The sequence below is a fragment of the Prinia subflava genome, chromosome 8, assembly GCF_021018805.1.
Source record: "Prinia subflava isolate CZ2003 ecotype Zambia chromosome 8, Cam_Psub_1.2, whole genome shotgun sequence".
Lineage (NCBI taxonomy): Eukaryota > Metazoa > Chordata > Aves > Passeriformes > Cisticolidae > Prinia > Prinia subflava.
In genome coordinates, this window is record NC_086254.1 from 36,987,328 (window position 1) to 37,058,874 (window position 71,547).

The window sequence follows — 71,547 nt, forward strand, 5'->3', positions numbered from 1 at the left end:
GATTGATTACAATGACCTAAGACCTTCAGAACATTAAATTAGTGGAAATATGTCCAGTTAAAAGAAACCTAGATTCCCCTTGGCTACAGTTAATTGCCTAAGTCTCATGTTACCAAGATAAGAGGTGGACCAGTCAACACAAATGGACAGCATATGTGCAAGCATGGACATTCAAGAAGAGGACATGATGAGGAGGACACTGGGATCATATAAAACACCCTAACACCTCAAAACCAAGGGGATGCAGTTCTGAGTAACAGGACAGTAGATGACAATCTTGTTCCACAAAAATACAAAGGACCAAAAATCCAAGAAATTTTAAATTATCTCCCTATTACATACCAAGTGGGACAGATTTTGGGCATGGTTTGGGAATTTCTTTTAATATTACAATGTATATAAACCTGAGGGAACAGTGGTTTAGCAAGCATACTTATGAAAGGGACACCTCCAGCACATTCCCAGTATGGAATAAAGGAATGTTTTCTTAACAGTTTGTACTGTTACAGATTTCCTTTTCATTTAAAATATCCAGCTGTTTTGTAACTGTTTTGGCAACAGTTACTGTTTCCAAATGGAAATTGTTGTTCTGCATCAAATATCAGAAGCCCTTGTTCTAGGGAAGTGCATAGTCGTTGAACAGAGCCCACAGGTCAGGATGGTGGCTCCCTTCTGTGCTGGTGCGACCCCACAAGACATGCAGGTTCTTCATCAGGTGTCTTCTAAGGAATACTTCCTTTGATGGATCAAAGGTGTTTTGAATGATCTCCTTAGAATAAATGCAGGGAAGTCTGATTAGAATAAATGCAGGAAGGTTGATCATGTTGCACATGTACTTTGGAAGGTGATTTGTTATGTTGATCTGTGAGTCTTCTGGAAGTGACTGTAGGCTGCTGTTTTTATTGTGGCTGCAATATCAATAGAGCTGATGCTTGGGTAGGAGTGGCCCAGAGATGGATGCAGAAATAATAAGTGTGTTTCACAGCACAATACATTGTTTAATATTATCACTTCACTGACTGAAAAAGACAGATTTGGTTGTTGTGTGTGAGGGACCTGTGGTGAAGGATGTTTTGTGTGAGGTGGCAGATACATTTGGGCTGGAAATCTGAATGTCAGCTTGCTTCTGAGAGGTCCTTAAGGCAGGTTGAGATGCCAGCTACCTGTGGAGTATAGGCAGGCAGGCCTGTAGCAATGGGGCTGTTAGTAGGGTCATGTGGAAATGAGAGCAATTCATGGATCAAGCCTAGTGGCATTTGGAGGAAATGGGTTCTTGAACTATGAGGTTTAAAAGTCTATCAGATAATTGGCTTTTGGGATTGATTTGGCTGAAGGAGAAGAAGAGACTCAGCTCAAGACGATGGGAAGATCCTTTTTAGTCATGGTGAGCAAAAGGCTCATTATCGCCGTGCAGGCCTATCCAGAAAACAGACTGGGGACACAGATCTGGGTGCAACAGAGCAGCAGGCAGAAGACTGCCCCTTAGTTTATTTTGCCAATATATACCTGTGGCAAGGTGACCATGGATTGGAGAATGGTATTCCCACCTCTCCTACCACATTGGTCAAGGAGGCTGTCATTCAACCTCCCCTTCTCTTGGAGAAGGAATTCATAACATTGCCAATATTTACAAAACATGGTCCTGTGTTTACAATTCACGAGCATGAGAAACTGCACATTTCTCCTTTAATATGAACGCTCAGCAAACCAGGAAAATTCGTGCGCAACAGCTCATCACTCCCAAGATCCCCTAAATTGCTACTAGAAAGTTCTCAGTTCTCTCTGTTACTATTGGTTACTTTTTGCTGCAAGAATTGTAATATTTCTAACTGATCCTTCCCATTGGATTCTTCCCCAGACCCTGCCTTTAACCCTCCTTGTACCTAAAGGGTATAAATAACCCTGCTCTGCTCTGGACCCTGCTTTTTTCTGGTTCATTCCCAGTACTCTGTGAGCCATCCTGTTTGTTATTTTTGCCTTATTAAAGTTCTGTTTCCAAAATACTGGATCAGAGTCGTCTCCCAAAAAGTTGCCAAAAACCTCTTCCTGAGGAAGGCACCAGTCAGACTATCCGGGGAAGCACTTGGCAGCTTTGATTGGCCATTCTTCAGTGAAGTTATCATGAATGCTGCATCCAGCATAAGTAAAGCCCACCAAAGGTTCATGCCACCCCCATGGCTCCAGCACTCTATTGGTCAGATTAAAGCACTGGACCTTGCTTACCACTCCCTCTCAGCTCATAAAAACCACGTAAGCTGGCTCCCATTAGGGTATGAGTTGCTAGGATGGCAACATGTACTGGGAGATGAGTCATCAGAAAGTCCTCTCTATAACCATAGATTTCCAATCCCTGTGTCTTTTTCCCATTCAATATCTAATCAAAGTGAACGAGATCAAAACCAAGGAAAGGATTGGCCTGCTGCAAAACCACATCAAACACTACAGCTCACAGTTCAGCTAAGAGCAACAGGTGATCTGCCTGTACCTTCTTCTCTACAGAAGTGGGAACCTGAGGTGACTTCACTCGCAGTACCTGGACACCTGCTGTTCGCTTTGGCTTGTCCTGTAGCTCGCTGAAACGTCCATGAAGGTAATGGAGAAAGGGGCCTCAGAGGAGTGTGCTTCCTCACTTTAGTCTGACATTTTATAAATCTATGTAAAGCAAAAATCTGGGATGCAAAGGAGACAGAGTGCTGAGGACTGTCCTTGACTTTAACTGCCTCCAAATCTTTCTAAAATATTTTTAAAACTAAAGGATGAAACACCTCTTCTGTGGGTTGTTCAAGCCTGGAGAAGAGAGAAAGTTACAGGGAGACTTTAGAGCCTAAAGGGGCTCCAAAAGAGCTGGAGAGGACTTGGACAAGGAGGTGGAGTGATAGCAGAAGGCAATGGCTTCAAACTCACAGAGGGAAGGGTTAGATTGGATATTAGTAAGAAATTCTCCCCTTGTGAGGGTGTGTGGGGCCCTGTCAGGGGTCTCTCAGAAAAGCTATGGCTGCCCCATCCCTGGAAATGTTCAAGGCCAGGTGTCGAATACTGAATATTAGAATTTATAGCTTAAACATCGTCATGAAGGACTTCGCTTATTATGGCAAAACTGTATAAAATCTGCAGAGGGAGACCATCAAAACCCTGATTCTTTCTTTCTTATTCCTTTCTTTCTTTCTTTCTTTCTTTCTTTCTTTCTTTCTTTTCTTTCTTTCTTTCTTTCTTTCTTTCTTTCTTTCTTTCTTTCTTTCTTTCTTTCTTTCTTTCTTTCTTTCTTTCTTTCTTTCTTTCTTTCTTTCTTTCTTTTCTTTCTTTCTTCTTTCTTTCTTTCTTTCCTTTCTTTCTTTCTTTTCTTTCTTTCTTTCTTTCTTTTCTTCTTTCTTTCTTTCTTCTTTCTTTCTTTCTTTCTTTCTTTCTTTTCTTTCTTTCTTTCTTTTTCTTTCTTTCTTTCTTTCTTCTTTCTTTCTCTTTCTCTCTCTCTTTCTCTCTTTCTCTCTCTCTTCTCTCTCTTCTCTCTCTCTCTTCTCTCACTCTTTCTTCTTCTCTCTTTCTCTCCTCTCTTTTCTCTCTCTCATCTCTCTCTCTCTCTCTCTCTCTCTTCTCTCTTTCTTCTTTCTCTCTCTCTTCTCTCTCTCTCTTTCTCTCTCTCTCTTTCTCTCCTCTTCTCTCTTTTCTCTCTTCTCTCTTTCTTCTTTCTCTCTCTTCTCTCTTTCTCTCTCTCTTTCTCTCTCTCTTCTCTCTTCTCTTCTCTTCTCTCTGTCTCTGTCTCTCTGTCTCTCTTGTCTCTTTCTCTTTCTCTCTCTCTATCTCTTCCTTCCTTCCTTCCTTCCTTCCTTCCTTCCTTCCTTCCTTCCTTCCTTCCTTCCTTCCTTCCTTCCTTCCTTCCTTCCTTCCTTCCTTCCTTCCTTCTTCCTTTCCTTCCTTCCTTCCTTCCTTCCTTCCTTCCTTCCTTCCTTCCTTCCTTCCTTCCTTCCTTCCTTCCTTCCTTCCTTCCTTCCTTCCTATCCTTCCTTCCTTCCTTCCTTCCTTCCTTCCTCCTTCCTCTCTTCCTTCCTTCCTCTCCTTCCTTCCTTCCTTCCTTCCTTCCTTCCTTCCTCCTTCCTTCCTTCCTTCCTTCCTTCCTCTTCCTTCCTTCCTTCCTTCCTTCCTTCCTTCCTTCCTTCCTTCCTTCCTTCCTTCCTTCCTTCCTTCCTTCCTCTCCTCCCTCCCTTCCTTCCTTCTTCCTCCCTCCCTTCCTCCCTCCCTCCTCTCCACCTTCCCACCTTTTCTTCCTTTTTACTATTAAATAAAATATATCAAGTTTTTTGGCACCAACATCTAACCTCATTCAGTTTTAATGACATTTTTTGGTATATTTCAAACCTCTCTGGATGCAATCCATTTTATTCACAGAGTCTTAGTTTCCTTTGGTCTTCTCTGTTAAACTGGTTTGTAACACCATGTCAAACAGGGCTTAGGAGCAACCTGGTGTTTAAGGTCATGGTCCAATCAAAACAAGTCTGGAATTCTATGATAAGGAAGATTTTCTTCAGCTGTGAAGCAAAAACACTGCCTGCAGAAACCACATGGGGGATGCCCATGAAACTCAAATTTCAATGGTTAATATGTACATGTGTTTAAATGGTGTCTTGGTTTGGAAAGACAGGTATCTGTCAGGGAAAGTTGGAGCTAGCCTTGGAATGGAGAATGTAAACCCTCCTCCCTCCAAATTATTATAATTTTGAAATTAGGGGGCTTTCAGGCTAAAATATGGGAATATGAATAACAGTTCTTTACTAGGAATATTAAAAAATACAAATGCAGTAGTACAAAAAACAAACAAGCAAACAAACAAAAATCTCTAGAAAACCCTGACAGAGTCAGAGATACAACTTGACACCCTGTTGTCAGGGTATTGGAAGCAGTCCAAATAAATCCTCCTGGAGTAACAGATGTTGTTCTGTGGAGTAGAGATGATCCTGTAGAAAAAAAGTCCAGTGATGGCGAGATGGGTCCAGTCTTCCTCCGGGAATCCAGTGGAAAACAGGCTGTTTGTGTTCCTATGTCTCAGTTTTTATCTTGTGGAAACGGTTGGCTCCTCTCCCACTTGGTGGAGCATCTCACATTGGGATGATGTAATGTGTCATGTCATTGGTGAGCCTTAATGGCCCAATAACAGAAGATTACCCCCTCCCCACTTGGAGAGTGGACAGTAGTGAAAGAGTTAAGAAACACTGCCCACCTGATTTTAACAGCTGGCCTATTATCAGAAGGCATCCACATCCATATCCCCTAGAGTTACAAGAGATAAAGAAAAACATCTCCCTAACTGCTTTTAAGAGATGAAATAGAATACAAATTTTTTTCATTACATAACCCAAGACACATGGGAAGACCCAGGTACTTCCCCTGCAAGGGATTTTTTCATGTCTGTTGCGACACTGTGGATCATGCCTGTGGATCATGGTGGAAGGCCCTAGAAATAAGTCTAGAGGCACATCAGGGGTCTTGGATGTTTTAGGATCCCTTTTAAGACGTGACAGCTGCCTCTCACATCAGCATAGTTGAACCAGATACGCCCCATGAGAAGGAATGAAAACCTTCATGTCTATATGGAATGTCCCAGTATCTCCCCCAGCAGGAGTGGGAGTGGGGACTTTTACAACTGAGCCAGTTATGTAAGGGATGACATTGGCATGATACCAAGCACTATCCTATCTCTGCAGAATCTGCTTCTTATCAGCATCTTCCCTTATCTGGCTCAAAACGAGCTTCTTGATAAACTAATGTTGATTTGCCTTGGTCAACCTCTGGCATTCATGTAGCCCCTGCCCCTGGGCTATGCCCTTGCACTTTGGCAGCAAAGCACCCTCTGCTTTTGCAGAAGTCCAATTGTTTAAGCCATCAACTATTAGCATTTCAGTCTCACACTAAGGTCTGTAGTATTCGGAGACACTACTAAGAGTAGGATTTCAGGACATGCGCCCATCTTAGCCTCTGTTCTCTGTTGTTACGATTTTTGGATAGCAGGAAATAACAACATGACTCTCTATACGATGGTAAAATTAGAGCCAGCTTTATTCTTCTAAATTCTACTCTTATAGAGTAGTTCGGTACAAAGAACATGATTGCTTATTCAGAGTCTACACCCTTTGTCAACAACCTTGCCAGTAAACACATTGGAAAAACACCACCTGCGGATGGTTTCTCACTTCCCAAGGTTTGTTTAGATTCCTCCTTAAGATTTTCCTAGGCTAGAATGAGAAAGTTGCTCGACTGCCTTTCACACAGACACTGGCAGAGCCTGAAGCCTAAATTCAGACCAATTGTCTGCACCCATAGTTCTCAGTTTTCCCCAGGAATTTTTAAACACTAGAGCAAAACATAAGAAGATTACAGAGAAGCCTGTCCCAGAGTAGGGACTTCCATCTGAAGTTGGGTGCAGTGAGCAGGAGCAGGCTGAAGAGGAGGCTGAAGAGCAGGGATATGTTCCTTGGGGCTTCCTCTTGTTCTACAGAAGTAGATCTGAGAACTTTTGCAGCTCTTCACATCTATTAAATTACTGAATCCTGATGTGCAGTAGCCTACAGAATAAGAAAATGCAGCCATCACTGGGAGTGAAAAAAATTACAGGGCTACACCTCTGGACACAGAGTAGAAGGATTTGCAATGATGTGTAGGAGGCAGGGAAGTGACATACACACAAGATCATGCAGCAACAGTTCACTTTATTGAGACCTCTTTTCCTTATATAGCTAAGAAGGCATGTGCAGTCAATCCTCATTGGCTGAGTCAGTTGCCACCTGCCCAACGCGAGCCAATAGTAGCCTGATCCCCCAACAGCTTGGGCCTGCTCTCCAACGGGCCTTACTGGTCAAGCTACATAATTAAAGTAATTATATAATCAATCACATTTCAGTTATAAAGTTGGAATTATTTGTAACTGTGAGGCCTACAGGCCAGCCAATAGGCCACCACAGAAAGAATAAGCATTTTCATGGGTACCAAGGAGACACAAGCCTATTTCTCTGCCAGATCCCCAGCTGCTCTGCAGATGTTATGATTTTTCATTTTTGCCCTTAGATTTCCATGCCAGCTGCTGCCAGCTGAAACTCTTAATGCATTTCCTTGGGGGGCTTGTTCAGCCATAGAGACAGTTCCTATAAGCCTTGTGACCTTCAGCATTTGACTTTGTGTTCTGTCAATCATAAGTGGCCTGGAGATAGAAAGGCATTTTTCTATGTGGCAAGGCTTTCAGAAACAGTCTGTGCACTCATGTCCCAGGGTCTAGATGTCCTCCAAGTACAGCAGAGGGTACTTGTGTTGTTTCCAGACCTTCCTTCCAGTTTTCTTGTTTTTTTTTATCCTTCTCCAGACTTGAGATTTCCAAAGGCTGGAGATATTGTGTATACACCCAGATAATGTGTCAATATCACTTGTATTCATTTCTTCTGGTACTGTAGTGCAGGTCCCTTTGGTATCTGCTGCTCTGTTTGAATTAGTCTACTATAAGGGTGTTGCCCTGCTGTTTCTGTAATTTGTCAAATTACACATTAAAAGCCACTATGTAAATAACAAAAAGAGAGGAGGCATCACCCCAGAACAAGGTAAACTGAGTGCAGCAAGCAGCATCTTAGAGACCTACCATGCAGACAAACCCCCAGGCTCTGTTTCAGGTTCATATTCCAATGCCAAGGTCTAACAGCTTTTAATGACTTGTAGACCTTTTAATTAATTTCAGTTCCTGACACTACCAAGGTAGAAAAGAAGAAAATGTAACAGCCAATACAGTGTGACCTTTAGGCTGTTAGTTGCTTTATAACTGCAGAGAGCTGCAAACGAGCTGTCTCCACAGAAAAATGCAGACTTCTCTCCTGTGGTCTTGCATGGCTGGGTGCCATGACATGGCAGCTCCCTCCTCATCCTCAAGGTTTCCATTGAAATGCACCTTGCCCTTAGCACCTACCATGGCACTGCAGGGGATTAGCAGAACTCCCACAGCAGGAATGGGGCTCACTGCATCCTACAGATGAGGAGAGGCAGTGAGGGCAGAGGGTGGAGTTTGGGGTATGTCTAACACCTGGGAGGAGGAGTGGAATGCAGCAGCTGAGGCAGTAGCATCCTGCTACCATGTACACGTGGCTCACCATGCTCTGAAGTCTTTCAGATAAAGATCAAGAAGGATGAGGAAAAACGGCAGTTCTGCTCCCTCAGGATCAACTGAAGATAGCATTTCAGCTAGAGTAGAAAAGAGGTAAGGTCTCATCCTTCATGGCACGACTGCTTATGTAGTAAATGCCTGCAATACCAAAAGCTGAAGAGTTTCTCTTGAGCTCTCAGGAAAGTGTGGGATCCTTGGCAGTCCCATGAGGCTACACACTTGGTTGTCAGTGGTACTGTTGGGGTAAGGCCTTGCTGCTGTTTCTCTCCTTCTGCCAGGGTTGTGAGAAAATGTAGGCCTGCTGCAAGGGAACAAGCAGTATGTCACAGAGAGGTCAGGGTCTCTGTTCAAAAAAGGCAGTGACTAAGTTGGGAATCCAGTATTACCCTTTTAATTGTACTGTGGTGGCCTGGGGCCAGATAACGGCCACTAAAAACCAATGCTTTCTGTGTGGCATTGATAAATAACAGAGAGAATAGAAGTTTTCAGTTCCCTTGAAGTTGCTGAGTAGAGCTTAGAGACTAACAGGAAAAAAGATAAAAGATATAAAAGGTATTCACACAGGATGATAAGCATGACTGGAATCAGTGAATAAAACAGATAAAAAAGGACTACAGTGGGGTTTTTTGTTTTTGGCAAGTTATATAACAAAGAAGCAACAGTACATGCCCAAAGAAAAATGTTCAAGGAAAGGTTACCTTTAATATTGATGCATTCAGGGAATACAACACCAGACACCCCCTTTAGATGACTCTCCAGGACCATTAAAAGACTTCCAGTAGGAGGTGGATGCATGCAAATGAGTTCTAGGAAAGTCACGTTTACGTATTAGCTAGAAACCACACTGTAATTAATATGTATGATTATGATAGATAAATACCTTGTTGTAAAATCTCACCTCACACATAGATCAGGGAGATATCCTCTGTGTGTCCTGCACAGATGAAGAATGCCTGATTTCTAATGCTTCAAATTGTGTTAGAAAGTTTTTATTTTTCTGGTTGATATTGGTATCAGCATGGCCACAAGGCAAAGGAGCAGGAAAAGAACACATTAAGGTGTGCTTGTCACTGTCCCAACAGCTTCAACAGCTATCAACACAAAGCTCCAAGCATCTTTTGCCTCTAAGGGCATTCCTCTCCTGTGAAGCTGACCGAAGTCTTCTCAAGGCAGACCCCTGCACATATTATAAGAAACCAGAACCAGCCTCTTGTCTTCCCCTACAGCAGCAATACTACTGCCTTCATCCAACATCCAGTGGAACCACCCTGATCCCTTCAGGAGCCAGATCTGTGTTCTGGCCATGCTTAGGATGTATCAGCCCTACTTCCTTGGAGTGGTTTGGTAGGTGACAAGAGGCCAGGATCAACTCAGCTCCCACATCTGCCAGTATTTACCCCCTTTGGTTTTGACCTGAGTTGGTGTTGGCCCTTGCAGTTTCTCTTCTCAGCAGTGCTCTGATTCCTTGGGATTGACATCTCCCTGCTAAGTGATGGGAATGCTATCCCAGCACTGCTCATGATTTCAGGTTTTTGGTGGGTCACAAAGTGAAATTTTGGACACGGAGAAGAGTGCAGTGTCTACATTGGCCCTGATTCTCTGGGCTGCAGGAGATACCTTTCTACTGAGGATACTGCAAAGGCAGAGCCCTTTCCTTAGGGGCACCTTGCTTGGGTTGCTTGGTGTTGAGATCATGGTGAGCAGCATTGCTTGCTCCCTGCACAGACTTGCCCTGGGAAACTGGGACCCCATACAGTGCACCTGCACATGCCTGGGGCCTCATGCAAAGAATGAGCTGCCTCTGTAAAGATGTTCCAGCAGAAGGAGGCATCTTCTGGATGCCTCTCCCAAACTCCCAGGATATGACCTGCTACCTTTGCACTTCTTCTGCACACGAAATCTCCCAGTCTCTCATTCGTGTTCTTCACACTGTTGTCAGGGGCTTTGGGATCAGGACAATGGAACTAGTTTTGGTTTGTGTCTGATGAAGCTGTTCTCTCCTTCCTGCAGAATCAACTGCTATTCTGCAGAGTTCACAATCATTATGACTGTGGTGAGGATTGAGCACATTGGAGCTTCGGAAAGCAAACAAGTGGAGCCAACACCACAGAGCCTATGTTGTCCCTAATTCCTCCCACCCATGTTTCATTCTCTATGTGACCCAGAAAATGTGCTTCACGACAGCTCAGGGCACAGCCTCTGCCTGGCTCCCCAGTAATGGTGCAGAGGCCCTTTGAGTCTGTCACCAGTAAATATAGATTCTTTGCATTTTCCAGTGCTGTTCTAGTTTGGGTTTCTAGATGCTTGTTCTTTGATCCAAACTTCCTTGCAAAGCAAAGTGTTGACCTGCCCTCAGATGAAATTACTCACACTTCAGCTTGCACTGCTTTTTCACTGGCTATGCTTTTCTAATTGCTGAGCACATTTCACAGTCCTTTGTCCTCTCTGAGCCAAAATTACATCCAGGTGTGCAAGAGTTCTGGTGAGGTGCTGAATGTATGAGGCTGTTGAGAGCTCTTCATTGCTGGTGTCAGTGACCCATCCCAGCTGTCTGGGACATGTTCTGGGAGTCAGATCTGAGTGCAGCAGGTCAGACACCATTGTGAGCAGGGATGTCCACTGGAGCATATTTCTCTGGGAGCTGTAGAAAATGGTTTCTATGGAGAAATGGAACTAGTGCTGACACATAGCAACTGAGGGAGGCACAGGGTACTACTGTGGGATTTTCTAGTACAGAGGGAACACCTCCACAAACCAGCTGTGTTCTCTTCTGATCCTGGGATGAAGGCTGCCCATGAAGCTCTGTTCTTCATTTTTGCCTTGGCCCACAGAAGCCAAGTCCTAAGTCACTGAGCACTGCGCGAATTCCCTGAGGAGTAGAAAAACTTTTTCCCTCTGACCTTAGGTCACCTGAGAACTTTTTGGCAGAGAACAGAAATGTTCTTCCTGGCAATGATTTAGTGTCCTTGAAGCTGCAGAACCCCAGGACTGCTACAGTGGGAGCTGCATGGTGCCTGCATCGGCTCAGCCAGGGCAGAGAGGCTGTGGAGCTCCACTGCCCCAGGTTCTTTTCATGCATGGGGAGGAGGGCTCACTGATAGCATTGTGCACTTGATAGGCGCACCACTCTAGATGGGGAAGCTGGTGTTTGACTCACGGCCAGGGTGATGATGCTTTGCTCCTTTTTCACAGGTCAGTTTGCAGATCCCAGAAGTGCTGCAGGCAGAGAGCAGTTTCTTGTACAGCACATGCTGCCAGCCAGCCCTGTCTGGCCTGAAGTAACTGGTGGCAGTGGCAACAGCAGAACACAGCAATAATGTCATTGAACAATTAGAAAAGGAAATTAATATTGGGCTATTTCAGTTCCCTCAGGGTAGGTAAGCATCCAAGGGGTGTCCTGGGAGGCTGGGCAGAGGGTGGGTGAGAAGACATTTTGTGGTGTCCGCTGCCACTGGTCTTTGTGACATATCATTGCAGACTGTACATGGGATGCTGTTCCAGAGGTACACAAAGGTAGTGCTGGCCCTGTGCCTGCTGCTGATCCTGTCGCAATGTTTCTGAGCCTTCACAGATGGCATTGGTCCTGTCCCTTGGGTTCCCTCCCTCCTCCACACTCCTGCTGTACTGTCCCTACCCACAGCTCTGCATGGTTCAGTGCCCACTACAACGCAGCCATAGGGCCTCTGCTGACAGGTGCAGACCACGAGCTCTCTTTGGATATGGTTCAGTGGTGGCTGGTAAGTGAAGAAATGGGCAGGAGCTTGTGGTCTTCCCAGGCTCCCTGAAACTGCAGTGGGGCAGGGCCAAGAACAGATATGGTGGGGATAAAGGGACACAGAGATCCCAGCTCAGCCCTTCCTCCACATCATACCCTGCCCCTTAGGCTGTTTTGCACCCTTTTCCTAATATCCCATCTGTTTTTTCTGTCCTTTCCCAGGTCTCTGCTAGGAGAAATGGGGCTCTGTATCCCTTTGGGTTACTGGTGAAGGTGCTAATGATGCATGTTACTGTGCTTGCTCTTCTAGACCCTGCAGGGTCTCCCAAGTGGTGTCCAGCTCCAGGCCAGAATTCAGCAGCTCTTCAATGTCCTCGGGGCCCCGACAGCTGATGTGTGGGACCCATCTTGCTGCAGGACTTGTGCAGTAGTGGGGAACTCGGGGCATCTGAAAGGGTCCTGCCACTGGCTGCTAATTGATGCTCATGACGGGGTGCTGAGGTGTGTGACCTAAAGGGACTTGGTCTCTTCTTGTCTTCCCAGAACCCTGGCATGCCCCAGTTCCTGGCCATGCTGTTGAAATCTGCCAACACAAACCCTGTGATGGATGTGGCTGTCTGATCCTGCTCTCAGGATCCCTCCATCCTGAGACACATAAGCCTTGTGTCACCAATGTCCACTCTTTGCTGCTGGCTAGGGAGACTTGCTGTCCCTGCCTGCTGGGATAAAGAGCCTGCGACCAGCAGGCCATGCACCTTTGTTTTAGGACATACCAAAAGGACATCCTGCTATCCTTTAGGATGAAAAGAGCAAAGATCACTGTCTTTGAGCTGGATCTTGGCATGAGAACAACCCATCACTTCATGTACCTAGAGAGCACAGTGAACCTTAGGCCCTTGCCCACCTTGTCCCTTTCAAACCTCTGAACCTGCAGTGGGTTACCCATGCCTTCTCCACTGGAGAACTCACAACAGTGTGTCAGCTTTGGGAGATGGTGTCTCTTGTGCTGAAAACCCTGCAAATGGCTGTCATGATCCGATGGACGGTTGTGATGGTTCGTTTTGATTTCAAAGTGCAAAAAGAGGCAATGAGAACTTAGTTCAAGTAAAATCAATGTATCTTTATTGATACACACAATGTGCGACAGAGGAGAAGGGAAAGAAAGAGAGAGAGAGAGAAAAGAGGGAAGGGGGGGTTATAGCTACCGACAGCAGACGCGAGTCCTTGTGGAGCCAATAGACCACCTTCGCAGTCCTCGTGGTGCACCAATAGATCCATCTTCTCCTTTGGGGAGGCCTCAGAGGCTCTCTTTTCATGGTGCTTATTATAGTGCTTTTCGAGGCGAGAGGCAACTGGCCAGACAGGGGGGAAGATCTTGTGAATGTTGCAGAATGAAGGAGCAGGGCAGGCTGGACTTGGTCAGCACAGTCAGTTCTGAGCAAACACAGCCTCCGCAAACATGGCCCAGATACAGTGACAGTCCCCCATTGTTTCTGCACAGGTCTCTGAGGGGGGCATCTTGGTCCAGTGAGTGCACCTGCAGGGAGAAACCTGGATCCCACCTCAGTCAGGCCAGAATTCCTGTGTTGTGGTTTAGGGTTCTTGCACTCTCATCCTCTGACAATTGTGAGACAGATGAGGGATCTTCAGACCGACTCTTACAATGGCGCAGTGTGGTCTGGTGGTTCTGCTGCCTCACTGGAGACCTGGCACTAGTCCTGATGGTACAAAGGGTACTGGGTATCCCTCTGCCCTGCACTTTGAGGTAGTTGTGCATTGACCTGTCCCCACATGTTGGTATTCAAGAAATCTCTGACTAAGGCCATAGGAAAAATCTCTCTGGTTAGATGAGAGAAATCTCACCCTCAAAGCTTCATCGGAGTTCTTTATGTTAATAAGACTAGAAAGTTCTCTGTCCCATGATTGGTTCATTTTTACTGTACTGTTATGAATATTCATTATCGTATTCCCTCATTGGACCCTATCCCTCAGACTCTGCCTAAACCTTACCCTATGTAAGTTACTGTAACCCCTGGCCCCCGCCCTTTCAGTGCATCCCCATACCAAGTTCAGATGGTTGTTGTTTTACTCATTAAACCAGTTCCGTTTCACATTGCATCGAAGTGTGCCCGTCCTTCTTTGCATCAGCCACTGCAGATTCTCTTTTGGCTCTTAAAGTCTTGTAGATAATTCTAAGTATGGTCATGCCCCTTCCAAAGCAGGCCACATCTCCCTTCTGGAGACTGGAAATAACCCCTCAGACCCTGCCTCTTCCTGTAAAATCATAACACCCCCTACCTGGGTTCTGGAAGGCCCACCTCCAAGATGGCAGTGCCCATGACACTAACACTAAACCCTAACTCAAAGCCTCAAAACATGCATAAGCTCCAGTTAAATAAAGAACATTCTGCTGCGTCACATAGTTCCTTCTCCTCCAGCTCATCATGCCTTGAAAATCTATACCTTTCAAAGCCCTGAGAAGACCTATGGGGTAAGGTTAGGAGGGCTGCAGTGAAAGAGGAGGAGTGGGACATGGTATTAAAAATGTCAGCATTCCCAGTATGTTATAGAAGTGGGGGAGCCTCCTAGTGAGAACCACTCGCCTATGGAGAGGTAAAGGAATTGTGCAAGGCCGTGTGGGAGTATGGAAGGCAATCATCACACTTTCAAAACCTGGTGTCAGCAATGTTTGCAGGTCATGTCCTAATACCTCACAACACGAAGTATATAATGACAATGCTTCTATCCCCCACTGAATACACCTTGTGGGAGATAAGATGGAAAAGGCTGCTCAATCAAATGTTGTGTGACCATCAAGATCAGGCTTGGAGGGAATTAACCAGCAAACACATAGCCAGGGAGGGAGCTCATAGTGACCCTGATGCTGCAGTTTTAACACAACCAATATTAAGTGAAATTAAAGAAGCTGCAAGAAAAGCCATTGTCCAAGTCCCAGATGGTTCTAGACAGGATTTTGATTTTGGGGACATTTGCCAAGGTCCAAATGAACTATATATAAAATTTCTGGACTTTGCCTTGGACAGGAAAATTCTACTTGGAAGGGCAAAAGAGGACTTGCTTAAAAGATTAGCTGTGGCAAATACTAATGAACTATGCAAAAGGGTATTATGTACACTACTCATTGACCCAAAGCCAACAATACCCCAAACGACTGAAGCGTGCGATTGGCTGGTTACCCCTGAACATGGTGCAAACATCCAAGCCCAAGCCCTTGCCCAAGCTTTAGCAACATTTCAAAACAGTTCTCAAGATTCACAAAATCGACCTTGTTTTAATTGTGGGGATCAAGGGCATTGACAAAGGGACTGTAATCAGCCCAAGAAAAGGCCACCCGCTAGACCCTGCAGATGTAAACATCAGTTAACTAGCAAACCCTCTCTCATGCAAGGAAAGGTTTCTTGTTTCCAGGGAAACAGGAGAGTAAGTGCAGGGCATCGACATGTGATGGCAAAAGTCTCCCTGTCAGCCGTGCCCGGAACTATCGTCAGCCATGAAGCCCCATCCTGTGAGACCTCCTCACCAGCCTCTCTGCAAATGCACCACGAGGTACCAGAGTGGGGCTGGCCTCTGTCAACTCAGTAATGATAATGGATCTAATGATGCATGACATTTTAACCAGATTCTTGGGACCCATAGGAATTTCTAGTTTTGGGTATAACTTTAACACGGTCTGAGGGATTTTTTGTTTTACCTTCTGTTCTTGCCATTACCTCTTCCCAGGAATTGACTGTGTTAGCTATGTGCCCTGACCCTCCTTCTTTTATTCCTAGAGGTTTAATTATTGCACAAGTTCTTCTATTGCCAGAGATTAACCCAGACCCATCCTTCCTCATGATGTGGACAAAGCTCACTGGACAACACTGACCAAAACTAACATGTACTTTATAACTACATGGTAAGCAGGTAATTTTAACCAGACTTATTGATACAGGATTGGATAATAAACAAGCAACGTTGGCCACCTGAGTGGGCTTTAACCTTAAGTATGGACTCTATCTTGGGGATTGGTGATAGTACTAATCCTTAGTGATTTGGGATAGTACTAATAACCTTAGAAGCATATACTCTCTTTTTTTAAAGGCCCAGAAGTATGAGTAACTACCACCAGACCATTTCTTGTTAAGGCCTCCATAATCCAATGTGGTGTGGCAGGGACATTCTCTTTCAATGGGAAGTCAGATTGGAGATGGATTTTCAGTATGGGCCATTGAAGTGTGCGGACCACAGAAGTTAACATAGAAAACTGATCACCCAATCTGGATTAATCAATGGCCCCTTACTGACATTAACTTATCCATGCTGAAAAAATTAGTTGATGAACAACTGGAGAAAGGACATTTAGTTCCAACAAACAGTCCTTGGAATACTCCTATTTTTGTCATAAAAAAGACAACAGGCAAGTAGAGGTTAATCCAAGACCTTCAAAGGATTAATGATTTGACTGAGGATATGGGAGCATTACAACCAGGTCTCCCCTCACCTGCTGTGTACTTTGAAACTGGAAAATTAATATTGCTGATTTGAAAGATTGTTTTTTAAATATCCCCTTTCATCCTCAGGATGCTCCACATTTTGCTTTTTCTATTCTTTCTGTTACTCAACCATCACCTTTGCAGCACTTCCATTGGACAGTTCTTCCCCATGGGATGAAAAATTCTTCCACAATAGACCAGATGTACGTAGCAGAGATTCTCTGATTCACCAAGAACATCCACAGGTAATCATCCTCCACTACGTGGATGACATTTTAATCTCTGCTGCTGCTGACAGTTCCTTAAATGAAGTCTTTCAATTCACCATTACTGACAAGACTGCTGGATTTGTTGTGGCAGAGGACAAAATTTAGAAATCTCTGTGGGAACTGACAGTGGTCAAATAAGAGATTTTCAGGCTTCAGGCACTAGCTTGAGCCTGTGGGAAAGTCAAGTACACAGCTTTCTCACTCTGGTCTGGGAAGTCATAAGAAGGAATCCAAACAATCCTTTAAAGGTGAAAAACCGTTAGCAGGTGGTGTTTTTCTAACTTATTTACTGGCAAAGATGTTTACAAAAAGGTGTAGGCTCTAAATGACCAACCATATTCATTGTACTGAAGTGCTGTATAAAAAGAGTGTGTTTCTAATAAACTTGCTCTATATGCTCTCCAGCAAAGGCTTGGAGACTCGTATCGTTATTTTGCTGTCCCGAATTGTAACGATAATTCCCACCTTGGAAATATCTAGGGTTACAAATTTCTGAGCAAGCAATTAAACCTCAGATGATTCAGATTAAAACAACCCAAAGTCCCAACATGACTTGTAGCAACTTGTAGGTACTATCAGTTGGGTTAGATCATTATTGGGGATTAACAATGAGGACTTAGCACCCCTTTTTGAAATGCTGAAAGGTGAAACTAATTTAAATTCTAGCAAGATCATTACAGGAGGTGTAAACGCTGCTCTACAAAAGGTTGTGCAAGCTATTAAAAAGAGAGCCTTATCGTTATAATGCTATTTTACCTTTTCTCCTTGTGAGTCTAGGAAATAACCCTAAACTATACACTTTGATTTTTCAATGGGACATTAATGTGCCCAATCCACTGAAAATTTTGGAGTGGGTCTTTCTTTCATATCAGCCAAAAAAACCCATCATATCACCTGAAATAGTGGTGCAGTTAATCATTAAAGCCCGGTCTTGGTTGTTTTCCCGTTTGGGAAAAGATTTTGCAATTATTTATTTGCCAATTACGTTTGCTTATCTTGAATGGCTCATACAAGGATCAGAACACTTACAGTTTGCTTTACTTGTTTTTCAGACCAAATTTCAATTAATTTTCCCAAGCATAAGCTACTTCATACTTCATTAAATTTGATCTCAGAACACCTTCGAAGTAGGACACTATTGGAGGCAATGACATTTTTTACTGATAGCTCTGGAAAAACTCAAAAAATCAGCAATTACCTGGTTTAATCCCAGAACTCTCAAATGGGAATCCAATGTTGAAATAGTATCAGGATCCCTATAAATCACTGAATTGGCTTAAGTTCTAAGAGTTTTCTCCAAATTTACCTTATCTTTTAATTTAATAACTTATTCATTTTATGTTACCAGAGTTATTGAAAGGGCAGAAGCTTCCTTAATTAAACAAATTCCAAATAAGCCAATTTGTATTTTAAATAAGAGATTAACTTTTCTTCTCTCTTCTAGAAGTGAACCACATTTTGTTTCCCCTATCCGCTTGCAACCAGCTTTCCTGGATTTATAACAGAGGGAAATGCTAGAGCCAATAATTTAACAATGCCTGTGTAAACTACCTTACCTAAACTTATAGAACAAGCAAAATTATGTAATGATTTATTATCACCAAAATTCTCTGGCTTTGACAAGAACATTTAAAATCACTAAAGAACAGGCTTGGTTAATTGTTCAATCATGTGCAGACTGCTAAAGACACTCCCTGCGCTCATTCAGGTGAGGGGTCAATCCAAGAGGAATAAAAGAGTCTTTGACTTTGGCAGTCTGATGTGACCCATTATGCTTCTTTTGGTAAGTACAAATATATCCATGCTTCTGTTGATACCTTTTCAGGAACTCTGTATGCCTCAGCCCATACTGAGGAGAAAGCTCAGGATGCCATTAAACATTACGCTCAAGCTTTTGCATCCCTAGGAATCCCCCAGGAGATTAAAACTGATAATGGGCTGGCATATATCTCCCAGAAGCTACGTAATTTTTTTCCAGCTATGGGGTATTACACATACTACCAGGATAACCCATTCCCCCACAGGACAATTGATTATTGAGAGGTCTCATAAGTCCCTAAAAGACCTCTTAGAAAAACAAAAAGCGGGAAAAGAAGCCTTAGCAGTTTCAGAAAGGTTATCAAAAGCTCTGTGTATTTCTGATTTTCTAAACAGTTCAATGATTTTCTAAACAGTCAAATCCACATCTGTATCTACACTTTTCTAATACATCTCAAGCCAAATTAAAGGAAAAACCACCAGTACTAATTAACGACCCGGAGACCAAACAGATCTCAGGGCCTTTTCCTGTCATTACCTGGGGCAGGGGATTTGCTTGTATCTCCACAGGAAGTGGACTTAAGTGGGTGCTAGCAAAAAAGACCAAGCCCTACCTGCAGATGAAAGAATCACCTGCCAGGCCAGCAGCCCCAGACCAGAAGAAGGAGACAAAAAAGAAGACACAGACCAGGACCAAGAAAACCTGGATGGATAAAAATAACCTAATGTGACCTCTCTCAGCTCCCATAATTTCATGTTCTTGTTTGTAAGCTTTCTCAATACACTCTCTCAAGTTGACACCTGGATAGTCCCACAATCAATGCAAAATGTATGGGTTTTTTGCTAACATTACAAAACAGGAGATTATGTCTTTCAATTGCCAGCCCAAGTAATCCCTTCTCCACTTTTCTAGTGGAGTTACTTATGGATGTGTGGCCAATACCAGTGGATACCATCCATACTCTGCAAACTCGGGGCCAAGGTACTAAAATCTGGAAACTCAACCCCGTAGATGCCTGGGATCACTGGACAAGGAAATTACCACATACATCAACTGAGCCCCAGGAACTGGAACTGTTTGGGTCTGTAAAAATGAACTGCTGTATTAAATTTTACCATCTAAGGGTATTCAAAGATATTTCCCCAATAATAGATTATACCAAAATCAAACCCTGTGGTGCAATTATACTTCTACTCCTATCTGGTCCAGTTTGTACCCAATCCAATTACCACCTGGCATCTTCTTTATTTGTGGAGATAGGGCTTGCCCACAATACCATTGCGGATTAGAGGTGGCCCATGTAGCTTGAGGCATTTGACTATGTTAGCACCTAATCTAAACTTGGCACATATATTGGTGTGTACTAAACGAGCACTCACCAATTCGAGGCAGATTGTAATGATATAATTACCGACTGGAGTAAGTCAACAGAAATTGTTATGTCTATGTTACTGATACGGTGTGCTGCGGCTAAAGCCTTAAAACAATTAGATGGGATCGGCTGCTGACTTGGCAAACCAACCAATGCAATAGCAGTCACCCTCAGTGAGTTACTTACCGATACAATGGCCATTAGACACACTACCCTACAGAACAGAGTGGCTATTGACATTCTTCTTCTAGCCCATGGCCACAGTTGTGAAGACTTTGAGGGTTTATGTTGTATGTACTTGTCTGATCATAGTAATTTGATACATCAAAGCATAAGCCTTATGAGAGAGCATGTCAATAAGCTACAACAAGAACAAGGAGCTGATTGGTTAAATAGGTTGTTCCAAGCATGGAACATTTCAAGTTACGTAATATCTGTTACCAGAACAATGTTACTAGTTTGTTATCCTTATAGTTCTTATTTTTGTGCCTTGTTTAATGTCTGGTTTTTAAAAGTTTTCAAAGTTTTCAAAGACTTCATACAAGCTATGCTTGTAGAAAATAAGAAAAGAGATGTTGGGATTCAAGAAATCTCTGAGCTAAGGCCATAGGAAAAATCCCCCTGGTTAGAGTGAGAGAAATCTCACCCTTAAGGCTTCATGGGAGTTCTTTATGTTAATAAGCCTAGAAAGTTCTCTGTTCTCTGTCCCATGATTGGTTCATTTTTACTGTACTGTTATGAATATTCATTATTGTATTCCCTCACTGGACCCTATCCCTCAGACTCTGCCTAAACCTTACCCTATGTAAGTTACTGTAACCCCTGGCCCGCACCCTTTTGGTGCATCCCCATACTAAGGTCAGATTGCTGTTTGTTGTTTTACCCATTAAATCAGTTCTGTTTTGCACTGCATCAAAGTGTGCCCATCCTTCTTCACATCAGCCACTGCAGATTCTCATCTGACTCCCCAGAGATAACAGCCATTGTCAGGTTCTGCAATACCTACAGGGCTCAGGCAACCTTCTGTACCATTCTCCTGATTAGGATGGCAGCTGTCCCCACAGTGAAGCCATGGGCTTGATGCATCCCCTCCTACAGCCAGGCCAGGGGATGCTGCTGGGCCAGCCCAAGGGGCAGGGATGCCACTGGGCTGCATGCTAGCAGACAGTGGATACCCTCTGCAAAGAAATGGGCCCCCTCAGCAGCGGGTGTACTACATGATGACTGCTCGCCTCTGCTTTTGCAGCACATGTGAGATTTAAACAGTTCATCAAATCTGACAGGAATAAGGTAATGGCTCTGTGGGCTCTAGCTCCTTAGGACAGGCAGAACTCTGCTGGGCAGAGAAACAATAGCCGTGCCGTGTTGAGCTGGCTGTCGGGTTGCAGCATGGAGAGCACCTGATCACTCCACTCCCCACTCAGGTGTTGATCCCAGGCCCAGCTTTCCTCAAGTACATCCATGACAAATGGACACATCATGGGTGGTACCCTTCCAATGGCTTCACAGCCCTGCTCTTTGCCTGGCACACCTGTCAGCACATGAGCACAGCCAGTGGTACCAGACGCTGCCACTGTACCTCCCCTGCACTGCTTGTCCACATGCTTGCTGGACTCCCCAGCGTCCACACAGCCTTGGCTCTTGCTGACACATACACAGATCTCCATGTTTGGCTTCAGAGCACACACTGAAGGGAACTGGCACCACTACTGGAAAAAACCCCTCTGTTCTGGAGTCTTATGCAGGATCAGAGTCCATGACACTGAGGTTGAATTCAGTCTCATTGATAGACAGGCACATGAAGGCAGGATTATATTGTACAAGTGATGCATTTCCAAGAAACTAGAGCCAGGCTGTTTGGCCAGGAATGGGCCAAAGGGCACTGCCAGCAGCTGTCCTGGCTCTTTAGCTTGCTGCTCCACCCCATCACCTGGGCTCACAGACCCTGCGATTCACAGGGTTTCGTTACTGCTTGTACCGGTCCTACTGGCTGGGTACTGTGGGTGCCATTCTCCCATGGCAGCAGCGATGTTGCATTTAGCTGGCCATAGGGTGGGCACAGTTCTGCCCATGCTGGTTGGGAGGGACAAAGGAGAGATGTTGGGGATAGAAGTGAGCATGGAACCTGTGAGCTGCTATATGTGGCCCTGCAGGGCTGTGAAGCCAGTGGTGGACAGTATCTGCTCAAATGTGGCTGTCTGCATGACAGAGCTGGTATTTCCACCCACAGATGGCTTTGGGGGGAGGTTTGTAGTTATTCTCAGGAAAGGAAGATGTCCCCCTCCCCCTGCCCAGTTGTCTTGGGTTATGTAACAAAAAAATAAAAGTGTATTCTATTTCATCTGTAGAAAGCAATTGGGGGATGGCTTCTTTTTTATCTCTTGTAACTCCAGGGGGGAGGAGGGTGGATGCCTTCTGTTAATGGGCCAGCTGTTAGAACCAGGGGGAGCAATGTTCCTTATCTCTTCCATGACCCACCCTCCCTCAAGGGAATTATCTGCTGTTAATGAGCCATTAAGGCTCACCACATGACTGATAAAATAAATCATTCCATTGGGAGATGCTCCACCCAGTGGGAGGAACCAAGCATCCCTACCTGGATAAAACCTGAGGTTCGGAAGAGCAGGGCATCCTCTTTTTCTACTGGATTCTCAGAGGAAGACTGGACTCATCTCACAACCACTACAGGATCATCTCTACTCCAACTTTTGTTTGTTTGCTTGGTGGTTTTTTGGTTTTTTTTTGGTATTATTGCAGTTGCATTTTTAATATTCCTAGTAAAGAACTGTTACTCCTATTCCCATATTTTTGCCTGAAAGCTCCTAATTGCAAAATTGTAATAATTTGGCGGGAGGGGGTTTTACATTCTCCATTCCAAGGGAAACTCCAGTTTTCCCTGACAGATACCTGTCTTACCAAACTAAGACACCAGTCTCCTACTAAGACTTTTATTCTTACAGTCTTTAACTCAGGGAATATTTTTTTAAACTGCATCAAGGAGGAGTAAGAAGGGAAAATCAAACATGGTGGCAGAAGACAACACAGTCGAGTAAATTTGAAATGACGTTGAATAAACTTTGAAACATGTGAACCACCATTTCCTTTGCTTTTTGACCCCTTACAACTTTGAAAAGGGCACCCCTGCAGAACATGACTCCCCTGCAGAACAAAACTGGAGACCCTGGGGAGTGAGCTCCCCAAAGGAGGTTTTTCTCCTCCAGAGCAGGGTTAGAAGGATGTCTTATCACTTTCAATCACTAACATCCTTGATTTAGACTCAGCTTTATCATGGTTCTTGTTCACTTGGGCTTTCAGTCTATCTAAATCACCAGAACTCTTGAACTCCTATCCTTCTTACTGATAGCAGAAGCCCGTATTACTTATTAGCTTCATTAATTTTCTGCCTCTCCAGAAAGAATCTCCATGTCTGTGTTTTCGATTTCTTCTTTCCACTATTTCTAGTTTTCCATGATGAGTACAAGTATTGCACCTTCACCTTCCCTTCATCTTTCTTTAGGTGCTCAGGTGTGCTCTGGGCAATGATCTCCAATGCTTTTCCAGTTTACAAGCAATTCGCTTTCTTATCAAGGACAAGCGAGTCCTTGATAAGAAACAGTGATAACTATTTCACTCTGGGTTAAACTCTTGCGGCATTACTTCCATTCATCTCTCTCCTGACTAGTCATAAACTCAGTTACAAAGCTGAGTGCACTGATGAGCAATTGAAGCTGTTCAGGTCACTTTTTGTTCCTGATGAAACATACAGATTCTAGTTCCCATCCTCATGCAGTAGTAGTACTATGTGATCCTAACCCACTGGATTAATTAAATATCCTTGTAAAAAATACATTTAAAACAAACCTGCTTTTCAACATGCTTCCTTGAAGATAATCATTCTCCTTACCCACATCACAAATTGCTTCTCTCCCCAGCTGAAAAAACAGCAGTTTTTAGACTCCCTGGTTGATAGGTAAGTTCAACTAATTAAAAGAATCAACCACCAGGCAAAACCTACTTTAAAATGAATTCTAAACCAGCTTTCTCTCTGCAGTATCTGATCTTGTACCAATTGCTTGGACCAAGATTAGAGTCCAAAGCAAATCCAGATGTGAGATTTAAGAGTAATCAATCTGTTTTTCATCAAATAATGCAAGAATTCACAAATGTTTTTTCCTCATTATTTTCAAATTTCTCCCAATATAGTTTTACATACTGAGCAGTTTACTCACTTGTGTAGATGATTTAACAGAAAAAAGGCCCATCATCATCATCACAATCTCTACGTACTTTGCCACAATGCAATGTCTTTCAATTTTAATTTCCAATTCAGTATCAGTATTAGTTCAAATAATTTAATTATTCCTCCATATGCCTAACCAGAACAACAGAGTATGGACTTCATGTGAAAATATACACCAAAAGGAAATGGAAAAAAATTCCAATTAAAAAATCAATTAAAATTCTAGACACTTTTTTTTTTTTCCCTGAAACATCAACTTGTGTCTTTTGTGAGAAGAACAACTGGGAGTTCCCCCAGCACAGAAAGCACGCCCCAAATGCTTAGGCTCACCATGCAGCCCAGGATGGCTGGAAGGCAATAGATGGGATCCAGCATATCTTCAGAGAGGTCTGATATACAGCATCAGGACACCCAGAAACATTTTAAAGAAAAATTTAAAATTCCTGATGGTGTTCCTAGAAAGCTTATTTGATAGCAACTTCAATCCATTACAGGTCTCTTGACAATAAAGTACATTATTCCTAGAGGCATACAGAATGCAGTATCTCCAGCATCTCTGTTGGGAAGGGGAACAGAACTGAAGGAATATGGACTGACACAAAAGAAGTTTGACACTAGGAGTCTGCAGACCCAGATATGATAGCTGATCTTTATAGCAGCAGGGTTCAAGTTGTTCCATCCACAGACTAAGGCCAAAGAATGAGGGAACAGTAAAAAAGGAGTGGTTAGGACCATCTGGAACTTACAAACCTCCTGTGCACTCTCAGAAGATCACCTGTGTTTCAAAGCGCCTGTTTAGCTCTCCTTGGAGGGATGGTGTTTTTTTATGTGTGTGGTGTTTTTTTTTGTTTTGGTTGTTGGGGTTTTTTCCCTCCCCCTTTGTTTTTATTTATTTATTTTTTTTAATTAGTCAATGCCATTGCTTATTATGTTAAGCTTATTGCTTATGTTGTCTTCCCAAGTTCAATTTTCTTCTGGATGGCACGTGCTGAGTGATAGATCAAGGAGTCAATGAAACCTGCAACTAAAAGGAAAAAAATTGATGAAGTCAGACATGCCTCAAAGAGAGAACAACTCCAAAGAAAAGAAAACACAAACCCTGCTGTCAGAGGAAAGAAATCCCAGGTCCACCACAGAAAAAGGTTCTGCTGCTGCTGCTCAGAATAATAAAGTCCTCATCTCCTCAGAACAGACAAGACCCAGCCTGCAGGACAGAGGTGATCATGCTTTTCTAGAAAAGACCCCTTTTTTCAGAAGTGAGAGACAGGCTGAGTCATGTGTGTTTACTGATGACTGAGAAGAGTTTAGAGAGGAAGCTGATGTGGAGAGCTTTACACCACATTGTTGCCTTGACTCAGCTTCCAAAGGGCATGTTTCCCATTTCTTGCTCATTTCATAGCAACCTTAGAAGTACCATATGGTGCCCTCAAGCGATGCCCTTTACTGGAGATGGCAACGTAAACCCACCAGACAAAAAACAATACAAACCGCTGCCTTGAATTCTTTCTGCGGTATTTTCCCCAAACCTCTCCAGCCATGAAGAAGCCTATTAATTCAGTGCTTATTTCTGACCACAGAAGAACTCAGAATGGGTCTACTGTACCACAAATCCCAGACAACCAAGGTTTTCACAGGACTAGAACCTTGAGCTCCTGCCAGGGAGGGAATTCAAAGGCTGCTAGGGAGCATTTTTTCAATTATTCAATTTTATAAAGTTTCATATTCTTTCTTTTATTCAAAATGTCAGTCAAAGGAGTAAGTAAAGACGTACATTTCAATATGATACAAAGCATTGCAGTTAAAATGGGAATCGAATCTTCTGTTTATTACTATATAATTTGCAGCTATTGGACTAAATATTTGGATTTTGAGTAATGCTTCAGATGACTCCCGTGTGATTGTTTTGCCCTGAAATTATCTGTATTTGTGGAATCAATTTGATACTGTTACATAAACACTATTACAGAGGTGACTTTAGAACATCAAAGAATCATCTAGGTTGGAAAAGACCTCTAAGGTCATAGTATCCAATTGTCTCCAGCACTGCCAAGTCCACTGCCAAAACACGTCCCTAAGTGTCACATCTATGTCTTTTAGATTCCTCCAGGGAAGGTGACTCTACCACTGCTCTGGGCAGCATGTGCCATGGCTCGACAACCCTTTCCATGACAAAATTTTTTCCCTTATATCCAGTCTAAACCTCCCCTGTGTAACTTGAGGCCATTTGCTTTCATCCTGTCCCTGTTAGAAGAAGAGACTGACCCTCACCTGGCTCCAACGTCCTTTCACGTAGTTGTTGAGAGCGAAAAGATCCCTTTTGAGCTTCTTTTTCTCCAGGCTGAGCACTCCCACCTGCTGCTCATCAGACCTACATTCCTGGCTCCTTCCCCAGCTCCATTCCCTTCTCTGGACTTGCTGCAGCACCTCAATGTCTTGCTTGTCATGAAGGGTCCAGAACTGAACCCATGACTAAAGGCACATCACCAGTGTGCAGTGGGGGACAGTCACTGCCCTGGTCCTGTTGGCCATTACTTGCTGGCACAAGTAATTTGCTTTATTTGGCATCAGTTGATTGATCTCTAGAATACAGAGAGTCTGAGCGTGGTGTATGGCAGCAAACATGAATTTGCTGTCAAACCTAGTCAGTGCTAAAGGGCACTTCAATTTGTCATGGAACTAATTTTTGAATTATTTTTCAAATCAGAGAGATGAATAGGATAGAATTTAATGCAGATAGAAATTCTGTTTAACAGTATCAGGTTAACTGAGTACTGTGACACCTCAGATGATGGGAAAACCTGGCAGAAGAAGGTATGATGTTACACATATGTGATACAGATGTTATGTGACACAAAAACTGGCTTCTCAGGTCCCTTGCCACATCTTCAGGCTGGCCCTTAACACCCACATCTCTGACTATGAGCACCCTGGATTACTACCTGGAGAACACAGCTGGACCAAGGCTGCTCCCATGCACAGAGCTAAGCAGATACTGATTAGCTGTTCCAGATGCCAGCACTGAGAGTGAAGTGCAGATACAAAGATGGATCTTCAGGAACAGCCTCTCCTCACAAGATCCCATCTAGTTCTTGCAGAACACTAGCTGGAGCTCCTATGTCTGGGAGCACAGTTTGATATCTCTAAGATATATATTACACCCATGGCAACCTGGGTTCACAGATTTTACTAGCTTTGGTTCCACATGAAAGCAACTATCTGCTTACAGACCCAAGCTGGACAAGAATGCAAGTACAGATGCTTTCATATGGTCTGTGAAGAACAGCTTTGAAAATAAAATGTCCTGTAGAGCAACAAAATGAAATATTATGACAGATCTACAGGTCTAATGAAACGAAATGCTGTCTACATCATCTACAGTAAGCCTCCAGTGCTAACATCAGTCTGATGCCACTCCTGTGGCTCTGCAAAAGATGCTGTATCGCTTCTGAAGGTTGAAAACATATTTCTTCATTGAACAGGGACTTATTACTAGACATGCAGACTTTAGAAGGCCTAAGATAGTAAATGTTTACACTTTAGAAAGGAAAATAATTGAAAGGTGCAATACCTGTAAATATGCCTCCAACAATGGCACAAACTCCAGTGAGAAAGTGAGTAAAGGACCTAGAATTTGAATAACCAGCATGAACTCTGATACCAATGTCAGGTATGTAACAATTAACTCATAATTATAATAATGTTCATCATACCATATAAGTATGCATTATCTAAATATTCACAGCTGACAATTCTCAGATTAAAGAATTAATTAACCCCTATTGGCTACAGAATGGAGTTTCTCACTGCTACTTTTAGTCAGCAGCACTAAGAGGAAGTACTGAATTTATAAACTTAAAAGATTGGCTTTTAATTCTTAAGACATTATTCATTCCTACCCAGTGAGAATGCCCAGCAGGGTCACATAACACAGTGACTAAATCCCTAAGCATACATTAATACATTTTAAGATTTAGACATTTTCTGTTCCCCATTATGAACCTCAAAGATTGGACAGCTACAACTCCTTCCCCTGCAGTTGCACACTAGCCATTAACCCAGAGAGAAGAGGTTCCACATTGGCTGCAAGATGTAGAAAAGCTATAGCAAATGCAGAGTAAGAAGCCATTTGGACTGTGTGGGTGCTGCTGGTAAAATGAGTATGCTCTGTAAATCTAGTCTTCCCATTAGAAGTCTGAACCAAGAACCACTATATCACACTTCTGCTCCTTGCACCTCTCTCCTTTTCCCTCTTGATACTGGATTAAAACGCTTCACATAGTCACAGAAAAAACCCAATCTCTAACCAGGGTTCACATGGAAAGAAAGGGCATCAGTGAGCACCTCTTCCTCTCCACTGGCTGGGAAGGGGTTTGGATGAATTTCAGGCATTTGCACTGTCATGTCTAAGTGTGGATGAGGTTTCAAGTTATGCAAAATGACAAAATCAATGAAGGATGAATGAAAGAAAATGGAATGTCTCTTACCTGTGTTTCTCTGTCAACTTCACCATCATGGGTGAAAGCTCATAGAGCACAAAGACACCAGGCAGACCCTGGTCTCCCAGTAGCCCATTTGCTATTTTCTCATGTCGTGTAACTGAGAACTGGTTAGTTCTTACCACCTATCAGGAAACAAACACAGCAAACATTGTTTTGCTAACAGGGAATAGGAAAGGCTACTAAAACATGAGTTCAATGAACCACATCAGCATAGCCCTGCCCATGTGGGTAGCATGACAGTGGCTAGAAGGAGTCATGAAGAGCTCTATCAAGATCAGGTATTTGCTATCAGGTCTATTTTTACTATAGGCTACCAGTTAAAGCCACAGCTAGCACACAGTATGAGGGATGCATCACACCGAGGCTGGACTACTTGGTCTCTGCTGGCACACAATGGCATAAGCTGTCCCTCTCAAGCCAGAGTCTATGTCATCCTCTACCAAAATGCAGTCCTGCTGAGCATGCTTCAGGAGACAGCACTATGGCAGAAAGCCACAATCAAGACTGAGAAAAATGAAAGCAATACACAGAGGCAAGAGAGTGGAGAAAGACAGAGATAGTCTATCTTCATGTAAATGAAGATCACCCTCCAGCATTCTTCTGTGCCCTACCATCCTTCTACACGTTGTTCATACTAGTCCTATTCTTAGAGCAATTAAACTGTGTTTCTGGAAAACGAAATTATTTTCTATCAACCTTACAAAGTTATCTGACAAAAATTACAATCCAAGCTGAGAAAGATACTATCCCAGTTTCTTTACCAAATTCCACACTTGGAGATTCCAAGTACTGAATGTACAATACAGTCCCTGGTATACATCTGGCAACACAGCTGGATCCACAGATACTGTCAGCATCAAGAATAAGAGGAGAAAGTGAAGGTTTTCACTTGTCAAAGTAACAGGGAAAAAGGTACTTACTTCACCATCTACTTTCCTATACACAGTGGGGACCACTTTGACAAAATATTGAAACATCATGGAAGCTATAAGCAAAGACAGGGAGAGACACAATTAATATGCAGCAATAAGCTGGAAGCTTTTCACTGACAGGTCAAGTAGACACAAATTAGTTTTGTTCAATTTGTCAGGGAACATCTTTTGCTCAACAGCTGCTGGAGGTTTTCAAGGAGACTAAAGTTAATGTCCAAAATGTGTCTTCCTTTGCCAAAGTGAATTTCATTTCTGCTCCAACCAAAACCAAAACTCATGACATTTTGTCCTTGACTAAATGGAAAATCTTCTACAAACTTGCTATAGCTTTACAGGTAAAACTTCTTGAAAATTTCATTCTAGTCCAGAAAAAAATCCTGATTTTTAACAACATAGCCCAAAGAAAACATACTCAGGTCTAAATGAGTATCTCATATCAACTTCAATTAACCTTGCAGTTTATTCCTGTAGAAGCATGGAATTTATTGTATCAGAAGATGAAAAGGAAGATCTGGACCAATGAAGAAAAAAATAGAAGAACGTCTTCTGTTGGCTCAGACCAGCCTGTTCCTTCAGTTCTCTAAAGGATAACACAATGCAAGAAAAAAACTATTTTCTATGAAATTCCCTAGAGAAGATTATTCATCCATTTCTACAGCAGAAGTAACTCTTACATGTGGTGTCTTTAGCTGCCATAAACATAAATTTGACCTGCAATCTACTGCTCCTACTTCTTTACTGGAGCATGTCTTCAGAACGAACTCTTCAAGAATTTACCAACTGGTTCCCTGAGGCTCAGGATGAAAAGTTTGAGCTTAAGCAGAAATTTACCAGTCAAGTCCAGGTCCTCCCTCTCAGATAGTTTGTTACTCCACAGAATAACTACAGCATCATAATTGTATTGAACATTATGACACCTTTTAATTTTTATGTACTTTTTTTAAAATGCTATCCTCTGATTTGGGTACAAGGATCAAAATCAATGGTAGAAAACTTAAAAGAATGGATTCAAGTAGGACTAACAATCCTAGCATCACTTCAAAGCAAATGACTTCTTTCTCCAAGCTTTATCACATACAGCTCCAATTACCTTCAAAGACAAACTTTTCAAACTTCAGTGGATCTAAAAAAAACCAAAACTGCAGTGGCATGTAAAGAATCTTTCACAGAAAAGCAGGTTTGTGGAAATAAAATCCTGCACGGAAGAAACTGTCTTTCATTCTCAAGCCAGCAAATCTGGAGCTATTTAGAAAAGATCAGCAATATTTAAACTTAACTGCAGCTCTTCAAGCTCTTACTATTGGGTATGTCAAGGTCAGGCAGACACCACAGCTCTTCAGCAACTACCAATTAGGCCTTTTTTCTCTACCCTGCATGTTCTAGTTCTCTCTCACTGCATGTAGTTGTTAGAGCTGCATCTGAGGTAAGTCTTTAATAATGTGGTGCTGTACCTGGTGTTGTGCATCTACAAACATTGAACAGAGATATCTTTCAGAAAGGTCACAGAATCTAAACATTGGCAGATTTCTTCCAGGTGAATGGAGACAGCTGCTCCAGAAAGAGCACAAGGTCGGGGACATATACATTTCATATAACACTGTCAGGGCTTTTGTTAAAACTGGGAACTTCGGTCCTGTTCTCTTCTAACACTTACTAATACAGACAGTTAAAAAGAGACTTCTTTCAGCTGGCTTTTACCTTGCTGTGCAGTGATGGCTGTCCCATCCAGAGGGTTCACAATGCCTGGATAATCCCTTCCAAATGAGAGATGTTTGATATAGTGCGTCATATTGATCTGAAATGGAAATGCTAAAAACTCAAACAGCTGCGCAGCACATGAGGGGTAAGGTAAGGGGCCTGAAGTTCATTATGTGTATATTTTCTGAGTGTGGCTCTAGAATAGAGACAGGTGCTCCCTTTCTCTGTGCATCCCAACAGTAAACTCCAAAACGTTTGCTTTTCTTCTTTATTCATAGGAAATTTCAAGACAAGGAATTTCTCCTTCTCCTGCTGGAAATTCTCAGATGTCAGTGCCCTTTCCTCCCATCTAGAGAGCAGGCCCTCCCACCCACTCTTCTCCCTGCCATAGGAGCAAATGCTATTAGCTGCCTTGGAGGAATAGGTATGAGTATCATCTGCTTTCCTCCCAGCACAACGTAAATGCCAACAGATCCAGAAGCAGTTGTGACAATATCAACCTTAAGAAACTATGAAGCACAGATTAAGAAGAAAGGCAGGCTCAGGAAGTGAGGCACAGGCTTGACAAGCAGCATGCAAATGTCACAGAATGTATTTCAGAACCCTCTGTGAAAGCAGGACCCAGGTTCTGCTTAGACTCATAAAGCCAAATCTGCAGCAATCTAGGATCTCAGTGTGGCAATGGGAGGGAAATCTAGAAGGAAAACAGACTATGAGAACTAGAACACTGCCTTAGGAACACTTACATTATCAAGTCCGAAGCTCTGCAGATCATGAACTGTAATAGAAGAATAGTTAACAATATAGCTCACATTGCCATAACAATAATATCTCTCTACCATATTCTAGCAATAAGGGAACTCCTTTCATTTCCATCACAATCTCAAATGGCAAGAAATTTGCCTGGGTTTCTCTCTTGCTTGCATAGTAGGGTGTGTGACAGATAAAATTGCTTCAATACTGCTTCTGACACAGAGCCACTGCTAGAATGAAGGCAAGTAAATTTAATTTGGGGTTACTTCAGATTAGGTATTGAGTACTCACCTGCATGTATTCTTCATCTAGGGCAAAAACAAGACCCCAGAGGTCAGAAAGGAAAGCTTTGCTGTTAGCCACATATAACTCCTCTTGCTACTGTAAAATACAGAGGCATGAGAGATCTAAACTAACAACTAAGCAGAGCACATGCTTTAATATAACATGCAAGTGCCCTTAAAAATCATCATCGTCTTAGTAACTTGCAGCACTCTGCCTATCAGCCTTGCTACTGCTGCTCAGAGCACATATCAGGAAAGGAAAAGTCTTTGCAGGGATGCCTGAGCAGTGTATTTACAAACCACTGGTAGGGCCACAGTGACTGTCACCAGTGCTGTGATTTGGGGAATCTGGCCTGCCCCATCTCTGCTCTTCCTACATATAGCAATGTGACAATTCTAGCAGCACCACACATCTCTAGAAGGGATCTGGCAGAGATATGGGCAGTGGGAGCCAATGGATACCTTTTAGTTCGCTACTTAAATGACTTTATGCAATACTAGAAGCATCAGTCTCAGGATGAAAACATAAATTGCAACTCCATTTCCATTTCATTCCTACTAGGTTTATCCAAAGTCGCATAACCATCAAAGAAGCCAGAGGCTGTGGCCATTTTAACAGGTAAATTCATGTGCTCAGCAAGGCAGACCTCACCTTTCACTTTAGGAAAGTAAAACACAGTTCAATAATCATGGGCTATTTCTTTAGGAGCTGATGGAGTCAGATCACCAAGTGTTGCTACATTAACAAAGATTAATATATTAACAAAGAAATGCTGCTCCCTTGAGAGCCTAGCACAAGACAAGCTGCTGTGTTGATTTGGCACAGCCTGGTTTTTGGTAGCAAGGAAGGGCCACAGGAGCGGCTTCTGTGAGAAGCTGCTAGAAGCTTCCACAACGTCCAACAGCCAATCTCTGAGGGCTCTGAAGATGGACATGCTGCTGGGCAAATTAGAGAGGTTGGTAATAGCTCTGTGATGACTTCAGAAGAAAATCAAAACAGTGTGCATGCAGTTTTTTCCAGGGGTGGTGAGGCACCACAGCTGCTGCCATCCCGGCACAGAGCATGGCGAGCCTTGCCTGCCTGGCTGCCCCTAGGCAGCCGTGCACAGGAAGAAGGGCAAGGGCACTGGCAGCAGCTTCTCCTTCCCAGCGTCCCTCATCAAGAGAGGTGTTAAACAGTGCCAGCGCCATGGCAGGCGCCACTGCCCGCTTGGTGGTGGAGGGGCCACATGGCCAGCAGCAGAAATATGGTGAGAGTCTCTCCAGCACGGAACCTAGACGAGATCGACCTCTTGGAGCTGCTGGATGCTGCAAGAATCTTTGAATTAGTGGAACTTGCTGACAGTGGTATCTATAAGCAGCAATTTTTCTTCTAGTCAGAGAAGAGGAGGAAGTGAGGACATGTGAGGGAAAACAAGGTGACATCAAGATCAGTGGAAAAAGAGGGAGAGGAGATGCTCCAAGTGTCAAAGCCAAGACTCCTCTGCAGGCCATGGTGAGCACCATGGTGAAGCAGGCTGTGCCTCTGCAGCCTATGAGGTCCATGGGGGATGCAGAGATCCACTCGCAGCCTGTGGGAGAAGTGGTCATGCCAGAGCAGGTGGATGCCAGAGAAAGCTGTGATCCAGTGGGAGACCTGAATAGAGAGAGAGGGCCCGTGCTTCCAGAGATAGAGAAAGAGGGTCCTTGCTTCCAAACCAGGACAGCCTATCCTTAAAAGACTGCACCTCGTGGATGAATGACATGCCACAATAGTTTTGGGAAGACTGTTTGTCCATGGGAGGGACTCAAGCCGCAGCAGAGGAAGGACTCCTCTCCCTGAGCAAACAGAAAAACATGTCAGGTGATGAACTGACCAAAACTCCCATGCCCTCTCTCCCTGCACTGTCAGTGGGAAAGAAGGAGCAGCTGTGGGGGGGGGGAAAGATGTTTTAAAGGCTTATTTTACTTTTTATTATCTTTCTCTGACTCTGTTAATAATAAATTTATTTTATACCTTTAAATTTTAATCTGTTTTGCCCTTAGGAGTGTTTTCTTTCAGTTGTCATTTCAACTCATGAGCCCTTTGTTAATTTTTTTTCCTCTCTGCTCAGCTGAGAGCAAGAGAAAGTGAGCAAACAACTTCTGTGGGTGCCTGGCGTTTGGAGTTTGGCCAGTAGCAAACCATGACAGCTGCAAAGCTAAAGGTCTGATTTGAACTAGCCTCTCCTTTAAAACATTTACTTGAGTGTGCTATGAACTACTTTTTTTCAATTACCATTTTTCAGTAAACCATCAGAGGCTGTACTTGTATTTATATAAAACCCTTAATAAACCCAAAGAGATATGCATGGAAAACAGAGAATGTACAGTTAGAAAAGGAAATGCTATCCCTAAAGTACACTCCTCCTTGGGCTCTGATGTAGGGGAGAGGTCCTCGCATTTTGCAGCTAAATGCCCAGAGACTAAGGCTGCAATACTTGGAATTAAGGGAATGGTTTTGCATTTCAAAGAGCTCAGAGCTGAACTGGCTTCAGATACTCCTTTTGCTGTCCCTGACTGGAGTGCAGACCTGTCACTGCCCCTAGCACAGTGACAGCACACAGGTTTGTGTGCCTGTGCTGACAACTGCATCAACTTTAAATAAGAAATTCCTAGTAAAAATTTGGAAGTATATGTGATGGTAGGCAGGGGAAGGAAACAAAAGGAGAAGTGGCCCTGGCATTATGCTATGCTGCTTTTCTTAACACTTACCAGCAACACCAGGCTGCTTCATGTTGTGCTATTATTTGCACTTAGGTCAAGAGTTCTGTGGCTTAGCTGCCAGTGAAGCGTCAAGTCTTACTGCCTTTTGTACAGACACTAGCATGCTAACCTTCAGTTATAACGAAGTTCCACAGAGGTCCTGGCTCTAGTGGGTCTATATTTAAACCTATGTGATTATCCTTCTGGGTCCCTTCTAACTCATGATATTCTATGATTTCATACCACCAAAGAAATCAAACTTTCTTTGTCCCACCAGCTTTTAGTCCCACAGCTCATTCCTGTATCATCCACCTTTCAGTTATGAGCCATCTCAGACTCTGCAAAAGTCTGAAATGCAAGTCTTGCTTTATGTGAGGCTATTCTTCCAGTCAGAACAGCTCCAAAGTAAGGTTAATCCCACAGCAGCACTGGCACAGTGATGCACGGAGAGGCAGAGGGATCATCCTCCTGGTAGCTGTGCTCCTAGAACTCTTTGCAGGATTACGGTGTTTATCAGCTTTATTGCCTGGGTAGTCACATGTTGGTACATGTGAAGTTGTACTGAAGACTACTGAGCATGACAAAACTTATAGGAATAGCACAGTACAAGAGACATCCCAGTGCACCACTTGAGAAGGACCAGACATTAACTAACATGTTACACTAGATCTACATTGTCTGTGACCCTTATTAATAGTTGTGGCTATTGAAAACAAAATGTCCCCAGAGTGCTCTGCTACGCTTTCCACAATTAAGTAGTTTTTATAAAACTCCTCTCCAATAAGTGATGTACAACTCTGCAGTAGAGCAGTTCAGTTTCCAAAACAGTCTTCTACAAGCCACAGGTTTATTTCTCCTTGATCACTGATGATTATGCTAAGCACATATGTACATACTCTATGCTGCAGATACATGTTTACCTTAACATAAACCAGCAGGCTTTTTAGCTTGCTAAGATAAGGAACAGGACAAGGAAGGAGAACAGAAGATCTTTACAAGACTGTCTCCTAGGACCAAAGACTCTTATTTTTGAATACACAAACACATTTCTTTGTTTCCTTAACCACACCTAACAGCAAAATAAAGATACCTGTTAAACATCCTAAATTTGTCAAGAACTGTCTGTTTATAGAAACAAGATTTCTTTGTGGTTTTAGCAATACACTTTTAACAACTGCTGTCTATCTGAAGATCTCTCCTCATCCTGCATTTCTGACCTGAACAATCACAAAGCCTCCTTAGACCTCAAAATTCAGTCCTTAACCCCTAAAAGAGGACTAAAAGCACTTACACCTATTCAGGACTCTGTCAATAAACATGTGAAGGTTCCAAGAAACCAAAGACTGCCACCCCAACACACTGCACCAAGGTAGACAGGAAACCACTTTTCAAACTGGGGATTAATTTTATGGAGGAAAATATCTTACAGGAGCACTGTCCATTTTCCTTATGGGTCTGGAAAAATTCCTTATTTGTTGGCTAGTGACATGAAAACACTGCCAAGGAAAAGGCTGGGTTAAAAGGAAAATCACACTTTATGAATAACTAGGAAAGCAAGAGAGAACAAAAGGAAGAAAATCATTAGGCTACTGCATCTCATGCTTAGCCTGGACCTTAATTCTGGACGCAGTCTAGTACCTTCAGACAGAGCTGAACTGAAAGAGGTTCAGAGAAATCCTGCAAGGAAGCAGAGGTGGAATGGCTTCCACAAATGACCAGCTTCATAAGCTGTGACTCTGCAGCAGGGAAAGATATGACCTGAGCCCTGCACAGGAAAGGCATATGACATGCTGAGGGGCAACGAGAGAGTGGGAAGCAACCACACACTCTTTTTCCACAGACAAAGAGGAGGCCATCAGATACAGCCAGTGGGAACAAGCAAATGAGTGGATGAGGTTGGCAGCAGCTGCACAGCTTATTTGGGTTTTATCTGTATTTTATGACTGAATTTTTAATTCAGCTATGCAGCATTTCTGGAGGACATGGAATTAAGAGAGCTGTCCTGACCTCATCCCCTCCTTTCTGTACACAAAGTACTTGCTCTGAGGCAGCCAGTCTGCATTCCTGACTGTTACATCCTGAAAGAGATGCTTTTCCTTAACATATATGCCGTGACTTTGTTGATCCTGGCTGTAGTAAGGTTGCTATTGTTGTGATAGTTTAAGCACACAAAGCAGGTTTTGCAACAATAAGTGAAATATTTTCTTCATTACTAACAATCAGTATTGAGGGGAAAACCAGTCTTTTCTCATTATTGCTGTTTGCAGAAAAGTGCTGCTTCCGTGCTCAAAAGTTTGTCTGTTTTTCTCCAAATACACTCATTACTCTCATCAAGCACATTCACATTTTCCCTTAACCTCAGTGGTACAGATTAAATTGGAGTGAGTGATAGAAGGAAAAAATACAGGTTTGATGTGTGACTCTTCACTGGATAAGGAATTGGTTGGATGATCACATCCAAAGAGTAGTGGTCAATGGCTTAATATACAGATGAAGTAACAAGTGAGGTCCATGTTAGAACCAGTATTGAGTGCACCTCAGCCTGTTTACAGATAATAACAAGCTGAGTAGTGAGATTGACGTGCTTGAGGGACAGGATGCCATCCAGAGGAACACATACAAGCTTGAGAAGTGGGGACAGTGAACCTCATGAGGTTTAACATGACCAACATGCTGCACCTGGGTCAGGGCAACCCCCAGTACTAACACAGGTTGGGGATGAACAAGTCAGGATAAGCCTAAGGGAGACGGAATTGGGGGTGTTAGTGGATTATGTTAGAAGCTTAATATCACCTAGCCATATGCACTGGCAGTCCAGAAACCACTTGCATATAGGGTTCATTCCCAGCAGCATGGGCAGCAGGGGAGGACTCTCCCCCTACATTCCACTAATGTGAGACCCCACCTGCAAAGATGCCTCCAGCTCTGGGATCCCCAGCACAGGAAAAACGTGGACCTGCTGCAGTGAGTCCAGAGGAGCCCATAAAGGTGCTCCAAGGGCTGGAGCACTTCTGCTATGGAGAGAGGCTGGGAGAGCCTAGAGAAGAGAAGGGTCTGGGCAGACCTGACAGCCCCTTCCAATACCTACAGAGAACCTACAGAAAGATGGGAACAGACATTTTAATAAGGCCTGTTGCAACAGGACAAGGGGCAGTGCTTTTGAACTAAAAAAGTGCAGATTCAGACTAGATATGAGAAATTGTATATGTTGAAGGTGATGAGGCATTTGCACAGGTTGCCCAGAATGCTGCTGGATGCCCAGTCCCTGGGAATATTCAAGACCAGGCTGGATGGGGCTCTTAGTAACCTGCTCTAGTGGAAGGTATCCTTGCTCATTGCAGGGGGGTTGGACTACATGGCCTTTAAAGGTCCCTTTCAACTCAAACCATTTCATGATTTTGTAAACTACCACTATTGTTCTGGCCATGCTATATTTATATATATACTCAAAGAAGTTCTTCACAACTTAAATTTTACTCTGAAACTCATGAATAGAGGAAAAGATCCCTTACAGAGGTACTGGTAGTCAGGCCCTGGACTGAAAACTTTACTTGAGATTGTTTGACTGCAGAGCAGCAAAGTTTTGCAGGACTGAGAGACTGCCCAGAATAATTCTCAGCCAAGTTCTTCTACACTTATGTGTCAGCACCCCTAGAAACTAGCTTCCTCTTTGTCCATGATAGTTCTAAACCAGTGTAACAAAACTTCAGCAGTGTCCTCCCCACTGAAGCAGTGATGTTACTACAGACAGTAATGCAAAGATATTAAAAGAAAATGGTCAGACATACTTGAAATCAAAAGGTTCAATAAGCAGGAAAAGAAAATACTTTACCATGTACATGAGACTGTTGAAAACTTTTTCCTGGTGCAAAGTGGAAATTTCCAGCTACCTGCAGGAGAGAGTAATCTTTCATTAAATGGTCTGAATCTATGTAAATAAAGCAGTTGTACTGGTGTTTGGATTTTTAAGATTTTGTGTACACAATACAGACACCAACCAACTCATTTTCACAGGTGACAGTAGAAGCAGATATTATCCTAAGAGAGGTATGAATTTCCCATGTTCATTATGGCAGTGATGCTGGAAGCCATAATTAAATACTGATAACATAAAAACTGATAGCATAAATACTGACACTGATTGTGGATAACAGTTGTGCTATGCAAATTATTTAGTGGACATAAAAAGGAGGAGGAGGAATTAACTCCAAGTAAGGAACTGTCTGGTCCTTCAGAAAATACAAAAGAGTTTCAAAGAAAAGGAGATGAGAAAGTGAGAATGAACAGGGTAAGAAAACACTTGTGACAACAATCAGCAGTGATCCAATGCATATACCCATGAAAGTAAAAGCATGCAAAAATAAAGCACTTAACCTAACAAATCACCCTCCCAAACAACCCAACTCCGAAAAAATCTGCAAAGACAAACTGGTAAAAATTTATCCTGGACTCTGAAAGGGATATGAATATTAGGTGTCAATTCTCCCTGACACTTGCTAGCAATCATATACACTCTGCCCTGGCAGACGTTCCAAGCTCACATACTATATTACATCTTCAATGTAGGCAAACCTAGGCAAACCTATGCTTTATGTTAACTGTAGACCTGTTGAGAATGAAGATGGGCAAAATTCCAAGTGCCTAAAAAAAGGCCCCAGGAAGTTTCCCAGTGACACTCACACTTGGACCATTCCTACATCCAGTATTCTCTTTCCTGCTCATCATATATTGCAAGAGAGGGTCCCGTAACGGTTTGACACCTACGACAATGCTCCAATCACAATGTCTAGATTTGTGAGTACAAGGTCTACTTTCTAGAAATAAAGACTGTGGTCTCTAGGAAGAATACACAAGTATTAAAAAAAAAAAGAAAAAAAAGAAAAAAACAGAGTTTGAAGTTAAAAAAAAAATAGTTTGAGTCTGACTTCTTCTAGAAGGTACTTGAGTATGTAATCTGTGTGTTTGTGGGGGTAACCCACCAAATGAGAGGTTACATATTTACTTGGTACATACTGTGTATTTTCATACATCACTTGCAAAAACCACCTCTCTGAGTATTTTCAGCCTTGACAACCAACTCAAATAGCTTTGCTTCCACTGTTTTTCTAAAAGAGACAACATTTCACTGTCTCCAACACCTCTGCAGGTGAGCTGTCGGTTACTGCTATCTCCAGAATCCACTTGTGGCCTCAGATTTAAGACCGGAAGGGTAGGGGGAACAATTCAAGCTCAAAGAAACTCTCTCCTCCTCCAGAAATCTCAGCAAAAAGACCCAGTATCCAGGTGCGAGGAAAAGGCAAACTTCTTCAGCTACCACGACTTCCTACCAGCCCACAGAACACAAACCAGATTTAGCCTCTTTCCCACTGCTCTTCCTGACTGTCCTCTTGAACCCCATGAGAAGCACAAAGATGTTGCTGATCCCAGACATTATTCAATGACAGTCTTGTAAGCACCTAAAGCTGGAAAAGGAGAGGAATGCCCCGACTCTGCCTTTTTACAGTCCTCAGCATCATGCAGCAGGTTCACAGCAAAAGCTCTCTCTCACCTTGTTGACCTCTAGGAAACCATACACTTGGCAGCCCTCATTCTTCTGCTCTTGCATTTTCTGGCTAAACCCTTCCCTCTTGCACTGCTCTATGCTATCTGGGTTCTTGAAGGCCCAGCCTCGCCGCCTGTAAGCTTCTCTGACATCGTCACAAGTATTACAACACCTGTAAAAAGCACAAGCACCATCTTACCATCTTTATCATTAAGAAGAGAAGCTTCAGCTCAGGACTTGAATCCTTGATGGACTCTTCTTCAACAAAGGAACAACACAAATGTTGGGGACTGGACCTTGAAACGCAGCCTAATGCTCCTGAATGAGCATGAGCTTCTTGATGTGCCTTTTGAGGTTTGGAGGTGAGGATGCACACTGTTTGAATGCAGGACTAGAGTCTGAAGAGGGCTCTGCCTGGCCATGTACACACCCAAGGTAGCCCTTGGCAAAGAAATTTGCCACAAAAACAACATCAGTGTCCCACAGTTATGAGCAGTCTGGAACTTCCTCATGTGAACAAAGCATCTGCTTGTTTCTATTGCTCCTTTCCTTTGTTTTTAGACCAAGACATTGGGCTAAAGCGGGGCTTAACTGCAAAATTTCTTCGTACTTTTCTACCTGTGGGTAATACCTTGGTTACCAGAAAAAAACCCAAGTTTCTTCCTCGGTTTCATGTTTTGCTGGACATGTTGAAGAAATTCCTGCTGTTGAAGGCAGCAATTATGAAACCCTCAAGATGAAAACAACTCTGGGAAAGGACCCAACTTGACAAATGGGACAAATCAAGTAACCACCAAGCCAAAAATAGCCAAGATTAGTCCAGAACCTACATGGAATATCATGGATCCATTCTTACAGTAATTTGCTGCTAGGAGGAATGAGAAATACAAAGAGACGCCGTTGTTTGTATGAGCCAGAGATGTCTGGTCTTTGTTCCTGTAAGAAGGCAATGCCAGCAGCAGAAGTGAGAAGGCAAGGCCAGGGCATAACCAGGTTTTACGTCCAGATAGCTCATGTAACGGTGGAATCATTTAAACACCTCTGCTCTGGACATCAAACAAACACAAAAAATCTCTTGTCTGCTGAGATACAATTTTTGTACTGCTTAAACAGGCATGTAAACAATCCAAACAACCTACAGATGCACCTTTTCAACAATCTTGAGTGCAGCTTCCAAAGGCATAGCCAAACCACAACAGCTCTTATCACTGAACATGTGCCTAAGAGCAGGATTTCATTGCACAGACCTTCACAGACATCTGGAAAAAAATATGCATATAACATACCTGGATTCAAGTGCTAAGAAGATAGGAAAAATGCGTAAAGGTTACCGAATGTCCTCTGACTCTGCCCCATAACAGCTCTCACATCGATCAGCGTCCAAAGAATTTGGATCAAACACTTTTTCTTCTTCTTTTCCCAGCTCTAAGACAAAAGAGGATTCAAAGTGATGAGACACATCTAGGAACTCTGTCTTGTACTCTTGTTCTGCTCTATGCATAATGAGTGTTACACACACAATGTGCCCCTACACATCTTGCACCCAATACCCACCTGAAATGGTATGTATGTAGTCTGCTGAGGGGTAAAGTTAAGACCAAAGGAGCATAGCATTTGTTCTCTGAAGAACAGCCTCCATGGAAAGAACTGGCTATCTGTAAGCCTTGCTGGAGCATCTGACATTACTTGCAAAAAGGCTTTGCTAAAATACATCTTTAAGTAGACCCAACCAGTACATTATGAGTGATATAGGACCTGCTTCACAACATGCAGAATAGACTTTGTCCCCAGACAATAATTTGTAAAGTCATAACCTGTGGTAGCTGCTAAGTGACACAGTAGTAAGAACACTATCACCACATTCCTATGACAACTGGAGAAACCCTTGTGCCTGCCAATTGTTCAGCTCTTGGCTTAGTTTAGCCTTTCAACATCAACAACAGAAATGTTAAATCTAAACTGATACAAAGATAAAAATTTGGTCATGTTGATATGCAGAACTACACTGACTCCCAGAAAAGGGAAAAACTAACTCATGTTTTGGAAAGGAAAAGTCAGACCAATATTACTGTGCAATTGAAATGCTTTGTCACAATCCTTGCTGGTTTGTATCAAAGAAAAAAGATGAGTCATAACATGTAAAAAACATAGAGGAGAAGTTCATGTAGCCAAGGATCACTTATTACAGCTTGCAAACAATAGATCAACTCACATATATTTATCAGGCGTGCACTAACACACACAAAGTTAATGGAGTAAGGTGCAAGTTTCTGCTTAAATGTCAAGCCTTCCCTAGAGAAAGGCTCTTTCCCTGAACCACATAGTCCCATTTGTTCACCCACTCTGATAAAACCAAAGCCAAGTTTTGCAAGAACAGCTGCTTGATTTCTAATCCCAAAAGACAGTTGGGGAACTGTGCAACTTTATTCCTCAAATGCATTCATGGGTCTCTGTCATAATTTCAGGGGAACCGGGCAAAGATTTCCTTGCAAAAGTACTGATGTAAGAGTAGTTTAATAGATCTGCATGGTACAAGGTTGTCTTCAAGACTTTGTGGCATTTAAACACTCTACAGCTGTCACTTGTCCCCACAAATCTCAAAACAGGCATACAGTGGAAAGACTAACAGAGCATCCACCCAGGACAGGCAGAACAGCACCTTACCATGTCTCTCAGCCTCTGGAGTTACACGATTGCCAGCTTCATCCAAACGCTGTTTAAACAGATTGTGCTCTACATCCAGCTGCTGCTCTCCTGCTACATCCATTGCATCAATGCTCAGATCTGAAAACAGTATGCAAGGAAAGTGATCTATAAACATACATTTGTTATGGGCCTCTTGAATCCCTGCCAAGGATGAAAATTATCATCAACATTCAGAAGTCTTACTCACAAGCACAAGGCATATGTGGAAAAATAACATCTAGATTGATCTTCAATTTATCTCCCCTTGATTTGTCAACATACAATTCTGGATGTACCTGGTAACAAAAGAAAAACAGAGTCCCATTTTACCTGGAAGCAAATCAAAAGGCCCCTTTCCCTCTGTTCTGTGGCCCAGCAGCTGATTTTTAAGACAGAAGAGATCTGCCAGACAGCTGAGCCACTGCCATGCACAGCCTAGTGCATGCCATTTTCAATGCTGTTAAATAACTGGGAGATCTCTCAACGTGGGGAGGGATTCAGCGCTTGCTTTCCGTTCTCGGCATGGCATGGCAGCTCGCAGGGGGCGAAACGTTGCGCTGTCTCGGCGGGACGCCACAGGCATGGGAGGGCAACCCACTCCTACCGCCGCGGCGACCGGCCAAGGCACAAAATAATACCGGGAACCGCGAGTCGACGGGAGCCGCAGCTGCTGCCTGGGCAGCCCGGCGGGGGCAGAGACGAGGGCCCACCGGCCGCCCTGAAGAGTTGCCCGCCGCGAGTGACAGGCAGTACCAGGAGGCTGAGTCCGCCCCATCGGCGGTACTTACCTCCTTGGTGAGGTAGTACTGCAGCTCCGAAAAGAAAAGCAGCACCATGATGAGCCCGCTAACAGCCGTCACTGCCGGGGAGACGAGAACCACTGTCAGCTCTGCCGCAACCCGCCCGCCGCCGCCCCGAGCCGCTGACGAGCGCCGGCCCGCTAAGGTCCCCCGGTCACCCGCAGGCCGCCCCGCTCACCCAGCGCTCCTCCGCACGTCTTGACTCGAAAATCTTCTAGGGTCTTAGGAAAAGCGTCGAACCGCTTAAGCCGCCACAGTGACTCCATGACACCGCACGGCCCGGAACCGAACCCTTCTTCCGGCGCCGGCCTTGCGGCTCCCGGGCCCGCCCCCGGCAGAGAGCCGCTCTCCGTACCCGGGTCAGCCTGCCCATCCGGTGTGCGGCCTCCAGCTGCAGGAGCGCTGGAGCTGGGCACTGACAGCTTTTGGAGAGCAGTCGAACTGTCCCCTGGGCCGTCTGTGGCGGCAACAGTGCGGAAAGCAAAGCGTCTCGGTAGAGTACCGATGCTTTGGAAGAAAAAGTGGAGAAAAGGGGAAAGGGAAGGAAACAAAGAATCTAATTGTATGAAAAGTATGCTGGACTTTATGGCGTGAAGTTGACTGCTACTCATATGTTTCCAGGTTAGTTTAGCAGCTTATCTGTCTTGTCTTTCTTCAAAGGGACAGATGTGGCTTTCAAGATTCTAAGCCAAGTCTGCCTTTTTATATATCCAACAACAAAAAAATATCACTGGCACCACTAGTAGCTCATCACAGAAAAGCCACAGAAAATAACAGTGAATATTTGTTTATTTTACAACCACTTTTAAGAAGGATGCACAAAAAGTCGCAGAAAGTACCAAAACATCTGGAAAAAGCAGAATGTATGAAATTAAGTGTACCTGGCAAATTCTTCAAATTTCAGCACAGACAGTTTTTTCTTGAAAACTCAAAAGAAGTATGCTAAATCATAGTTCTCCTCTTCTGACCAAACAACCAGGGTGTTCTGTTTAAGATAAAAACAAAAAATAATTGTATCAGAAACAGGTCTGCACTGCGTAGTAATATTTGTAAAAATTGTCTATAAAAGAAATACATTAAATCACTTCTGTCATTAGGGACATCACCATTCTTTTTCCCTATTTTATGAACACTACCTTATATGTAATATATTTAAATATGTTGGGTTTTTCTATACCCAAATCACTTATAATGGCAATGTTTTTAGAATAAATTATTTTATCAATAAGTGAATGGATTAGTTTTCCAGTCTTACTGTTAGATTTATACAAGCAACTTTCAGACAAGCAACTTGGTAGTTGAGATATAAACGTTCAAATTATACTGAAATACACTATAAACACTTATTTCCAGAGCAATGGAAACTTACAGACTTTCCCTGGAATGTATTCAGAAGTGAGGCTGTGTTACATAACTGCACAGCTCAAGTCCTGGCCTCAGCCACTTGAGCACCTGTAGAACAGAAGCAGATGCAAAGAGCTATTAAAGTAATTCCTATGTCAACAGTTCTAAGCTAAGAATTTTAACTTTTTTAAAGTTTTACTTTCTTTTTTCCTTTTAAATTACTTTTTCTTCTGTGCAATGTCTACTTTCACAAGGAAGTGCAACTGTGATCATCTTGGTTTTGAAAAAGATGATGCAGCTGATAGTCAAGAGATTTATATATTCATTCCAGATTACATTGTTTTATAGACTTTTGGGGAAGTTTACCAGCACCTAGGTTCAAGTTTGCAATAAACATAACTTTAATTAACAGTAATTACTTTAGTTACAAAGCTGGGTCTGTCCCCAGAAATTCACTTCCAGACTAGTAGAAATCTGTTTAAATTCTTTACTCATTTGGCCTTGATACACGTAAAAAAAAGTAGGGTAAGGGCTCGTCCTTTGCTCATGGCATTACATCACTGAATGCCACAGTAACTCACAAGAAAAGAAAAAAATCCACCCCTTCAATTTTCATGTAATTCTTAATTAAAATAACATTTATAAGTGGTAAAAGTTGTCAGATGTTCTGTTTTTTTTCCTAAAAGAGTGGTAATAGAAGAACCCCTATCAGGGGAACAACTGTAGCTGCCCCCGAGGGCAGACTGGGAAACAGCATCCCTGGGGTTTACAGTCCCAGGCAAAACCCAGTTAATGTCACCTTCTCCCAGAATTGTAAGTTGGGTTGTGTTAAAAATGACCCTATAATATTGGCTTTCACATTTGTGTCTTAGTCTTTACATGTTGTTATTAATTGTATTTAAATATAGTGCAATTATAACCCCTTTTAGCTGCTTGCTAATATAACCTAATTTCTCATTTTAAGTATGCACCATATAGCCTATGGCAATAGTAGTGTGATAAATATATTGAGGTATACACTGTCGGATAATGCCTTTTTCTGACCCAGAGATGGGGCAACTGAGAGGCGTTTTAAAAACTTTTGTGCATTTTCAGTCTCATGTGAAGGGGTGAGACAGTACAGATGTTACAATTCACGCCATCACAATCAGAAGCCAAACTATTGCCTAATCACAATACATTATAAGCATTTTCTGGCTTATCAACTTTTGCCACACAATGCTGCTAATGCCTTAAAACCAATCATCTAAAATTACCCTCCGTGAGTCTTAGTACAATACATCTTTCATAGTTCTATTTTGCCAAAGTATCTAGTCTATTTGCAAGTCCATAATTTGAAACTTGTTTCTAGTTCCATTTCTCTCTCAACAATGTCTGTCCTATTCCATCACATTTCTAAGTCAGCATTTTTAATCAGTGTTTGCATACAGATGCATACTATGTGAGCCTTCTGTCAGGCTTTGATAATTCTTTACAAATCCATTTTCCACAATACACCTTATAGCTTATAGAAATAATAGTGTGATAAATGTGTTATAAACGCCAGGACAAATTTATTGCCAAATTCAATAGTTTGGTTTATTAACATCCAAATTACAAAATTTAGAATCAAATTATAACAATTTCAAACAATAAAAACAAAACAATACGAACCCTACGAACAGCGAAACTTACTTGACTGAAGTTCTCCCGGGAAAAGTTGAGCTAAGGGTGACCCCAGATACACAGGACCTGGCAGTCGGTGTATCTAACCGGGTTCACGCCTTTGCTCACATAAAGGCCCAACTTAAATACCCTTAACTTCCCCCTCGGCAACCTTTCTCCCATTGTTTCTCTAATCATCGGCCATTAACTTTGTTTACACTAAATCCCGAAAGGTTCCCCGGGCACATTCAAATGCTAATGTCCAGAGTTAGTCCTTGCTTTGAGTAACTGTGTAGAGGTGTGTGATGATCCTTGCAAGTCCCTGCTGGCATGTACCATTTGATCGTTGCAAGTCCTTGCTGGCACGTAGCATTCGACCGTTGCAAGTCCCGATGAGTTCAGCTGCACGTAGGCAGGGGTAAGTCATCAGCGCCTCGTGTTCTCACCTTCTATTTTTGGAACCCGGAAGATCAGGGAGGTGCTTTACAGAAGTTCGTGAAACGTGCGGGTTGAGCAGACACACACATACCTTTATACAATATATATTACAGTTCCCAATCTACAATCATCTATAGAACATGAATTAAATAACCATATTTCCCACAAATGTATTGTATTGTAGGCCTTAGCAAAATATAAAATGTTAAAATATTTCTATGTAACCAAGAAAACTGTATAAAGCAATTGTTTCCCACATCTGCTGACTGACCTCTCTAAGTGATAACATGACACAAACCAGAGCACCAGAGGAGAATTAGAAAAGAACTGGTTAACTACTCGTTATCAGAGAAGTGTGAAACCACAAGATGAAGCCAGAAGAAGGAATAAAATATATTGACCTGATCTACTGTGAAAAACGTGAGATGATTAATTCATGTTCTTATGGTAAATTGGAAAATTATAAAGCTGTATATATTTATATCAGGTAAAAGTCTATGTTTTAGGAGGTTTCTGCAGCAGATGGTGAAACTGACCACCCTGAAAATCAGGCGTCTCCATTCAGAAGGGAACAAAAGACTTTGCAGCCTTCTCAAGTATCGGGAGGGGCCTGTTGAGATGAGCCGGTATCAGCAACTCACACCTTGGGAGCCACCTTCACAGACCATCAAGCAATATCACCCATATCTTGAACATTCATCAACTATAAGGATCCATAGAAACTGAACATTAACACATGGACTTGGGAGGGGAGCTCTTTTCAATCCGACCGAGACGAATTTGGGTTTGAATAGCTAACCAAGAAACAAAGGGAAGTATGGGGAAATATTGCCAGAGGCAGAATAAAGAGTATAAAAACCAAGCCTCGAACATGGCAAATTCGTGTACCCAGCTAGAGACACAGACGGCCAGGGTCTATGTCTATGGGTCACCCTTGGCTCTCTTTTTCCCGGGAGAAACTCTGTCAAGTAAGTGTCGCTGTTTGTGGGGGAGGGGGGTTTATAGCTTAAAATTCTGTAATTTGATTCCAAATTTTGTGATTTGAATTTTTAATAAACCAAATTATTGAATTTGGTAATAAATTGTCCTGGCATTTATAACATCTGCAATCTGCAGGATGTCATGTAGATAAGTCTGAGTGGAAAACCAAAACAAAATTTCTGCAACATCAAAAGCTACCAAGAATGTTTGAATAATGCATGAAACTTATGAATATGTATGTATTATGAAGGAATTCTCAGTGAGTGTGGATGCTCCAAAGGCTGCCTCTGTGTGGCTGCTGTAGCCCGAGATGTGGCGGGGTTAGGTCTCCAGAGCTCCTGAGACTGATGTCGCAGCCCCTCTGCCCGGAGAAGCGGCGGCCCCGCCGGCCGGCTGAGAGCTGTGGCTGATGGCGCAGCCCCTCTGCCCGAGGAGAACAGGCGACCCCCATCCCTGGCAGGACTGAGTAGCCATCCTGCCGGTCCTGCATTCCTACATTAGCATGTTAAAGTGATTGTCCTAGCTGTGCCTACTGTAATCGAGCTTACCTAGTTTCCCCCCCAACGCTGCCTTCTTGAGGAGGGCATAATGCAAATAAGACGAACACACAGCACGCTGGGAGAGAGTTCTTTGGGGATGAAAGGCACCCCAAAATGGAAGACTGGACTCAGTGACAAGATCCAGGTGGTGCCCTGGCTGAGGAAGGAGTGGATGCACCCCCCTGGCCTGGTTTGAAGACTCGCCATAACCTATAAGAGTCTGAATAGAATGGGAGTGAGCCAGCTCAAGTGACTAGACAGCCAACGGGAAACTCTTGCTTTTCCCTGAGGGAATACAGGTGGCGTCTGCCATGCTGGACTCCAGTGACAGACCCTTCACCGCTCTGCCCTCTAATGGTTGACCAGAGGGAGCTTCTAGCTGTTCCTGTAGAGACAAGGACTTGGCACCTACTGCGGGCAGCTGAGTGAAGAACTGTAACAGCACCTTTGGATTACCACAGCAGCGTGAAGAACTCTGGTCGGACTCTGCAATCCTGCTGATGACTTTAATAAAGAGCTGAATATTAATAAAGGCATATGCCCTGTTCTTTTCAGTATGTACCTTTGTAAGGTAACAATATATAGATAATACTGTCTTAATGTACTGGTCTGTTCATTGGCTGATAGCCAGGAACCCCCCCAGAGCTGGACATTGTCCTTTTTTATTCCCTTATTAAACTTTTGAAAGATATTCTAAGAGTGAACTTTCATTTTTCACAGGTTGGGTTGGATTTTCTATGGGATATCTAATGCTACTTTAATTAGTCTTTTCCTAGTAACTATAAAAATCATTACATTCTTGTGTTTTCTCTAAAAAAGTCTCATGTTCACCTGAATGTATTTATAAAGCTCCTGCCAGTACTTAGGGAGTGTTGAGGAGGGGAGAAGCAAATTTCTGACCGCTTCTGTTAGAGAACTTGGCTTGGGTAGATGTTAAATAGAATTGGCACAATGTGGATCCACACACCAGGTGAAGCAATGTTTCAGCAATTCTTGGTCATAGTCAGTATAGAAGGTAGCATCCAAACTGTGGTGGTGAATTCTTGAAAGAGATTTCAAATGCTTTTCCATGGGAAGAGCACATAGGCCCAGTGTTTAAAGTGCAGATTTTAGGCTGCCCATGGGAGGCAAAAGCCAGCAATATCTTTCCAACCTGGTAGCTTTTGTGTGGGAACAACATCCAGACAAGGTTAATTTTGAAGCTTGGCTCCAAATTTCAGAGGTTGGGTCCAGAAAGTAAACCAAAGCAACTTTACTTGGGAAGGAGAACAATAATTCCTACTATTGGTGCTCCAGATTGTCATCTGGCAAGTGGAGGTAAAGGCCAGCAAGGTCTTTCTGTCCACACAACTATTGTGTGGGAGCAATTTTTGGAAATTTTGAATGTGTTATCACAAGAACTGTAACACATCACAGCCCTTCTCCTTGTGATGTCACAGGCACCAGAGTACATCAGAGCCAGCCCTGCTCCTTGTAATGTCACAGGCACCAGAGAACGTGAGAATGAGAAAACTTCGCCTTGTGATGTCACAGGCACCAGAGCACATGACAACCACCTCTGCTCCTTGTGATTTCACAGCCACCAGACCACATCACAGCCAATCCCACTCCTTATGATGTCACAGGCACCAGAGCACATGCAAACCCGCCCTGCTCCTTGTGATGTGACCAGAACCAGAGCATATCACAATCACCTATGCTCCTTGTGATGGCACATGCACCAGAGAACATAACAGCTCTGCTCCCTGTGATGCCACAGGCACCAGAGAATGGGACAACTTTGCTCCTTCTGATGTCACTTGCAGCAGAGCACATCACAGCTCCACTCTTTGTGATGTCACTGGGATCAGAGCACATCATAGCCCCCAGGGATTTTTGGGGTGAATTTGGGGTGATTTTTGAGGTTTTTTTGGTTGGGGTTTTGGGGTCCCAAAGCCAATTTTGGTGTGATTTCAGGTGATTTTGGGGCAATTTTGCAGTGAGTTTTGGGGGTGCTGAAGACAATTATGGGATGATTTTGAGTCGATTTTAGGGGTTTTTTGGGTGAGTTTGGGGTATTTTGGGGGCAATTTTGGAGTTTTTAGGGCAATTTGGGGGAGTTGAGAGGGCTGAAGGTGGTTTGGAGGGAATTTTTGAGTTGTTTTTCTGTGATTTTTGGGGTGATTTGGGGATGATTTTGGGGGAGATTTTTGGTTGGTTTTTGGGGCAATTTTAGGGTGGCTTTGGGGCAATTTTGAAGGTTTTGGGGGCGATTTTGGGGATTTTCAGCAATGCAGAAGCCAGCTTTGCAGTGATTTGGTGTAATTTTGGGTGATTGTTTAGGCAATTTTGGGGGCAGTTTTGGGGGTTTGGGGGGTGCCAAAGCAAATTTTCATGTGATTTTGGGTGATTTAGAAGGTTTTTAAGGCAATTTTGTAATGATTTTTGGTGCGATTTTGGGAAATTTTTTGGTGTGATTTTGGGGGGTTTTAGGATGATTTGGGGGTTTTTGAAGGTGCTGGAGCCAATTTTGGGGTGACTTTGGGGCGACAGAGGGCTGGTGTTTGGAACAATTTTGAAGATTTCTTGGGTGATTTGGGGGGGGGGGTGCCAAATCCAATTTTGGGCTGTTTTTGGGTGATTTTGAGGTGATTTTTAAGGTGATTTTTGGAGTTTTTTGATACAATTTTGGGTGATTTTGGGGGGTTTTGGAGTTTTTAGGGTGATCTTAGGGGTCTTTGGGACAATTTTAGGATGTTTAGGAGGTGCCAAAGCGGATTTGAGGGTGATTTTGGGTGATTTTAGGGCAATTTTGGGGTGATTTTTGGTGGTGCCAAAGCCAAATTTTGGGGCAATTTTAGGGTGATTTTATGGGATTTTGTGGGGTTTTGGGACAATTTTGGGGTGATTTTTGGGACAATTTTGGGGGCAGTTTTGAGGGGTTTTGAGGGTGCAAAAACCAATTTTGGGGTTGTTTTAGGGCAGATTTTTGAGTGATTTTTGGGGCAAATTTGGGAGTTTTTGTGGATGCTGAAGCTGATTTTGTGGTGATTTTGGGGTGATTTTTCAAAGCAATTTTGTGGTGATTTTTTGGCTGATTTGGAAGGTTTTTGGGGTGATGTCAGAGTGATGTGGTGATTCTGGGGCAATTTTGGAAGTTTTTGGGGCAATTTTGGGGTTTTTGGTGGAGACAAATTGCTGAAGACAATTTGGGGGTGATTTTGGAGCTGTTGACATGATTTTGGAAATTGTGGGGATGTAATGGGGTGATTTTCTAGTGATTTTTCAGACAATTTCTGGGGTTTTTAGGATGATTCTTCGGGTGATTTTTGGGGAGAGTTTGGGGGATTTTAGAATGATTTGGGGGATTTCTGAGGTTGCCAAAGCCAATTTTATGTTGATTTTTGGGTGATTTGGGGGGGGATTTGTGGGGCGATTTTAAAGGTGAGGTTGCAGAAATCGATTTTGGACAATTTTAGAGTGATTTTGTGGTGGTGTTTAGGACAATTTTGAAGGTTTCTTGGGTGATTTTGAGGGGTTTGAGGGATGCAGAATCTGATTTTGGGGAGATTTGGGGTGATTTTAAGGTGATTTTTGAGGCGATTCCTAGGTGATTTGGGGTTGATTTGGGGGGTTTTGGGGGTGATTTTTAGGTGACTTTTGGGGTGATTTTGGGGGTTTTGGGGGTGAATTTGGGGTGATCTTTGAGAGTTTTTGTTTGGGATTTTGGGATTCAGAAGTTGATTTTGGTGTGATTTCGACTGATTTAGGAGCAATTTTGCAGTGAGTTTTGGGGATGCCAAAGACAATTTTTGGGTGATTTTGGGGTGAGTTTGGAGTGATTTGGGGGGCTTTTGGGGTGATTTTGGGGGTTTTTGAGAGTGCCTAAGCCAGTTTTGGGGTGATTTTGGGGCAATTTTTGGGTGATTTTTGGGGTGCTTTTGCCAGGATTTTGGGATGCAGAAGCCAATTTTGGGGTAATTTGTGGTGATTTTGAGGTGATTTTTTAGGTGATTTTGGGGGTGTTTTGGGGGTGATTTGCCGCGGTGCCTCAAAAGAACCACTGGGGGTCGCCCCGAGCCAGCCCAAGCACCGGGACAAGGCGCAACTCCGAAGCCAGCCCGCACGCTACGACGGCGAAGCGGCTCCGACAGGTGCAAAACCCCGTAGGAGCTTATGAGGGGATGTAAAAGCAGCTAGGCAGAGGAAGGAAAGGAGGATCCGCAAACAGAGCAGCAGAGAGTTTATTAACTCAACTCTGAGCTGTTTGTGGACCCAGACTTTGAATCAACACAGGCTTTTAAGGGGAGCCGAGAAGGTGGGGAGAAGGGGGTGGGGTTCGTTGCCTCCAGCCAATAGTTTACAGTCTCTAGGGGGAACAGAGGGGGAAAAGGTGCTTCGGACCAATTAAAGATAACTGGGAGGGGAAAACTCAAGGCGGGAAAGATAACTGACAATTAACTGAAGGGAACAGGTGCAGACACCTCGTGATGGAGGAGAGGGACAAAGGAATATTAATTAGGGGGGGAAGGTAGGGATACATAGAACTGAACCTTTACAGACAACTAAATCTTACATAAAACAGTAAACTCAAAAAACATGCACTGCCACAGTGATTTTAATGTCTTTTTTGACATGATTGTTAACATTTTTGGAGGTGCTTAAGAAGATTTTGTGGTGATTTTGGGTGATTTAGAAGGTTTTTTATGGGAACTGACAGTGGTCAAATAAGAGGTTTTCAGGCTTCAGGGACTAGCTTGAGCCTGTGAGAAAGTCAAGTACACGGCTTTCTCACTTTGGTCTGGGAAATCATAAGAAGGAATCCAAACAATCTTTGTAGATATCCCACTTCTGACATCTGGTGTTTTTCTAACTTGTTATTTACTTGGCAATAAGAGTCAAGGGGTGTTGTTCTAAATGACCAATCATATTTATTGTACTGAAGTGCTGTACAAAAAGAGTGTGTTTCTAAGAAACCTTTGCTATATGCCCTCCAAAGAAGATCGGAGTTTTGTGTCATCTACCGCCGTCCCTAATCAGATGACAACATCCAGGAGTCTCCCTCCACCTCCATTGAGAGGTAAGGGGTATAGCCCCTGGGCCTTCCTGGAGAAGGCTGGGTCTTTTTGACCACAGGGAAGAGGACCTTACCAAGTAGAGCAGGTCTGGGATGGCACCCTGACAAAGCTAGAGTCTGGATTCCATGGACAGACCACTGTGTATTGCTAACAGCATCCAAGGGCCGTTGGGAAGGGTTCCTGAACTGGGGAACCAGTCTTCTAGAGAGGACAGATTGTGCCTTCTGTGAAAGTTTTTCCTCACTGACCAACTGGCAGCTGAAATCCTCCACTGCCAACAGCTTCCTTTGCCTCCCCCGGCTCCTACATTTTCATCTGCAGGGTCAAAGCAAATGTCTGCAAGCTGCCCTCCCTGTCTGCGGGGATGGTACTCCTTGTCACCGCAGGCAGCGTCCACTGTTGCTATCCCCCCTCCTCGGCATTTCTAGCCTGGACTTCTGAAGACATGGGACTCTGGGCACCTCTGACGTGGTTCAGTTTTCCCTCGGGGGAGCAGGCAGGCACAGTGTGGGCCAGTCCATTCTTGCTCGACACTGCTCTGCACAGAACACCATGACCCCAAAGTTGAGAGGAAGTTGGACAAAATGTCCTGTAACAGAGGCTTCTCCCCATGGTCCTGCTCCACCCTCCCTTCAGTACCCCTGTGGGTTTCGGGGCAAAAAGTTCACATTATCAGTGTTACGCCTTTTAACATTACTTAGGTTTGTTTTAAGAATTGCCCTATGTGATAAATGCAGTAGAATAATTCGTGTTATGGTGTATATAAAATGTGATGTAAAATGTTTTGTAAAATAAAATGTACAAGCAGGTCGGGTATGAAGCCGACGAATTTTAGGATGGACAATACCCAAAGCCAGAAATCTGGGAGAAACAACACCCCTACCGGGAACTCGAGAAGCGCAACATTAACACCAGAAAAGAGGGTGGACCGAGATCAGAATCGATCCTCTAGGGCGGTGAAACTGTGAAGCACCCAGCCATCAAGGTTGATATGGACTGGGGAAAACGCCTCTCCATTCATGATTTCATCTCGCCATTCATGCTCCTGAGGAACTGACATAATATACATTTTCCCTTGGAAGCCCTATTCAGCAGACTGGATGGCAGAAATGAATATGAAGAAGAAGGATCGAAGACAAAGAACTGTGGGGAAATACTCGGCCACCAGAAAAATAAACTGTATATAAGGGGACCCTGAAAAGGACTAAGTTAGTGAACAGAGGGAGTTACAGTGTGATAGAGGCCGTAGCTAAGGTTCACCCAGTGCCAATCCCAGGTCTTGACACTGAACTGCCGATTGCTGGCTTGCCTAAAATTTTTGTTCTGTAATTCTTTAATTAATAAAAAATATTTTATTAATTGGAATTGGCTGGACATTTATAACACCCTGTATGATTCATAGGGTTTGGTTGCTGTGTTTTCTCTTTGTTTTTTCCCTCCGTGGGAGTTTGAAGGTGGGGGGGAGAGATGCAGACGTTTCAGCCCTGAGAGGCTGTGGCAGACAGAGGCAAGAGAGGCTGCGTGGGTCTGTGCGGCTTCCTCCGCCGCCGCTGTCTGTGGGTACTGTGCGTCAGACTCTGTCAGCATCCCCTCCTGTGGCGGCTCCGGGTAGCCTGGCTGGAGTTTTTCTCCGTACCCAATTCTTTCCCTTGCCCCCGTGGTGTCGGGGCAGAAGGTTTCTCCCCCACTCTGGTGCCAGAGGGGAGGTGGGGCAGCCGGCCCGGGGAGGGTGTTGAGAGGCAGCAGCTCAGGTTTTCTTAGTCCAGGCTTCCTCCCCCTGGCAGCAGGTGCGGCATGGCGGCAGCCACACACTCTTTTTCCATTCCCAGTTCCTCCCAAATTGCCCCCCCGGTGGCGCCGCAGGCCGGGGCACAGATCTGCTGCTATGCCAGCGGAGAACACAGTGACAACCGAGCTGGGCATGTAAATTTAGTGCAGCCCCCTGCCCCCCCTGAGAAGAGGCAGAGGGAAACTGCCAGCCCACTCTGAGGGAGAAAGACACCTTTGTTTACATTCCTTTCTTTCAGAGGGAGACGATGGCCTCGAGCTTCGTCTGTCCCCTCCATCCCCATGTGGTGTGGCAGGTCCTGTCACTGTGGTGTTAGCGCACAGCGCGCTGGGGAACTGGATGCAGTTCCACCGCTCCTAGGAGCAGCTCTGCCAAGGGGAACAGCAGCTTACCGCCACACCCCCCCCCCCCGCTCCCCACTGGAGGTGGCAAAAGGTGGCCGCCAGCTCTCTGCTTTGGAAATGCAGCAGGCGGGTGGCTGCAGGGGAAGCCAAATGGACAGCAGTCACTTGGCTCTTCCCCTGCACCTGTGCTTGGCCTCTGCCCCCCTTCCTTTTCTTCTTAAGGCATTTCTATGTTATAGAATTGGAGTTTTAAATGCCTGTCACCTTTTGCAGATGACAACAGAATTAGTAATAATTCTATATTATTATTGCTATTGGTTGTAAGTTTTTCACTGCTTTCCCAAGTTTCTTATCTCAGCTTTATAAGATAGTTGCTACTGATAATAGTGATTGCATAATGCGAATTTACTGATATGATATTGTTGATAAGTTACAGTTTTATAGCTGGCTTCTTCTCATATACTTTGCCATCTCTTTGAGTGCAATTATCTATAAGATACGTGTCGCTCCCGGTTTTTTCTTTGTTTTCTAATTCTGTCCTGGTTTGAGGGGAAATGATTTTTTTCAGGAAGCTGAGGTCAAACCAATCAGTGGCCAGGTTTGGATGTTGACACCTTCGGTGGCCACTGAGAGGTTGGACACGCCTCTGAGGCCACAAGGGTTTAAAAGCAAGGCCTCCCAGACGGACTTCCTCTTTCCTGGCTCTGCTTTCAGCAGAGGAGCATCCTCCTCTCCTCTGCCCAGGCTGGGCGGGGGAGGGGAACCAGGTAGGCCTGGCTGAGGTAGGCCCCAGGCCCCAGGGGGTGAGAAAAGAGAGAACGGAACTGGATCTGAGCCAGCCCCATCCAGGATGGAGGGGTGGAGAACTTTGGAGGTGCCTTCCGTCCCTCTGTCCCCCTGTCCCATCCTGTTCGCCCCCCCTCCCCCACCTCGTCCCGTCTCCCCCCCCCCCCCCCCCCCCCCCATGGAGAAGGTGCTGAGCTGTGAGCTGTGTGTGTGGGAGCTGCCAGAGCCTACGAGTGCCTGAGCCTGTGGCCTTGCCGAGAGATAGAAGCTTTTAACTCTTTCTAAGGCAGAGGAGAACTGCTCTCAGACATTGATTCTCATGGCTGGTGGTTTCAGAAGAGAGGACAGCCTGGGACCAAGATGATAAAGGAAGATGAAAAGAACCCCTCCTGATTGCTAGGTATGAAGAAGAGTGGTCTTTTGGGATGGACTTTTCTTGCATAATGCTAGCCATAGATGGACCCTGGACTCTCCTGAACATAAATAAGACTGTATTTGGGTGGATGCTTTTTGGTTCAAAACCAAAGACTTTGTGGCCTATTCTTGGAACCCTCGGCCCCAGGGGTAAATGTTGGGGGGGACTGCTGTCCCAATATGAGAAGATGGCTGGTTTTTGGTACTTGTCCAAACATCCTTAAAGAGCCCTATATGCAGTTTTGGTCCATGGTCGGTGGTGAGAGAACTGGACATGGAAAGGAGGGTGTCACCCTGGTAGAATTCTCCGGGTGGTGCCATGGGTGACATGGGAATACGGGAGGATGGACCTATGTTTCCTGTGGGGGGTCTGTGGTGCAAGGGAGACTCCTCTCTCCCTGGATGGATTGAAGATTGGTTTTTTAAGGGATGATGACTTGGATTGGGAACCCAGGGTTGTGGAAGGTTTAAGCGAGTAGATGAGGGTAATGTGCTAGTGTTAACTGTTGAGCATGTAAGGGATGGAAACTGGGGGGAGGAGAGGAAGTGTTCTGGGAGTTTTTCTTGTCTGCTTTTGGGTGTTTGGGTTTTCTTTTCTTTCCTACTGTCTGTTGTCATGTAGCGTAATAAAGTTTTCTTTCTATTTCAAGTTTTAGGCCTGCCTTGCTCTGTTCTTGACCACATCTCACAGTGGTTTATTAGGAAAAACAAACACTCATGGGTGCACTGGCATTTGTCCAGCTTCAACCCATGACAAATTCTTATGCTATTTTTTAAAGTATTTTTCAGATTTCCAGAAAAGGTTGTCTGAGCCTTGTTGAAAGCCTCCTCTGATCCAAGGGTATTGTGATGCAACTCTGGTTTTGGCATCCCTATCCTGAAGGAATTTCAGAGGAGACCAGTTAATTAGGGGATCAAATTAGTCTTCACCACAAGATTCTTAAGAACCTTGTTTTAAAATTTGTGTAGAGGATTCTTTTCCAGTTAGAACTTCAGCACTGGCCATGCCTTAGCTCTTCCTGGATGGGAAAATTTGTCAACATGCCCAGATGTTTCTGCACAAATTACATATGAGTTATTTGACTCGGCAATATGACCTGTAAGCGTGGCAACTGAATGGTTTTTTTTAGAATAGGCTTTTGGGCTCATTGGTCCAGACATGGTCTCCCAAAATTTCTCATTCTTTAAATTTTGCACGTGTTTGCAGCTTTCAGGCATGGAATTTATTGACAACACATAAATTTGAATGATGTAACATTTACATTAAAAATTTGGGAAATTAATTATCAAGTCTAAATTTTGATTTACTAACAACAGTAAAATCTGAAAAAAATTCATTAACTTAAGAAGAAGATATGCCTGTGTTTTATCATTAGCAGGTTCAAGCAGTCACATCACCCATCATCTTCAAGGAGTGAAAAGGGACACATTGCATAGCCTTTGTGGCTAGATCAACAACAGAAGAGTGACTGCAAAAGAGATGACTACGAGTCTGAAAATTATAGAGACAATTTAATAATAGAAGTCCTGTATCTCTATGTCTTCGGTTAATGGACCTTTCCCTGAGTTTTATTTATTTGGACTCTAAAGCAAAAATTACTAATTTTCCTAAAAAGATGTAATTGTACCTCATGTAATATCTCAGATGCCTTTGGTGTATTTTGTAGTTACCAAGGCCTGTGGTGTTACTTTGTGGTGATTTGGGTCATGCAGGTTTTGAGAATCTGGTTCATCACCAATTCAGATGTACATCCTACAGGTATCATTGGCCAATTGAGTGAATAATGGTCTGATCCTGCATATCCTGCAATGGGTCTCTCTAAAACATACAAGCTACAAACCCGTGCAGCTGCTATCTGAACTGCAATGGTAAAAAAGTGTAAGTGCAAATACACAGATTTCCAAAAGCTCTGAAAGTGCTTTGGAGATTCACGGTAGCTTGCAGCCTTTATCAGAGTGGACTTTTGCTCCTTGGGAAGTAGATCATCTCATCAACCTTCTCATCCATAGCATGGTCATGGGCTGTCATTTCGGCCCTGACACACATCCTCACATGCCTTTGCTTCAAAACAAAAAAAACCCAAAAAAACCTCCCAAAGATCCAAAAAAACCCAAAAGCCACAAAACCCCCCCCAGCACTCATGCTGTTTTAATTGCTCAATTGATGACCAAATGCCGTTAACAGTGTTTGCAATTAATGGCAGGTGATCCTGCAAAAATTGGTCTTCCAGTATAGCAGGAAGACTTTTAATGGAGCTTTGTTAACAGCAAAAAGCACTCCTTTGTAAAATGTGCTGCCAATTTTCAGGGCAGATTGCTTACTACCTGCACAGTTATAAATTATTGAAATCTATAAAATCAATCAATTTGTCATTGCAGCTGAAAATAGCTGGGTGCCAGTGCAAGGACCACCATCTTTTATTGACAGCTCATAAAAGGAAAAGCCATTGTTACCTGGAAGGATGAATCTGACTGGCAAATGCTAGAAGGTCACTAACCAGGCTCAGCCCAGTTGGCTGAATTGAGAGCTGTTGCCATGGCATTCCAGCAATTTCTTCAAGTACCCCTGAATCTTGTTGCCATGAGGTTTTTTCCTGGTTTGCCAAGCATTCATATTAAAGGAGAAATGTGCAGTCTCTCACGGTCATGAATGTAAACACAGGACCATGTTTTGTAAACACTGCCCTTGTTATGAATTCCTTCTCAAGGAGAAGGAGAGGTTGAATGCCAGCCAATGGGACCAATGTGGTGGGGAGGTGGGAATTCCATCCTCCAATCCACAGGCCTCATAGGAAATGTATAAAAGTGGGGTTTTGTAAATAAACTTGGTCTTCCTGCCCTGCATGCTCGATGAACCCAGATCTGTCCCCGAGTCTCATTTCTGGTTAGGCCCCGCGGTGATAGAATCTGGTCATTGAATCTGCTTATTTGGCAGATATAACCAAATGTTCAGATTGTTCACTTCTGAAATAGGTCAATAATGCAACTTTGTTTCATTATTGAAAACTTAGTGGTGTGCAATTCAAGTCTCTCTATACTACATCCTGTTGCCATCTCCAGGTGAGATGCATCTGCCTCCAGTGGGCACGGGATCTAACCCCTAATAAGTGGGAAGGCCCATATGAACTCTTGCTTGGGGTCACAGGTATGCACACGTTTCCACAGATGCTGGGGTATGGTGGATGCCTGCAAGGTGTGTTCACCCTGACCTGCAACACCAGAGTGTCACCAACAGGCAACTTTCAAACAATGATCAGGATGCTGATCATCATTCAGACAATTTTTCTACAAGTAGAGAATGAGCATTCTATCTCTTCAGAGTAGTGAATGTTGACAAGTAAGACTGCCAGTTCTTTGAGCAGACTAACAATGTTGGTTTACTCTCTAAGAATTAATAACTGTCGTCAAAATGAACAGCGAGACTTGATGCTGATGCATGGATGTATTGTGAAGAATTTGATAGCATGTGCAAGATAATCTCCCTGACCATTCTAAGTCAGTGTCAATTGAGGTTCTGTCTAATAGTTGTTAAGTTACTAAATTGACCTCTGATGCTGTGTTGTCCTTTCCTACAAGGAAAAGGCAGGAAAGTTGCTGCAGCAGCTTCTTTGCTTGATCAGGAACAGAAATCCAGCAGGGCTTGTGCATCGAGCAAACTGAGAAAGCAGGAGCACACCAACAGAAGGCTGACTGCACTATTCTCTCTGCAAAATGAAGCCTGTCAAGAAAAGGGAAATTCAGGGTTATTCTAATGATACCAAAGACCTCATAAAAAACCTTGCCAAATTTACTTTTCCAAGGAACATTACTTTAGAAGGCATTCCTAGTGCCCATGAGGAAAGAAAGCATCATTTATAAAACATTATTTTGAGAAATCTTGTAGATATTAGAAAAAAACATCCTGGAATGTCAAGCTAGTAATGAAACTGCAGAGACAGCACGGTGGGGCCTCACCCGCAGTGCATGGCTCAGCACTCCCAAGCAGGACTCTCACCAAGTTCAGCAGGAGGTTTTCTGAGTCAGGGGGACCTGACTCCAGGCTGTGACTGGGATGCTGAGCCTGCAGCTCTGGGTTCCCTCCTGTGGCTAGTGGTTCATTTTGTGGGCCACCAGCTGGGGATCCCATGCATACAGTGACCAGTACAGCCTGCACTCTCCTTACTTTTCCTTGGCTTTTATACTCTGATGGTGGTGATTTTTACCCAGATGATGGACCATTCACATAAATTTATGGTGATAATAATTAGACATTTTTCTGTCAGTTCATGGCGTGACTTGGTAATTGATTTTATTTTACCGCTTGGATACAGGGGAAGAGAGTTGGCCCGGGCAAATGCAATTGACCAGAGATTTACAAGCTTTGTCTGAGCATGTTGGTAATTCTGCATCTTGGATCACTGTCTCCAACCATTATAAATGAATGGCAACATGTGATACCAAATAAAAAGAACAACCTGCAAAAATAGCAAAACAGAACAAAAAAATAAAAGTCCTGCACCTCCGTTGGACATAACACACAGTTTGGTTTCATGGGAGAAGTCTTTCAAAAGACTGGAATGGGCTAGCTGGGTCACAAACAATGTCATTCACATCACAAGCACTTAGCTCCCTAAGTTTCATGCCTATTTCAGCCTGTCTCTTGTTGCTTTTCAGGCAAAGTCATACACTTAGTTCCAGTATTTCCCAAGACTGTACACCTATCTGCTCCCCTCTCATTCTAGGGAATGCTGTCCCACACAAAGGGGTGTCCTGACACGGCTGCTTCCATCCCTTGCTTGCCTCACAGGCTCCCCACGTGCGCCGGGCTGTCACCCGCTGCAGGAACACGCGTGGGAGTGGCCCCAATGCCTTCCGCATGGCATCAAACTGAGGCGCCAGAACAGCTATTCCTTTTCTACCTCTGCCCCCAACAGCTTAAAGCCAAGGGGGGCGGGGGACACCCCATAAGCGCCCAGGGAAAACTCTCGGGCGGGGAACCGTTGGGCTCAGGACAGGAGTGGGTGGCGGCCTCAGCCAAGTGCACAGCGCCGGCTCCCGTCAGCCCGGCGAGCCCCTAGCTGCCCGGCTGGCCGCAGGTACGCAGGAGGGTGGTGGGAGAGGCAGGGCAGCACTCACCTGCCACTGGCTGTGGTTGCCGGCACCCGTGGGAGCTTGGGGCTCCCCACCGCCGCGCAGTACAGTGAACAGGAGCAGCCCCAGCAGCAGCAGCTTGGCCACAGCCGCACCGTCTTCTTGAGCTGGGGGGCTTTAGGGGTCTGCGGCGGTGGCCGCGGAGGAAGCGGAGGATCCGTGGAGGCTGCCACAGCCAGGGCCACTGCCGGAGCAGCCCCGGCCCCAGGAGTGGCAGGATGGGCGACAGGGACCGGGCTACTCTCGGCGGGCAGGTGGCAGGCGTGGGGCAGCGGCGGCAGCAGCAGCAGCAGCAGCAGCACGGGCCACCACACCACGGTGGAGCCATGTCAGGGCTTGTGAAAAATGCATATTATATGGCTCTACGCAGATATTTACTATATGTATTATGCTAGGTTGAAAAGTTATGCTGTATTAACATTTGAATAATATAGTAAATGTAGTTTTGTAATTAACATTAAGCTTTAGTAATCAAAAATAAGAACTATGTGTGTGAGATATTCTTTTTTTAGCTCAAGAGAAGATAACCAAGAAATTCTTCACACAGAGATAATTACAGAAACCCCTAAATTTTCCAGAGGAGAGGGATTTATGGCTTCCTAATCAACAGAAACAACTTCTTCAAGCCTGACCTAGACTCAAAGGCGCCTGGGGGGATTAACAGAAAGTTTTTGACAAGTACCAGACAAAATGTCTTGTTTTAAATAAAATATGCATAATCATGAGGTGACTCCTCTTAAGGGGTAAATTCTCTTTTAACATTGTCCTTCTCCTAGCTGACTTTTGTCTAAGAAGGGGGACCCAGCCCAGGCTGTAACTCTTTGCTGTTATTGTCTTATTAATTGTCCTAACTCTAAATTGTTCAACCATTATTATTATATTTGTATTACTATTTTTTTATAACCATTTCATTGTTATTAAACTTTCATAAATTTCTAAAACAAGTGAATGCTGCGGCGGCTGCCAGAGTCTCGGCACTGCCCGGCGGTGGTCGTCAGGTATCCGCCACCGGCAGCATCTCTGAGGGCAGCCCTGCAAACCACAGGCACTGCAGGCCGTCAGAAGGAGGGAGCAGGCGGTCGAACCCCGCCGCCTCGCGTAGCCGCGGCCGGCAGAGAGCAGCAGGGCTCGGTGGCCAGTGGGGACACGCTGCAAGGATGGGGTGAGCCGAGAGCCTGTGTGTGAGGGAGAGAGGGAGAGGGAGGGAGGAGGGAGAGTGAGGCGGGGGGGCTGGGGATGACTCTCACATGGCAGGAAAGTTGGGACACTCCGAGGGGAGGAGACAGCTCGAGGCTATTGCCTCCCTCCACGCATGGAGATGGGAGTGACCCCTGGACCAGCTTCCCTGCCATCGCCACTGTGTTCTTGCACTCCCCCCGCGCCCCCACCCCCGACGCCCGTTGAGGCCCTGCCCTGCCAGCCCCGCTGGGCCCGTGCTGTCCTGGCCCCCAGCAGTGCGGGGCAGATGGAGCAGGGTGCGCCGAGACCACTGCCAGCTCCCAGCCCTCAACAGGGCAGCTGCAAGCTCCCCGGGGAAAAAAAGGGGCAGATTGCAGCTTCCCTCTCCCGATGCCCTTCCTCTTCTTCCTCCTCTCTACCCCCTTGAAAGGAACAGTGCATATGCCTTTATTAATATTCAGCTCTTTATTAAAGTGATCAGCTCATTATTAAAGTCATCAGCTGGATGGTAGGGTCCAGCAGGAGTTTTCTACGCTACTGCAGCAATCCAAAGGTGCAGGTGCTGTCCCAGTTCATCATTCCACTGCAAACAGTAGATACTGAGTCCTTGTTCCCATAGGAACAGCTAGAAGTTCTCTCTGGTCAACCATCAGAAGGCAGAGCGATGAGGGGTCTGCCACTGGAGTGCAGAGTCAGCTCTTTACCCTCAGGGAAAAACCTCGAGAGTTTCCCGTTGTCTGTCTCAGTCGCTTCAGCTGGCCGTCTCCCATTCCATTCAGACTTCTCACAGATTTAGTGAGTTATGGTGAGTCTTCAAACCAGGCCAGGGGGTGCGTCCACTCCTTCCTCAGCCAGGGCGCCATCTAATTCTCCTCTGATGCATCTAGCTTCCCAACTTGGGGTGCAGTTCCTCTCAAAAAAGCCCTCCCAGGATTCACAGGGTCAGTTTTATTTGCATATACAAATGCATATGCATTTGTCCTGGTCGGGCAGAGGGTATCCCTGCTGAAAAAGCTAGTTACAGCGAACAATGACAGGGCCATCTAGACAGGAGCCGCTCCTTTTCACATTTTAATGAGGTAGGAGAATGCCACAGGGCAGCTTCCCCTCATCCTCAAACTTGCTGGGGTGTGGGGCTACATCTAGCCTAGCCAGGAGGGGGTCAGTGGATCTCTAGGAACAGCAGGCTCACCCCAGCTATGAGGTTCTCTGCAAAAAGGAAAATCCTCCATTTTTCTAAAAGTCTGGGTGACGGCACAAATTGATAGGAGGAGGGGGTTGCATTTTGAGTACTCAGAAACTCTTTTAAATATGCTAATGAATGCTCCGCGTTTTCTTCTGGGGGGATGGAGTGGCTGTCTCTGCTGTCTCGCTATGGGAACTAGGACAGGGATGGCACAACCCCTCTTGACCGGGGTTTTCCCTTACCTGAGAAATGCTGGGGGTTCCAGTGCCCGCCCCCCCCCCCCCCCCCTCCCCATTTACTCTGTTCAGAGCCCGGTGTGCCTGTGGCTGCCTGGCAGCTGGTGTTCTATAGACATAGCCCTGCCCCCCTCCCAGGGCCACAGCAGCAAACACGGGCAGCTTTTTTTGAGCCCTCATACCCATTGGGAATTTGTTCATAACACCCTGGCTCATCTGTGGCAAATGGTATAGGGGGCAGAGGATGAGGGGCTGCAAAAAGCCTTGGGGACCTGGATACCATACCTGGGCTCCATCTCTCCTCTCTCTTCCCTCCATGCCCTAGGGTTGGCAAGGGCAGCGCCGCACTCTCTCCTGCCACCGTGCGTGCATGTTTGCCAGCGGCTATTGCTCCTCCTGGCTGCTGTGGCTGCTGCTGCTTCCAGACCCACTTTCTCGCCCCCTAGCTCTGTGTCAAGAGAGGCAAGTGTTGGATGCTTTTATACTGCCCTGCCTCCTTCCCCTGCTGGCCCCCTCCCTGCTCCCCCCCTTTTTCCTTTGCCCTCTCTGCAGCTCCTGCTCCAGCCTAGCGTGTCCCTGCCCAACCCTGCTCCCGTTCTCCCTGTCCCAACCTGCTCCTCTCCATGCCCTGCTTTGCCAGGACACCCCACTGCTGCACCCGCACCCCATCCCACACACGGCTGCACCTTGCGTCCTGACTGCCATCTCTGCTCGGCTGGGATGGATCTGCCCTGTAGTGACACGTCCCTTTCAGTTGGTCCGTGCATCCCTGGTGGGACTCCACTGGCGTTTGACACTCCTTACTCTTCCTCTTGGTTGCTGACCCATGTCAGTACTGTGGAAAAAACTTTCTTTCTCACATGGGACACACCCAAATTTAATAGTGATGTGGACTTGAAAATAGGTGAAAATGAGGCTTGGATTATCACTTGCTAAAAGTCATTATCTCAACGTCCTGTCTGAGGGAGCTAGACCTCTGCAAGTGCTCAACAAAAAAATGGGAGTTTTGGAATCTTTGTTGTCATTCTGGCATGATTTGGAATGTGTAAAAATGAGGATATGAACAATCTGTGAGTATATGTACTGGTTTGAAAGCAAAACCAGTGAGACTCCAAGTCAGAAATACAATTTAATAGAGAGAGAACAAACAACAAGAAAGATAAAAATGAAATGAAATGAAATGAAATGAAATGAAATGAAATGAAATGAAATGAAATGAAATTAAATTAAATTAAATTAAATAAGATAAATGCAATAGTACAAAGGACCACTGACAGAGTCAGAATGCAAACTTGACACCCTGTTGGTCAGGGTGTTGGAAACAGCCCAAACTATGTCCTCGCAGAGTGACAGTTGTGGCTCTGTTGAAGTAGAGATGATGCTCAAGAAAGGGTCCAGTCGTCCTCTGGGAATCCAGTGGAAACAGGCTATCTTGGTGTTTGGGATTGCTGGTTTTATGCCGGGGGAAAGGCTTTGGCTCCTCCCACTGGGTGGAGCATCTCACAATGGAATGAAGTAATGTTATCAGTCACGTGAGAGGCCTTAAATGGCCCATTCACAGGTGATATCTTTCTGAGGAGGATGGGCTGAGGAAGAGATAAGGAGGCACTACCATATCTGGTGTTATCAGGTGTCCCATTAACAGAGGGCATCCCCCCTCTTTCCACCCCTGGAGTTACAAGAGAGAAGGAGCAATATCTCCCAACCAACTTCAACAGATGAAAATAGAATACATATTTTTGGTTACATTTCTCAACCTAAGACATTATGTGACAGCTGGGAGGCTGAATTGGTCTCAAATGTCTAAATTGGGGAAAAAGTTTTCCCTAATCGGAAACATTTTCATCTGGAGACCAGTGTCCTCCACAGGATTTCCTGCAAGGTGAGGGTGAGATGTTCTTCCAGCGTGCAGTGCCAGCTGGGACCGAGGCACGTCACAGGAGCCTTAGCCCACACCGTGCCCAACATGGAGAACTGGCACTTTTGGGGCATGAGGAGTCAGAGCTCGTGGGAGGTTTCTTGTAGGTCTTGGAGCATCTGAAGGCTGTGGTCATGAGCCAGTCAGAATGATGTCTCATACCCTTCCATTGATAACCACTGTCAATGATTGCCCAAGAATCAGCAAGAGTATGGTTAAAATAATTACACTGGGGTATCATTAAAGACGTGACCAAAAGCCACAAGCTTCAGCCTTCAGCTTTAAGGATTTTTAAATCCACAAACATGTTAGCACTGAAGTTGGAACGATCAGCACAGATGATTGTGCAGGGTAGGGACTCCCATGGGTCTGCCCTGAGTGCATCAGAGGTACGACTCCCATCTTGTGAAATCACATGTCAAAAAATACTGTGTGGCACCAATACTCTCGGGTCATACAGAGCTATTCCATACTGCATAAAGCCGTAACAGCCTGTGGGACAGTCACGTGGCTTTTAAGAAATGTGGTGCCTTTTTTATTTTGTTTTTTTTAACCCAAACATTCCTTGGATTAGTCAAAGTATTGAGAAGATTAAAACACTGATTGTACTTAAGCTACCATTGCTCAGTTCTGGCTTCCTCCTGCCACCATTGCTGTCATCCTGGTGGTAACGAGCAGAAGGAGGGCAGCTACAGGAGGCAGGCTTGGCAGCCAAGAGGCACAAGTGTCCTCCAGGTTTGCCAAAGTCTGACCATGCCTAGTGGCTGTCAGTGGATCCTGGCTGTTGCAGAAAAGTGGAAACATGGCACATGAGTTCTGTATTTCAGAGCTTAATAGTACAAATCAACAGCCAGAGCAAGACTGAAGGCTTGTAATGCAAAACAGTCGAAATGACAGTCTGGTTTAAAACACACACACATGGATCTGCCACTGAGCTCTGGGTAATGCAAGTTCTCCCTTGCCTTATGAAACAGAACCAAAAGACATCTTTATTCCAGATGAGATGGGCCCATGCACGTCTCCTTGTGGCACATTAATGTGCTGAGCTGTTGTGAAAAGCTAGGAAGGAACAGTGCAGTGCTGCTCTCACCTGTGTGCACATGGCAGCAAGGAACCAAAGCCTCTTCCCACTGGAAAAGTTGATGTAAAGGCAGCACTTGGGAATGGCACTGCTGACTGTGTGGCTGTCTGGGGCAGCCTGGCAAGAGGGTGCACACATATGTGCTGGAGATGCCTGTTTAAATTCACAACCATTGTTCAATCAGCAGATGACTTCCTCAGTGAATCCAGACAGTGTGACGCTGTGGTGTCACAAAGAAGGAAAGCTGGGGCTGCCACCACTGTGGTGTCACACAAAGAGGAATGATGGAGCTGCCACAACTATGGTGTCACAGAGAAGGGGAAAGCATTGTTGTGTCACAAGGGGAGCAAAGCTGGGGCTGTCAACACTCTAGTGTCAGAGAGAGGGGAAGGCTGGAGCTACCACCACTGTGGTGTAACAAAAGAAGCAAAGCTGGGGCTGCCACCACTGTGGCATCACAAAGGGAGAAAACCTGGGGCTGCCACACTCTGGTGTCACAAAGGGAGCAAAGCAGAGGCTGCAACCTCTGTGGTGTCACAAAGGGAGCAAACCTGGAGCTTCCACCTCTCTGGTGTCATAAAGGAAGAAAAGAGGGGGCTGCCACCAGTGTGGTATCAGAAAGGGAGCAAACCTTAGGCTGCCACAACTGTGGTGTTACAAATGGAACAAAGCTGGAGCGTCTTCCTGTGTTGTGTCACAAACAGATCAAACCTGGTGCTGCCACCACGCTGGTGTCACAAGGGAGCAAAGCTGGGGCTGCCACGTCTGTGGTGTCACAAAGGCAGCAATGCTGGGGCTGCCCCCTCTGTGGTTTCACAAATGGATCACAGCTGGGGCTGCCAAATTCTGGTGTTATAAAGGGAGCAAAGCTGGGTCTGCCACCTCTGTTGTGTCACAAAGGGATCAAAGGTGGCACTGCCATCTCTGTGGTTTCACCAAGGGAGCAAAGCTGGATCTGCCACCTCTGTGGTGTTTCAAAGGGAGAAAAGCTGGGGCTACCACCTCTCTAGTGTCACAAAAGGAGCAAAGCTTCAGCTTCCACCTCTGCGATGTAATAAAGGGAGGAAGGCTGGTGCAGCAACCTCTGTGGTGTCACAAACACGGTAAGGCCAGGGCTGCCACCTCTGTGGTGTCACAATGTGATCAAAGCTGGGGCTGCAGTCACTGTGGTATCACAAGGGACCAAAGCTGGGGCTGCCAGCTCTCTGATGCGACAAAGGGAGCAAAGCTGGAGCTTCCACGTCTGTGGTGTCACAATGAGAGCAAAGCTGAGACTGCACAACTGTGGTGTCACAAAGAGATGAAACCCGGGGCTGGTAAATCTGTGATGCTACAAAGGGAGCATAGCTGGGGCTGCCACCTCTGTGGTGTCCCCAAGGGAGCAATGCTGGGGTGCCACCTCTCTGATATCACAAAGTAATCAAAGCTGGGGGTGCCTTTAAAGTGGTGTCACAAAGGGAGGAAAGCTGGGGCTGCCATCAATGCAATGTCACAAAGGGAAAAAAGCCAGGGCTGCCACCTCTCTCATGTAACAAAGGGAGCAAAGCCTGGGTTTCCAACTCTCTGGTGTCACCAAGGGAGCAAAGCTGGGGCTGCCAGCTCTGTGGTGTCAGAAATGGAGCAAAGCTCTGTCTGCCACTTCGGTGGTGTTCACAAAGGGATCAAAGCTGGGGCTGCCACCTCTGTTATGTCACAAAGGGAGGAAAGCTGGGGCTGCCATATCTGTGAGGTCACAAAGGGTTTTAAGCCGGGGCATTCACCACTGTCGTGTCACAAAGGGATCAAAGCTGGGACTGCCAGCTCTGTGGTGTCATCAAGGGAGCAAAACTGGGGCTGCCATTTATATGGTGTCACAAAGGGAGGAATGCCGGGGCTACCACCTCTGTGGTGTCACAAAGGGAACAATGCTGGGGCTGCCACCTCTGTGGTGTCAGAAACGGAGCAAAGCTCTGTCTGCCACTTCGTTGGTGTTCACAAAGGGAGCAAAGCTGGGGCTGCCACCTCTGTTGTGTCACAAAGGGAGCAAAGCTGGGGCTGCCACCACTATGGTCTAACAAAGGGAGGAATGCTGAGGTTTCCACCTCTACGGTATCCCCAAGGGGGCTAATCTGGGGCTGCCACCTCTGTGGTTTCAAAACAGAGAGCAAAGCTGGGGCTGCCAAATCTGTCAGGTCACAAAGGGTTGTAAGCTGGGGCTGCCACCTCTGTGGTGTCGCCATGGGAGCAAACCTGGGGCTGCCAGCTCTGTTGTGTCATCAAGGGAGCAAAACTGGGGCTGCCACCAATATGGTGTCACAAAGGGAGGAATGCCGGGGCTGCCACCTCTGTGGTGTCACAAAGGGAGCAAAGCTGGGGCTGCCAAGTCTGTCAGGTCACAAAGGGTTGTAAGCTGGGGCATTCATCACTGTTGTGTCACAAAGGGATCAAAGCTGGGGCTGCCACCTCTGTGATCTCACAAATGGTGTAAAGCTGGGGCTGCCACCAATATGGTGTCACAAAGGGAGGCATGCCGGGGCTGCCAACTCTCTGGTGCCACCAAGGGAGCAAACCTGGGGCTGCCACCTCTTTGGTGTGACAAAGGGATCAAAGCTGGGGATGCCAAACGTCAAAAATGAGCCTACCCCTATTCATTGGCTCTCCAGCTGCCTGCCAAGGGGCCTTTTTCACTGGGCTGAGAAAAGTGCTCTTTTCTCTCTGAGAAAAGTGTGTCCTCAAGCTACTTTAGCTGCACATGATTGTCAGAAATGCTGATTGCTTGCATTCTCATGTGCTCTGTGTGTGCAGGTGAAAGTACTGAGGGTGGGAGCAGCTCTGCTGGGTGAAAGAGTGGTGTGTTTGTTGGTGGGGTTTGGTGTTTCATTTCCTGAATTTTCCCCGTCAGCACTGCGCAGAGTTCTGTTACTGAATGTGACACTTGGGTGTGGAAGAGTGGAGCTGGCCAAGGGGACCTTCTTTGAGCAGAGTGCAGAGAAATCCTTATGAGCCCAGAGTAAAGCCAGTCAGGTAAGGCTCAGTTGTGTTGACTTTACAGAGTTCTGGACGCTTCCTTGGGGTATCTCTCGGGAGGGAATATTGGGGCTGCCACCTCTGTGGTGTCACCAAGGGAGCAAAGCTGGGCCTGCCATCTCTGAGGTGTCACACAAGCAGCAAAGCTGGGGCTGCAAAATCTGTGAGGTCACAAAGGGTTGAAAGCTGTGGCATGCATCACTGTCGTGTAACAAATTGATCAAACTGGGGCTGCCACCTCTGTGGTGTCACCAAAGGAGAAAAGCAGGAGCTGCCACCTCTGTGGTGTTACAAATGGTGCAAAGCTGCTGCTGCCAAATCTGTGAGGTCACAGAGGGTTGAAAGCTGGGGCCGCCACATCTGTGGTGTCACCAAGGGAGCAAAACTGGTGCTGCCACCAATATGGTTTCACAAATGGTGAAAAGCTGGGTCTGCCAAATCTGTGATGTCACAAACGGAGCTAAGCTGGGGCTTCCAAATCTGTGAGGTCACAAAAGGTGTAAAGCTGGGGCTGCCACCTGTGAGGTGTCACAAAGGATGCAAAGGTGGGGTTTCCAAATGTGTGTTGTGTCACAAAGGGAT

General features: G+C 44.7%; 1 protein-coding gene, 1 long non-coding RNA gene and 1 pseudogene across 3 annotated transcripts; 2 read left to right on the forward strand and 1 right to left on the reverse strand.

Moving 5' to 3' along the window:
* Positions 1 to 11,617: 11,617 nt before the first annotated feature.
* Positions 11,618 to 22,426, forward strand: LOC134554274 (CMP-N-acetylneuraminate-beta-galactosamide-alpha-2,3-sialyltransferase 2-like; annotated as a pseudogene).
* Positions 22,427 to 24,392: 1,966 nt separating this feature from the next.
* ERGIC3 (ERGIC and golgi 3) lies at positions 24,393 to 44,227 on the reverse strand. Of its 2 annotated transcripts, XM_063404814.1 has the most exons (13): positions 44,072 to 44,227; positions 43,882 to 43,952; positions 43,302 to 43,389; positions 43,073 to 43,192; positions 41,740 to 41,833; positions 40,415 to 40,580; positions 38,699 to 38,756; positions 31,852 to 31,883; positions 31,106 to 31,202; positions 29,396 to 29,460; positions 28,461 to 28,597; positions 27,545 to 27,600; positions 24,393 to 25,000 (listed from the first exon to the last, which is right to left on the reverse strand). In XM_063404814.1, exons 1-13 carry the CDS (start codon positions 44,157 to 44,159, stop codon positions 24,921 to 24,923), a joined length of 1,152 nt encoding a protein of 383 aa, XP_063260884.1. In that variant the 5' UTR covers positions 44,160 to 44,227; the 3' UTR covers positions 24,393 to 24,920. The 2 variants fall into 2 exon arrangements, with proteins under 2 accessions (XP_063260884.1, XP_063260885.1); XM_063404815.1 differs by lacking the exon at positions 27,545 to 27,600.
* Positions 44,228 to 56,739: 12,512 nt separating this feature from the next.
* LOC134553040 (uncharacterized) lies at positions 56,740 to 60,183 on the forward strand. Its single transcript, XR_010081020.1, has 3 exons — positions 56,740 to 56,903; positions 57,102 to 57,215; positions 58,606 to 60,183. It is a non-coding gene; the product is annotated as an uncharacterized LOC134553040 (long non-coding RNA).
* The last annotated feature ends 11,364 nt before the right edge of the window (positions 60,184 to 71,547 follow it).

Bases quoted from the DNA above. Each gene is read 5' to 3' on its own strand.
- ERGIC3 (XM_063404814.1), bottom strand. From the start codon at position 44,159: ATGGAGTCACTGTGGCGGCTTAAGCGGTTCGACGCTTTTCCTAAGACC. The intron at 38,757-40,414 runs GTGAGAGAGAGC...TCTCTCCTGCAG, and splicing joins GTTTCCTAGAGGTCAACAAG to GTAGCTGGAAATTTCCACTT. The intron at 31,203-31,851 runs GTAAGTGTTCCT...TTTCCATTTCAG, and splicing joins AGAGCTTCGGACTTGATAAT to ATCAATATGACGCACTATAT.